At 38.8% G+C, this 54,890-nt stretch overlaps 3 protein-coding genes and 1 pseudogene across 4 annotated transcripts; 2 read left to right on the forward strand and 2 right to left on the reverse strand.

Moving 5' to 3' along the window:
* Positions 1-4,500: 4,500 nt before the first annotated feature.
* Positions 4,501-7,500, forward strand: LOC104438761 (probable E3 ubiquitin-protein ligase XBOS32). The gene is made up of 8 exons (XM_039308529.1): positions 4,501-4,694; positions 4,805-4,865; positions 5,029-5,100; positions 5,183-5,358; positions 5,452-5,612; positions 6,000-6,058; positions 6,167-6,209; positions 7,352-7,500. Exons 1-8 carry the CDS (start codon positions 4,501-4,503, stop codon positions 7,498-7,500), a joined length of 915 nt encoding a protein of 304 aa, XP_039164463.1.
* A 20,856-nt stretch (positions 7,501-28,356) lies between these two features.
* LOC104438762 (cation/H(+) antiporter 4) lies at positions 28,357-31,564 on the reverse strand. Its single transcript, XM_010051944.2, has 3 exons — positions 31,319-31,564; positions 29,727-30,740; positions 28,357-29,466 (listed from the first exon to the last, which is right to left on the reverse strand). The coding sequence occupies exons 1-3, from the start codon at positions 31,562-31,564 to the stop codon at positions 28,357-28,359; spliced, it is 2,370 nt and encodes a 789-aa protein (XP_010050246.2).
* Positions 31,565-33,088: 1,524 nt separating this feature from the next.
* Positions 33,089-36,144, forward strand: LOC104438763 (annotated as a pseudogene).
* Positions 36,145-47,771: 11,627 nt separating this feature from the next.
* LOC104435994 (VAN3-binding protein) lies at positions 47,772-51,109 on the reverse strand. 2 transcript variants are annotated; one of them, XM_010048726.3, is made up of 8 exons: positions 50,858-51,109; positions 50,679-50,753; positions 50,507-50,575; positions 49,816-50,182; positions 48,657-48,827; positions 48,474-48,523; positions 48,213-48,261; positions 47,772-48,075 (listed from the first exon to the last, which is right to left on the reverse strand). In XM_010048726.3, the coding sequence occupies exons 1-8, from the start codon at positions 51,050-51,052 to the stop codon at positions 47,858-47,860; spliced, it is 1,194 nt and encodes a 397-aa protein (XP_010047028.1). In that variant the 5' UTR covers positions 51,053-51,109; the 3' UTR covers positions 47,772-47,857. The 2 variants fall into 2 exon arrangements, with proteins under 2 accessions (XP_010047028.1, XP_010047027.1); XM_010048725.3 differs by having other exon boundaries at positions 50,679-50,762.
* Between the last annotated feature and the right edge of the window lie 3,781 nt (positions 51,110-54,890).

Below are 54,890 nucleotides of genomic sequence, written 5' to 3' on the forward strand. Positions count from 1 at the left end.
CTAGATTGTACAAATAACCCATCACATGGGGTATGAGTTTCGATAAATCTCACGATGGTTTAGCATACTCAACATGGGAGTAATCCAAAGGATGAAGTGATGCCATCCTTATGGGCGAGCTTGACGAGAGAGCTACCATGGTATAGGTACCCTTAAATCCAATATCCACACCCGACCCCTTTTTCTAAGGTGTGTCACTCGTGTGGGTATGAATTGCGACACTCCGCTGTCACATGGGATACAAGCTTGGGAGAGCTCATGATCTCATGGAGGGAACTCACGAGAGGCTTGATAAAAAAGGTTAGGTGATGACGTCTTTTGGAACGCAAGCCGTGAGAGAACTCTCGTGATCAAGTACCTCTAAACCCGACCTTTCCCTATTTTCTCTCCTCGTGATGATGAAGGATTCGAGGGCGGCAAGATCGGGTCGTGACAGTAATATAATTCAATGAGCCAGCATACTCTTGATTTGAGTTAACAAAAAACTCACCTTATGGCAAATTTGAAGATGAAAATTCCAACTTCGATGCTATCGTGTCATAATTAGGCAGCTTATAAATTCCAAGATATTAGCCTTATCACCTTAATCCTAAAACAATTAGCTGGCACAAGATAGGAATATACATTCTCATCAAAGTCAACGTGTCGTGATATGTAGATTCAACCGGTTGCACGATAGAGACACGATATCCATTATGAGTAGCCGAGAAACATACATGGTAATGACCGACCATCAAACATATTCTTGGTGTAGTTCTTTAGATAAGGAAAACACTTACAACCAAAAACTTGCACAGAATAATAATCTGATTTTTTTTTTTCCAAATAAGAATTCATGATGTGATTTCATGCCCAACAGCCTTGTAGGAAATCAATTCAAGATAAAAAAATCTATTTGAAAACTTCCAATCTATTTTTAGGAATTCCACTTCGATAAAGCTTGGTCAAGCCAACCTCATAGAAGTGCCTATGTTTTAGCTCAGCAACTCCATTTGTCCAGAATATTTTGGCAAGATACTTGATTAACAATCCCACTTTTATTTGTAAATGAATGAAAAAATCTGTTCAGTTGAACTCTCAAACGTCAATATGCCCTCCAAACTGCATTTTCAAGTATTTCTCAAATTGAGAAAACATGAATAAAACGTATTGGAAACAACCAAGTATAGCACATAAAATCATCCACACAGCAAACTTAGTATTGAAACCTTTGAAATGGCATTATTGGAGACTTTCCCCATAAATCAATGTTTATTTTCAAAAGGTTTAGTAGTACTACATTTGAAAGGAGAAAAAGGAAGCTTATCATGTATAATATTTCTGGAACAATTTCTGCTCAGAAATAGTTTTTTCTGATTTTGTTCCATAGACGAACTTTTAAGCATTTGAAGGCGTTTAGTAACAGTATAATATTTCTATTTCAAGAATAGAAATGTATTTTATATGGCCCTCAATTTTTTTTTGTGCCTTAGAATTTATTTTCATTTTTAATAATTTTATTATATTTTTCTCTTCTTCTTTTTCATCTTCTTATTCCTTTTCTTCTTCCTCTAGCCGATCGACTGCCTTGGCCATGGCTGGTGATCGGCTAGACTACATCTAATGAGGTCAAGCCTTGCTTAGCCACTGATGAGGTCGCTGGACCTCATTTGGCCAATTCGCTTGCAATTGACTAGAGGAAGAAGAAGATGAAGAGAAAAAGAAAGAATAGAGAAAAAAAAAATGGTTTGGGCTTGATTCTTAAATTGTTTCTTTGAACAAAGAAGTAATTTTTTCTACTTTTTTATTATGTTCCAAATCTATTACCAAAAACAAAAATTGTACTAAATGGATTTATGTTCTTCTTCTTCTTTTTTTCTTCTTTTTTTTTTTCTGGGGAATAAAAGAACATAAATAGTTATTGTTTGACCGGTTACCAAATGGACCCTTAGATGCTCAACCCATTTTGACTACTATTAATATGGTAGTAGGTTTATTCCAAGCAGCAGCCACAATATTGCCTTTATTTTTTAGATGATGGATTGTCGATGCACCAACCTTTAATGCTAAGTACTTTCATCTACTTTTTTGAAAGGGTTAATACCTTGAAAAACCCAAAACTAGTATACATGTGATAAATTTATTCAATTTTTTTTTTTTACCATGAAAAACCCCAAACCGATACACTTGTGACAAATTTACCCAAACTAACCATAAAAAAAAACTCTAAACTACTACATTTATGACAAATTTACCACAAACTAATTTATTTGACCACAAAAATCTCCAAACTGGTAAATTTGTGACAAATATATCCTCCGTTAAATTGAATTAATACAAAAAAAATCACAAAAATTGTAAACTATGACAAATGGTACGTAAAATCCCAAATTGGTATATCAACCAACTGTCACGTGTTATTTAACTTAATAATTTGACAATAAATTTTAATAAAAACTAACGGAGGGTAAATTTGTCACAAATGTACCAGTTTTAGAAGGTATACCAATTTTGGGTTTTTGATGGTCAAAAAAGTAGTTTTGGGGTAAATTTGTCACAGGTGTACCGGTTTTGGGTTTTTCAGGGTATTAACCCTTCTTGAAACGGTTGGAAAATGATGCTTTTTTTGGCGCATTCAAGATATATAGGTCACCTTAACAGTCAATTGTTAGAACCTTCCCTGTTTTCCTATCATTTATCACAAAACCAGTGGCAAAAAACTCAATTTTTAGAGGTTAGTTAGTTGTAAATTAGCTTGCTGATAATAATTCTTTTTTATTAGAGAAACAAGTAGAACATTTTTTGAAGTCATTATTCTCTTGACCCAAATTAATTTGAGCGTCACCAACATGGGAAATTTTAAGTGAGTCTCCATTTTCAACCATAATGCTATCTTTCCCAATTTAAGGTCATAATTAGAAGAGGTTACCTTCATCTCCAGTCACATGATCTCAAGTTCCAATATCAGTGAACCATACTATTTCCAACAGTTAAGCATAGCAAACGCATTTGGCACACCTAATGGAGGAAAAGACTAATTGAACCAATTAAAGCAATATGTCCCTGCTCGTTATGAATTTGATAGGAAATGACTTTATCCATTTTTTTCACAAGCTTCTCAATCTTGCTTTGATTGAATTGTCGCTTTTGACCCTACAAATGCATAAACCCAGCTCGAAAATTTTTCATCCTTGGACCATTGTGAGGAAACGGCCTTCCTCAAAAGAGAAACGATTGTTGCTAGAATTTTTTTCCCTTTTTACTACTCTTAAGATTACTTCTCTAATCAAAGGAAGCTGTCCCTTGTTAAATTGCAAAGGAACTTTTATTTGACAACCAACTCTCGAAACTTTGTAGTTGCAAAATCTGATTAGACAAGATTGGCATAGGATGCTTCAAGATGTTAATAGTAAATGAATCATATTGATCACCTAAATCATTCAAATAAAGAGACCCTTCATTTTGCCCATGAGAGGACAATCGATAGCAAATAACTCATTAGGATATCTTTGAAAAGTACCGAGATACTCATGTGGAGAACAATTATCTCTATAAAAATTTTGCATTTGTAGAGTAATTGAAAATTCTCATTCCTCTGATACCTTGGCAAAAATGTTTTGTAATGCTAGGCACACCTCGACCGATATCTTCAAGTCTACACTTGAGCAACAATTTCTTTAGAGAGCGTCGCGATAACCCATCATCACAGAAGGCGATTTGGTTTTCTCCATTATAATAACTCTAGATTTGTCACTTTCTCTTGGACTCCAACTTCTTTTTTAGAATTAGAGGAGATGCTTCTTCTTCTCTTTTGATCAATAAATCAGTGCCTTCGTACTTTATTCACAAATAATATGATCATTGTGAAATATAATAGAATATGCTCTCGCACCTAGATGAAAATAGATATAGAAAAGTATTTACATGGAGTGTGCGTGCACATAACATCTAGACATCTAGTGTATCTAAATAATAAGCAGATGGAGTAAAATAATATATAAACAAAATATGTATGGTATGCATTGTTTTAGATGCTTACTTTAGTCAAACAACTATATTTCTCCTTTAAAAAATGATATGCCAAAAGGGCCTTAGAAACAGCTAATTGCCGTGACCACAGTACGGCTGATCTGAGTATGGCTTTTGGCCAGAAAAGTAAATCTGAGGTTGAGGTGCGGTAAATAGTATACTCTATCAACTTGTTTTAAATAAAGTCAAGTTAAATTACGGTTAAGAAGTCACCATTATCCCCAAAAAAACCCTCGGCCTCCGCTTTACCAAAGTCGCACTGACAAACACAACTGCCAAGTTTTTGGCTGTTAGTGCTGTGGCCTCTAGCCAGTCTGCATAATGATGGGTTTCTCGTTAGCTGATGTTGAGGAGATCCAAAATAGTTCAGTATTATGTCGTGCTTCCCTCTGAAAATTTGTGGCATTTTGGGAAGCCACAAGATCATTTCAAGTCACGTTGACAAGTGACAACTGCAGTTCCTAAGCTCTGTCATTCGGTTGACGAGTGCCAATGAGAATCCAAAACCTCGTGAGCAGCTCCTTTCGATGCTCGGTGTATGGGGAACGCCTAGTTTCGGCTGCAAGAGATGGGGACCTCCCAGAAGCTAAGGCTTTGTTGGAGTGCAATCCGTGCCTTGCCAGGTACTCCACCCTTGGTGTTCACAACTCCCCTCTCCATTATCCTGCTGCTCAGGCTCACCATGAGGTATATAATGATCTATCCCATTTTCATTTGGGAAATGATTGATCTCATTTCTCATAATGACGAGTTCTTGGAATTGCCTTTTGATGATGCTTTGTTGTTCTGTTGTTTTGATTGTTTCTCTATTGCTCGATTCCAGGGTGGACATTAATCTGAGGAATTACCGTGGTCAGGTAATGATGATCTTGTTGTCCTCTGGAGATTCCACATGTTGTTCCATTTGTCATTTGTTCAGGCTCACAGGAAATTTGATCATTTATGTGGCCTGTCGAATTAGGTGCTCATGTGATTGAATCCAATCACAGTTTAGTTTGACTTCTCTTATGCATTGAATAGACAGCTTTGATGCAAGCTTGCCAGTATGGTCATTGGGAAGTTGTTCAGACTCTAATTCTTTGTAGGGCTGATGTAAGACTCCACAACTTCTTTCATGTATGTGCGGTCTGTTCGCTCAAATAGACTGTCTAGATTGCTTGGCTCTTGAATACAGATTCACAGAGCGGACTATATCAATGGGGGCACTGCTTTACACTTGGCTGCATTAGATGGCCATACTCTGTGTATCCGCCTCCTCCTCGTAGACTATTTACCAAGTAGGCAAGGTCTCTTAAATGTCATGAGGGGAAATTCAGAAAACGCGGAGTCTATTGCAGAGTTTGATCGAGGGTTTCTTCCTTTTTAAGTCTCTTTCACCCGAAGATTTTCTTTTGCTTTTACCTGTGTCTAACTCGTTCATGCTACTCTGTATTGCTTGTGTAGTGCCCTTTGCGAGGCGGTCAACAGAACTGCTGATGGAAGCATAACTGCTCTGCACATGGCTTCACTTAACGGTCAATTTGAAAGTGTGCATCTTCTCTTGGACTTCGGAGCTTCTCTTTCTGCAGTTACTGAGGATGATGGAACTACCATGGACCTTATAGGTGATTAAATTCAACTAATGAAAGTGTTCCCTTTCTACTCTGCCACAGCAGAACTTAATTTGGTGTGTATTGCTTTGCCGCCTGCAGAAAAAATGAGAATGCACAGTTACGGAACCGTAAGCACCCGGTTATTTTGGCCCTTCTCACTAGGCTGTTTTGCCCCTTCTTACTTTCATGATCTGAGTTGTTTTGTATTTAATGAGAAATTCAGGAGTTCCTTTTGTTATCAAGTGTCTAGTGTTAGTGGTGGCTAACGGCTACATCAAAATGAATGTTCAATTGGCTTTTCTTCTTTCTTTTCCTGTGTCTACGACATTGATTTCAGATTAACTTGCCTCCTCAAATATTGTGTGCTTTTTACACTGCTAACTGCTTCTCCCTATGCAGGTGCCGGAAGTGCTCCACTTCATTATGCTGCATGTGGCGGAAATGCACAATGCTGTCAGGTATTTTAATTGAAAAAAAGTAGAAGCAAAACACAGAAACATTAACTAGAATGGTCAATTCCTCGATAGTACTTGTCAAAGGACTAAAATTGTTTCATTATGTTTCAGATCCTGATAGACCATGGTGCAAGTCTTACTGCTATAAATAGTAACGGGTATGCATCGGTACCTAGACCCATTAAACGGGTCGGGTTATGTTATAAATGATCCAATCTAAATCAAATGATTTAATTCGTTTATGACCCATTTATTGCAATACAAAATTTTTAATCTATACCCAACCCGATCAATACTCGACTCATACCCGACCCATTTAACTAAGCCTAAGAAAGCTTATTTTTTTTGTATATATATTTAAAAAATGATATTGCTAAAATAGTTTTACAACACAAATTTAATGGACAATTTTTATAATGTTTAAAATAATTATTTTAAAAAAATCAAATTTTAATTATTTTTTAATTTTAAAAATTAAATTTTTTAAGAATATAATTTTTAATTATTTTATTTTTTAAGAATATAATTTAAAATTTTTTTTTTGTTCTTCTTCTTCTTTGGCTAGCCGCTGGCCATGACAATTGCCGGTGACTCGGCCATAGGCGAGCCTCGAGCTCACGCAGCTTGCGACGCCGACGAGCTTAAGGCTCGCTAGATTGGTGAGACTCAAGCCTCGCCAAACGTTGGCAAGGCCTTCGCCTTGCCAAATCCGGCGAGCTCAAGGCTCGAGCCTCGCCCGATGTCAACGAGGCCTCCACCTTGCCAGATCCAGCGAGCTTGAGGCTCGCCTAGTCGATCATCGACCATTGCCATGCCGACCACCAAAAGGAGGAAGAAGAAAGAAAAATAAAAGAAAAAAAAAAAATAAAAATATATATAATTTCGCTTTTTATAAAAAAAAATATATATTTTTTTGTAAAGTTAAAGAGGGAAGAGAGAGATTGTGAGGTTTTGGTTGAAAATGGGTTATGAATCCAACCTATTTAAGACCTACTAAAGACCCACTTATCTTAAGTCTTTAATTGTTAAACTTATTTAACTAGTTTCTTCAAAAAATGAGTGACTCATATATAACCCATTTAAATCATAAATGGGTCATATATGGGTTTAGGACTCATTTTGCCACTTCTATCGGTACCACATGGTTTCATATACTTTGCCACTTGATTAGTGTGTAATTTCCTCACAAACAGTTAATTTTTCATCTCTTTTGACATTCTGATTGGGTGTACGTTGTGTTTGCTTGGCGCCATGAGCATAGCACTAAAAACTAATCTCAACGGTTCTGCCTTCTTCACGGTTGGATTTCTTTGATTATTGCACGCTCATGGCACAGAAATTGGCTTACAGAAATCCTTAGCAGACAACCAGATGGTCTGCCGCAAACTCTTCCTTCGCCTTACATTTCTCTTCCTCTGACGAGCATTGTCAACATTGCTAGGTGAGGAGGATCTAAACTTTTTAATGTGCATTAATATCATGCATGGAAGAAGCGTTGACCGAGTTGTTGGTTTTCTTCTTATATCTCTGGAAAGAAAAAGCTTTCTGATTCTTATCGTATGTATTGTGCTAAGTTTATGCACAAATTGAAGTCCAGAATCTGCAGGATTTTAAACCAATCCTTAACAAATGAATATTCTTTCCTTCCCGGTTCCTTTTTCCACTGGGAAGGAAGTAACCAGCCACGTAACATCAATTCATTGGATTTTTCTTTTCTCTGCACCATAGATGCCATATGTTCTCAAGCCTCTGTTCTCTGCAACACATATGTATGAATCCTCTGATTTTGCTTATTTTATGGGGACCCACTTATGCATCAACCTTTGCTATTGTCTATTTCTCTGAACGTTAGCTATAGATGGCGTTAGCAGCGTGAAGATATGACCTTCTCATAAGACCCGTGCCATCGTCCAAGTTAGTGGTTTCCTAAAACCTTAAAGAATAATTAAGGTGAGATGATTAAAAACCGTGTCAAGTCACTGTGGTAGTCTCTGGCCAAAAGAGTCACTTTGGTATTAAGCAGGAATGTTATAGCATCAACTCTATGCAGAAAGTGTAAACCTTGCATAGTAACGTGATCTGATGGCAGTTTATGATTTTGCTTGGTCACATGCCAGAGTGGCAAATGATTTTCAAGAGACAAGTAAGAAACACAAATTTTCTCCCTTCTTTATCATTTCAGAGGATGTGGATGGAAAAGCAGCAATTTGCACGCAGCATACCAAGAAACCTGCGTTGTTTGCCTAGGAGAGGAAGCGCTCCGTGGTTGCAGAAGGTATACTAAGAAAGTTCGAGAACTGTTCTCAAGATTTTATCTCTCTCTCTCTCTCTCTCTCTCTCTCTCTCTCTGTGTTAGTGAATGCAGTCGGCTGCTTAAGTAGCTGTGAAACTAGTTATCATTTCATCTCTGCTTTTAGGGTATGCTCTTTCATTGCGCATAAAACTAGGAGCACAAGCTTATCGTTCACCAGAATCTATGGATTCTGCAGTTTATTTTTGGCCGAATAGGCATTTTGCAGTTCAATCATTCAATCTTTCAGGAGGAAATTGTGTTCATCTTTTCAGTTATCTGAAGAAACAGAAATAGGAATTTTAACAAGAAGTTTCTGGTACTGAATGGAGGGAAAGAAAAGGCCTTTTACGAAGTGGATCTAATATTTTAAATGCTAAAAGCCCAGAATATGGAAATGTTGATGTTGTACGTAATTTTTCCTTGTGGATTAGCTAGGATCGAGAATCTTTTATTGTCATCTGAATATGCAGACAGTTGCAATGAATGGTACATGCTAGTACCGATGCAAGCTGCGGTCATCAGTTCTGCACCATGTTCTACTACCAGCAGTTCCGTTGTTGTTGTTCACGGTCCTCCAAGCTCTATCCCATGTCCCCTCTGCCGGCAGGGCATTGTCTTGTTCGTCAAGCTTTCGGGGACAAGGCCGGTCGATAGGGAGATCGCCAATGCAATCCCATCCCTTGCCTTCTACGCATGTTTTGGAGCTGAGTTGGAGACAACTTTCTCGGAAAACCGATATTGCAAGCCGACTTTCCATGGCATGCTAGTCTCGCTGCTGAGATCATCTATCCGTGCCTTGAGCTTTCACAAATTATATTCAACAAAAGTAAAGCCAAGACTTTTCTTGGGAGCTCAAACCACAAGTCCTCTAGTTCCTTTATCTGTTTATAGGAAACGGTAGAATATATTGCAAAAAGCGAGCAATCGAACAATAATATAGACATAATAAGAAAATAAATCGGATACCGGACTTACGTGATTCAATCATAAAGACTTAGGTCTATGAGGAGAGTAGCGGTGAATTTCACTATAGATTAAACAATATAAATAGATTATAAACTCGAGTTATTCAAATACTATCTCGGTGTTTCTCAAGCCCAATTACACCCAATAACACACGCAATGTTTAGCCCTAAAATTTCTCAATAAATAATCTCTCAATCTCATGAATGAATTATACGCAAATTTTACCACAATATTTAAATCAGCTACAAATACTAATCTTTCTTGGATGTAATTCACAAATAAGAATGATAAAGAAAATCATTTCCAAGCACTCGACGATGATGATGCTTCAAGAACACTTCTTCATGATCGACCCTCTACCATAGAACAAGCCTTGAGAATTTATATATAGGCCACTGCCACCGCCAAAGAAGTCACAGATGAGAGAAATTGAATCAAGTTAGGATCCGGTCAACCCAAATAAAAGTTTGCGGATCAACCCAAATAAAAGTTTGACTTTTCTCTGCAAATATCTTGCCGATTTCAACCAAAAGATATCTCCATATATTTCAAACAACATCCAAGTCCGACTTTCCTATTTTAATGATCAAATTTTCCAACATAAATTCAAAAATTTTGAGATATTGATCTTCGAATGTTCTTTTTGCTCGATTTTGAATGTCCGCAAAATATCTAATTCGAAATATTCAGACTTTCGCATTGGACTCAAACTCGAGTAGGTGCTGGAGATTGGCCCTAAGACGAGCAGGTTATCGATCGCGAAGCTGAAGAACGTGGTTTTCAGCATTCAATCAGTGTGTAGCTCCCGCAGAATAGTGGATGGCTGGTAGTTCCAGGGCAATCTTTCTTTTCTCGATTGAGGTATCGTAAAGCATTTCAAGAATCCCCAGCAAATAAGTCTTTTCTCACCTTTTTTGCTTGTAAATCAGATTTTACTTGAGATAGTAGATACGAAAGTTATAACACTCTGTAAATACCTAATGTCAATATCCTGATTGATGTTTTTCCAGGTTTTTCTCTCTTTATCATCCGAAACATCTCATTCACTATCTGTACATCTTCTAAACAAAACCTTTTGACACATGCAGATCCATCTATTAGTATTAGTTCACCCGATGAGGAGTTTAGTTCGGGCCGTCGTGTTTGCCCAAAACCAATGTTATTTGCCATCATTGTTGACAAAAGTCCTTTGACGTCGCACTCTCTTGGTAACGCATGATTAATCCACCGTCTGTTTCTTCAACAAATACAACAGTCATCATCTATACATTGCCATTATGTCCCGCATAAATCGCGATGTTGGTTACATGATTTGACTTAAAGGTAATTTAGGGACGCGTTTCTTCTCAAGTTTTGTCGAGAAATCCATGCTCACGTGATTTGACTTAAAGGTAAAGTAGGGAAAAAGGAAAGCAAAACCCTAGCTGGTTATATATAATACTGCGTGTATCGGCAATGAACACGAACCGCATCTTCTGCTTTGAGCTCAGTTTATTCATTTTCAAGCGTGTAAATAATACAGTTTACTTGAACGACCCCTCTTGTGCAATCACTGTCTCGCCTTTTGCTCAGAGAGAAAGAGCATAACGAGAGACATCATCACAAGCAACTTCCGGAAGACCTCGTGAAAAATTTGTGCTCCTCATGAACGTAGAAAGATGACATATGAAAGTTATCTTAACAAAAGAAGTAATCTCTAAATAATAACACCGAAGTTACAAGATCATCGTTAAAAGCTTAGGAGAATACACAATATAAATTAAAATGAAAGATTTAGCTGAGATAAAAATTAAGAATTTATACTAAAACGGAATAGAGAGCGGCCATAAAAATCTAAAAATACTTAAAAAGTCTTGCAAGATCAAGAAAAAAATTTAAAAAAACGAAATCATCATATTCTTCAGCTCAGAAAGGATAGCGCCCTCAAAATATTGATTTAAGATCTGCCCTCCATTTCTTCCTCTTGACCAAACAAGAACAGGAGTTCTTTCTCTTGATGCCAAGTTTTCTAGGCGAAGACCAAAAACAGACGAAAGATGAGACAGATATGTGCAAGGAGAGGATCAAATGGGTCTTCATATATTCTCATGCCAAAGGGCGCCTGTAACTGGGGTGACTCTGAAGTGAAGACTTCGAAGTGATGGAAATGGGTAAGAGATCAGCTTGATGAAGAGACTGAAGGGAGCTCGTTATATAGAGAAGGAAACGAATGAGGAAGAGGAAATAAATTATGAACAGAGATCACTGACATTCCCAAATACGTGTATAGCTCCACCAAGTTGCAAATTAAAGTAAAAAATAAAAAATAAAATTGAAAGGAAAAAGGAAAAAGGAAAAAGGAAAAAGGAAAAAAAGAGAACCCACCGCTCACTCGCGCTCTGCATGTGTGGGATTATCAGTTATGAGCAGAAAAAGAAAAGGAGGGAGTGATGTGAGGGAAGGTAAAACAGGGAAGTACAGAAATGGCAGTAAGAGTGGCAATGTGACATTACTATCATCACTTAATAAAATCATCTCTCTCTCTTTCACTGTCATCTGATTTCACATCTTTTACCTTGTCAGTCACGTTAGTTCGAAAGGCATAACAAGAAGCCATAGGGACTCGGATTTTTTTCGAAATTTAGGGGAGGAAAGAGGTTACGACTTTCAACCCCAGTATGGGGGTTGCAATGAATACGGTATCAGAAGATGATGATGATGATGAAGAGTCAAGATGCAGTCCTTTGCTGTGTCCCTTTCGCTTGTACACTTGTACGTGTATGTGATCTTCTTTTGTTTGACTCGCTAGTTACTTAGCCTCTTTGGCAAATAGTCTTCGTCACCTCAGTCATTGCAGGGAAGACCAGATGCATCGTTTCGACCGACCAAAAACAAAAACTATCCCGACATGGACAAAAGAACCCTCTGTTTTTGCACAGATTACATTCATGCCATTACGATGGAATGAGTGTTCGGAGTCTCTTTCTCTTTCGACTCATATCATCGGACGTTATATCATAGCTCGTCTCAATGCCGTCACGAATCCATCCCGAATGGATGGTGAGGGGATCCTCGTTCCAAAGGGCACAGGGTGGGGTTTTGGCTTCTTAATCTCGCTCCTTCAATTATAAATTCAAATAAAATTTTCTCTTATTATTATTAAACGTAGCTTGTCAGGGGAAGCATGCCATTATTAAACGTAGCTTGTCAGGGGAAGCATGCCCTTTATTGTTATGTTTAATTTCAGAAAATTTGTCAAATTTTCCATTTGGGGAGAGTTCTCGCTCCATTTGTACTAACGTCGGGTGTGATACACTAGAATGGAATGGAAGGAGGAAATGGAGTGAAAAAATAATGGATTGAGAACAGTGATTCTTTTGTTTTGCTTACGCAGGAATGGAAGGAAATGATAATTTTTAATTTAATTGTTAGAATAAAAAAAATTGGTAGTGGAATGGAATGGAATGGAGATATTTAAGTTAGGTTTTACTATATAATAAAATCAATTCTATAGATATAATTATGTTAAAGTGGTCTATAAAATTATTCTATAGCTTAATTTACCAATCTGCTAATTTGAAATTAGGAGTATATTAAGTAATATAAAAGCAATTTCTTACTTTGATTAATCACCTTGCGGTTGGTAAGTCCCTCCCATGTATCCAATTTCAATTATGAATTCATGAAATTTCATATTATTACAATGTATTGTAATTCTCCTTTGTCTAGTGCCAACTAATTACTAATTGACATATGAAATTATAAATTATCGTGCATTGCTTGACCTACTCAAACCTTCCAATGCAAACAATATCATGTCCAGATTATTTATTATCGACTCCCATCTCGTTTAACTTATTAATTTAACATAATAGTTAGCCATAAGAAAGGTTAGTTTGATATGCAAAGTCTATTCACCCATTACAAGATAATCATTGCTTCGCACTAATTTGGCAAGAGCAATCAGTAATTGCATGAAAAAGTGGAAAGGAAAAATTGACAACTCCACATTTAAGTGAGAAAGTGAGATAAATTGATGTACTCTCGCTCGTATCGACAATTTGATTGAGACCATGCACGCACGTACTCATACCCCATACCAAATGCTGCCACCGAGTAGGCAAGAGTCCAAATCCATGCACAAAAGAAGTGACTAAGGGAATACACAGAGACCGACCAAAAAAAAAAGGGAATACACAGATACAGCTAAAGAACACAGCTTCCATGAAAGATCTACAAGCTGAAAGTAAAAAGGTAAAAAAAAAATCACTTTTTGTCCCAGTAATTACGGAACGGGGTCGTCTTAAACGCTGTTTGACACAGTATTTGAGGTTGGATAGACTGGCAAAGAAGATCTCTTGAAAATTTCAGAAGTGAGAAAACACATAAATTCAGCTTTTTCAAGAAAGCAGGCCGGATCGAGACAAATCACTCCCTGTTATTTTCTTGTGGGAATGTATTATCTTCGTGTTTTTAACTTTTTTGGCCCCACTCTTTCTCGGACTGTGAGAAGCAGGAGGCTAGGGTTTACTTGCGACACGATGCTGACGATTATTCTTTGGTTCAGTTTTCGAGCGTTGGAGTAACTTTTCCTTACTTTTTGTGATGGTTTCTCCGTTGTAATTCGGTTTCTGCGATTTTCTTTTTTCGCCTTTTCATCTAACTTTGACATGATCGTATTTGCATGACGAAAATTCGCGCATGACTTGAGACCCCTAAGATTAAATGGCCAGTAATCAGTGGACAAGTATTAAACCGTCTTGCTTCTTTCTGTCCTTCGAACTCAGCGCTATTTAAGAATAAAAATTAAGGCAAAGCATAAGTTGTCAAGGTGATTATGACATGTAAACGAATAGTCGAATATGGCAATTAGTTTAGAAAGAAGAGTCATTTTTTAGCAAATCTACTAATGTTCAGGCCAAAAAACGGCCAACTCTTTGTAATAGAGTTTGATCGACTAGGTCATGGGGAAATCGACAATCATGTGGTGTGAATATCGACATCTATATGGTACAATCATCAATAATTAGTGATATTGATATTGACAAGCAGTCGAGCGAGTATCATGACTCATAGATGGAGTATGCTGGATTGACTATCTTAAAACTTGGCTGAGTGTTGGAGACAAGAAGAGAACATATAGATATAGATGTCGAATGGAGGTTGCAGTACCGAGCGATGATGGAATGTGTAGTGGCCTTGGAAATTGTAATTTCTTGTAGATAATGATTGTTAGCATACGAATAGCATGTTGAGAATTTAAAAGAACACATTTGTAACTGCATTTATAATACTAATCATGTGTTGTAATCATGGTTAGTGGAATATTAATATCCATTGTAACAGTATAATCATCACTCCAAAGTCAAGTTCCCAATATGTTTAATAAACGCATTAATTTTTAGTCTTTTCATTTTAGTGTTCATGGTAACTTGAAGAATCTTAGATTTCATTTTTACCTTTAAACATGCCAAACACTTTCTTATCCAAAATTGTCATACATACCATTTCCATAATTTTTTTTTCATTATACAAGTACACCCATTTTTGGTAAAACAAAAGAAAATTCTACAAATGACCAAGACATGTGTTATGATAAGATACTTAATAATTTAATTCATAATAATGCATACATCCCATTTGATTAATGTAGTCTATGAAAATAATAATTATTGATACCTACATTTTAGCGATCCCATTCATCACATAGAAATTTTTTGGATTGTCTCCAATCCCTGAACAAAAATATTGTATACGTCTACATATTATGAGAATTGTCGTTTAGTAATAATAAGCCCACAAAAACTGCATAATAATTGGACCGGGGTAAGTAAAGATGCTCTAAGCTTAATTGGATTATCTGGACTAAGCTCAAGAGAATATACAAAATTCAGCCAAGTCCATAGTAGTCAAAATTTCATATACGGGATGCACGTGAGGGAACTCTAATAAAGAAAGATTGCATTCTAAAATTAAATTGAAGAACAATAAAGCATATAAGCGATCATTTTCATAGATAATTTGAAAAATATCTTTAAAAAAGAATGATGGATTGTGTAAATTAAAATAATTAATCATTACAAAACATTTTCATCATTGATAACAACTTATGTCTAAACATTTTCAAGAATAACAAAAAAAATTTCATTCCTTTATTTTTATAAATGATATAAATGATCATTTTCAGAAAAATATTTCATAAATCATTTATTTTGTACGAAATAAATGTATTCTTAATTAACATTCAATAGGTTAAAAATCAAGTCAACACCAATTACTATTCGAAAGCAAAAGTACACTAGATTCCCCCTTTCTCTTGGCCAAATACAAAATTAAAAAAAAAAAATACAATCTATCATCAGTGTAGCAAATTTAACACGACTTTTTAAACACCCAAAAGAGATTTAACATGATCTTTTGAGTCAAAAAGCTATATTGTTGTGACAAAAAAGAGCATTAGCTTTTGGTATTTTGCCCATATTTAATCTTAGTGCGTCAGTGCACCCGATTTTTATTAGTTATATTATTAACTTTAGGTCCCTCGACACCAAAATTGCATTGTTTTCTCTAAGTAAGCGTTGGTGAGATACATTCATCCCAATAACGAACGGTTGATGCCTTTTTTGGTACGTTTGGAGGTCATTTTAAATTTGTTATCATGACAAAAGGCCATGATTATTATGGTATTTGCCCCTCTCTTTCTTTCCTTCTTACTTTTTTTTCTTGGAGCATTTCACTATTTTCTTCTGTTTTGGGGGGACGGTGGGTCCTGGCCCTAGCCCTAGGAGCATCTTCACTATTCAGTCAGCTCTAAGTAATCTTGAACACGACACTCGTCACAACCTTTCGATGTGACAATACACAGTCAATTCATCATCAAACTCTCTCTCTCTCTCTCTCTCTCAGCCTCAGTAAGACCGAGACACAAAGATATCCTCGACGGAGAAGGGCAAACTGTAAGAAGGAATGCTTGCGTACAGAGATTTTATCCATGCCTCTGCATGCATGTGGGACTCTTTCCGTATTCCACCTTACAAATCAGTGCTCCCTTCGATGCCGTCTCTCTTCGTCATTTTCTCTCATTTTCCCTCCCATCTGTCTGTATTTTCTTCCGTTTCTTCCGTCTTCTTCTTCTTTATGATTGCGACGAGTAACATTCACCACTGGGGTCATGGGTGATTAATGGGATTTACCCATCCGCTTTCGTGTTCGTGCTGTGGGTTTTGCAGCGTGAGAGACGTTCATTTCGCTCAGACAAGGGAGGGCATGGAATGGTCAGACGATGCGGTGAAGTTCTTCATTGCTCAGCATTGCCAAATAGCTTTTCTGAGCTATGTAGAGGGGTAGCTAGGGATGGGACGGACCTGAGTTATGATCAAGGTTATTATTTGTTTATATAGGTGCCGACCTACTAAAGCTTAAACGAGTTTTCAAAGGTGATATTGGTGTTGACCTACAAAACACAAAATCAAAGTATGATTTAACATGTACTCAACTACTTTATCAGTGAGCAGAGTTTGAGACTTTATGTTACACAAGCGCAATTTTTTTTATTTTCCCTCCATCATACAACACAAACAACAAAAACGAAGCATAGGTTCAATGTTCCAGATTCATTTTATTGTCCAGAAGCAAATATGGATCTACAACATTCCTGTGTTTGATGGGGTGCGCTTTTCTTCATTGAAAGAATACTCAGTTAAGTCAAGTCCAATAACTTACTTACCAAAGAAGCTTAGCATCAATAAAATTTAATTTTTAGTGTCAAATGGAAATGAAGGAGCTTTAATGAACTTATCAGATGGCTCCATGTTGTAAAGTGACGAGATTGACTAGACAAGACTATCCCATCAAAAGATCATCCATCCCGATGACATCAAATTTAAATTAGGAACCACCTAATCCTTGTACAATTGGCAATCCAATGGTGCCGTCATCATTCGCCGAGTTAAGTATCGGAGGGCCAATTTGAATCTTAAATCCGACACCTTAACTTGAGCTTTGTGTTGTAGATCATTTTGGAAGCTGGGTATCAGTTGGCAAGCTTATACCCCAAGTTTAGTATTAACAAATAGCATCAAACAAGCCTGTACTTTTCTTGGTTTAAGGGACAATTAATTTCTTTTTGAATTTCATGCATACGAATATAGACCGGTTAACTTATGGATTAGTCAAAGAGGACAATGATGATGTCGACATGTGTATCAATTTCACTAATTTTTAAGAAATGTTGTTTTAATTTTAAGGATGCTCTTATTTTTCGAAAACGAATGATTTGAAAAATATTTTTTTAAACATAATTATTTCTATCACTTATAAAAATGAATTAATAGAAAAAAATTTATTAGTTTATAAAAATATTCATGTAATCCAATATTTTTATTGGCTAATTATTTTAAGTAATATAAATAATTACTTTTAAGAAAATTATTTATTTTTCGTACGGAACCTAAGTCGAGAAGCATGTTTAGAAGTGTGCATCTCGTTCTGTCGTGAATGGACCAAGCAACTGAATGGGCCAAAATAGTAATCGAATGGCGATCAAAAAGTACATCGGATGGACCAGATTGAATCCGTGTTAAGGTTCTTGGATTCCCAATCAATCTTTGGTTTCAGAGGTCAAGCGTCCATTCGGTTGTCAAAGGCTGTTCATTTTCTGCGAGAGGAGATTGATGCATCTTGTCGTACTTACACATGCTCCTAAAGTTTAGCACATTACCAAGGTGATTGGCCAAGTCAGTTAGATTTTACTTGTGTGTGAATCGAAGCAAGCTTTGATTATAAGTTCCAATTCCTTAGCCAACCCTCGACTTGCAACCCTCAACTTGCAAAAATCTTAAAGTTTGCTTTATAACATTTCTGTTATAAGAAATAACTTCTTTTCGAAAATAGAATTTTTTTTTATTTCTACTCCCTAAATAATTTCTGAGTAAAAAAAACTTATTTTAGTAACTACATAAAATTTCTATTATTTAAATAAATAAAAAACAAGAATGTATTTCATACAATCCATAAATTTTTTTTTTTTTGTAGAGCAGAATATTTGTTTTAATTTTTAATAATTTTTTTCTTTTTTTCTTTTCTTCGCCGTCTACCGACTGCGAGGGGCAGCGGTTGGGGGAGGGCAGTGAGCGGCAAGAAGGAAGAAGAAGAAAAGAAAACAAATGACTTATTTCTATAAATTGTTTCAAGGAATAAGAAGTTATTTTTTGTTTTACTTATTTCAAAATTAGTAGTGGTCACGATTGAAATATTAATGTTTTCAACTCATAGTAAAATTGTTGACTTTGATTCTCCCTTCCTATTATTTTATTTAAGCAAAAGTGCACCACAAATACCAAAAATTAAGAAAGTGATATTAAGTGCCATCTTCAATGAACCCTACCAGAAATCTTACGTGACAATTTTTCATTAATTTTGCTTGTCTACATAGCTCGTCGGAAAGTTGACTTAGCAAAGAAACGCAAAAACGATGTCGTTTTGGCGTGGATTTGAATTTTAATATATATTAAATTAAACTAAATTTTAAAAAAAAAAAAAGGGGGAAGAAAGCACATGGTTGAGGGCTTAGTCCTTGCTGCCATTGCCTCCTCGTCGTTGACGGGTCGTCAACGGCAGGGGAGGTAGTGAGGGTGAGGATTGAGCCCTTTGCCACGTGTCCTCGTCACGTGCTTCCTTCCTTTAAAAAAAATTATTCTTAAATTTAATTTAGTTAATTTTTATATTAATTATTTATTGACGTCAATAGCAAAATGAAGTCGTTTTTGCACTTATCTAATCACGTTAGTGTGCAAAATAACATTGTTTTACACTTGTCTCGTCGGAAAATCACCACATCAATATTTTGATCAGATTTCTCGTCGTTAGCACTTAAGTGATCAATTTTGTTTCGATTTTGGCACTTAAATACCACTTTCCTAATTTTTAACGTTTAAGTGTTCATTTATATCAAGTTTTGGCACTCCAAGTGTCCGACACTTATTTATTTATCTATGTCGATCGGCAAAAGTAAGGTCATTCGAGAGTGTCGTCTTGATGTATTAGGCTCACTTCATTTTTTAAGACCATTATTAGGCTTTTGCTAAATGAATTTCGTCCCCATATTAGTAGATGATTAATTTCATATGTGGTGCTACTGCAAAGCTAAATTGGTACCACCACCATTCAAAACTCAGTGGCCATCAGTGAAATTTATTCAACTCTCTAATTTCTTTTTTTTTTTTTAGTAAAAGGTAAGAAACTCAGTCTCTAATTTCTTGGATCCTACTAATTTCAAAAAAAAGTTTCCCGTGTTTAGCATTGAGGGAAAAATGCTAATGTGTTTGACGGAAAAATGAAATTATATTAACAAACCCTTTTGTTTTGCAACTGAAACCCCAAAAATCTTATTTCCCAAAAATCTTATTTCCAATTTACAGATCCTATTTTGAGAAAGTCGTTTCTGTTTTTTTGTTTCATTTGACAACCGTGGTCCTACGTTTGACTTCAAGACTGAACAGCACAGCACCCATGGAAGTTGGTGAGCCAACCGGACATGACCAATCTCGAACTGGATCGTAGCAATTGCCTAAACATCATAGGCCCATAGCTTCCCAGGGAACAAGAACTGTCCGAACATGGTGCTGCTCTTCTTCTCCTCCATCTCTGCAACTTCCATGACCTTATCTCATCCATCATTGACTCGCCCCTGCACTTCTCTTTTCCACTCACATTGCATACCGCCACCTTTGTTCAGGCCTGTTTCAGCGACCCACCGTGCTCGCTATGAAGCATTCCCCGAGGACGAGCTTTGGGCTACTACTACTTGTCTCCCTGTTCCGATCCTTCTACAAGTTCAAGCCCTCTGTTTTTTCGGCATCCAAGCGAGTCGCTCACTGCGCTTGCCTCGTTTGTTTTTTCACCCTGTTGGCTGGTGAATCTTGGGAATGTCGATGAAAGTCTGATTGGCTGATGAACGGTGTAAGAGTAAATGTGGCATTGATTTGTGAATTATGGGCTCTTTGCCAGTTGTGAAATGGATGAACTCGTTGAAGTTTGTCGATCAAGATGTTTAAGAACTAAATTTTCCAAGTTCTAACTAGAAAAGAATGAAACTTTATTGTACTGTTCCTCTTGAAAGTTGATCTCGTTGGTTCAAACTAGAGGAAATGTAATTCGACGATGTGTCTAGCTTCATTTTACAGGGACTTGCGTTGGTTCTTGTCTGACTTCTAGTTCTTTCTCTTTTTATATTGGTGTTGTAATATAGATGCTGAAGCATATTTCAATTGTCAAATTTTGTTAGGAGCACAGAAGGTACTTTATTTTATTTGGTTAGAACACAGAGGTACTTTGGTTGCGTTTGTGAAAGCTTTTGGGGAAAGTCTTTAGGAAAATGTAAAGACCTTTGAGCTAAAGGTGTTTTCCAAAATGCAAACTATGTTTGGTAAATTGTAATTCGAAAGCCCTTTGTGAAGTATTTTTAAGCAAATGGTGTTTGGGGGAATTACATTTACAAAGAACTTTTGTGATAAAAAAAATAATCAAAAGAAAAATAAAAAAAATTGATCGGCAAGGGTAAACGACGGCCGGTGATCGAAATTTGTCGCCGGTAGTCGACATCGACTCAGGCAGCTCCGGAGACGATTGGAGAGGGCTATCCGGGATCGAGCGACCCCCAAGACCACCAGCAAAGGCTGCCCGAGGTCACACGACGCCGCCATGACCTCCGGCCACCCCGGATCTAGGGCGGCGAGGTCGTGCGACGCTGCCTCAACCTCCGGCGGCCCCACCGCGACGTAGATTAAGGGCATCGGGGTTGTGGGAGGACCTTGCCGGCGACCGCTCATGGGCGGTGGTGCCAAGGTGCGGTGGTGCAAAGGCGCGGTGGAGTCGAGCTCCGGCAAAGGGGGAAAACTAGCGTCACTGCGGGGCGCGGGGGTCGGCAACCAAGCGGAGGACGGTGGGCATAGGCGCGATGGAGGCAAGCTGCTGAGGCAGAGGTCCTGCAAACGACGAGTGGAAGCATCGGCCGGCGTGGCGGAGTCAGGCGCTGGGTCGTGGGTTGCTGGGCGGCGACGGCGTCGAGCGGAGGCGAGCTCAGATTTGCAGGTGTCGGGGCACTGAAGCAGCGAGATCGGGACAGCAGCAGTCGAGCGGTGAGGGCCTCAGGCGCTGGGTCGCAAGCTGCTGAGTGACGACGGCGTCGGGCGGAGGCGAGCAGCAGTCAGCGATGACGCGGTCGTCGAGCGAGATTGCGCGGCAAGCTTCGCGATTTGCTGTAGGTGCGGTTCGAAAGGGGCAGGGGTCCGCTCGAGTTCAGATCTGGTGGAGGCGCAACGGCGGTGGAGCAGAGAGGGCTCGCAGGTCGTCGATGCGGGTGGTGTTGGCGCGGTCAAGGGCTGCCGGCATAGTGGCCGGCGCGAGCAAGGTCTTCGTGAAGAAGATGAATAATACCCAAGAAGAAAAAGATGATGAGAGGGCAAAACCGGAAAATGAAGAATCAACGAGGATAATTTGGGAAGAATTTTTTTTTTAGCCCCTCACCCTCAGCATTTTCGGCATGCTGAAAGCCCAAGGCAGCCCCCCACCTGCCTTGGGCTTTCAACCTTCACAAGGCTGATATTTTGCAAAGGGGCTTTGAAAATTCTTTGCCAAACACCCTATACTTGGCCCAAAGATCCTTGGGGCTTCAAAGTAGCCTTGAGAAGCTACTCCCAAACGCAGCCTTTTTTCTTTTTGGTGGACTTCATTAATACAAACCAGGATTTTTATGATGATGAAGCAATTATGTAGTCATTAATGCAGAATCTAGGAACTGAAATTCTTAATTGGACTATGCATTACATAAGAACACAGCAACTAAAACAAATGTGCTGACTTGATCATCTTATTTTGACCGTGTTTCTCCTAATTCATTGTATATATGGTCTCCCAGTTATCCATATTTTGTTAAATTGCTAAAGGGAGAAAAGATGAGTCTGAAACTTCATCTTACGTACAAAGCAACCAAATCTTTTACAAAGGACAAAATACATAATGTAAAACACACCATAACTACCCATGTTCTCCATAAAGCACTTGCCCCCACTAACACCTAAAAACTAGGATAACCAACACACATGACTCCACTAACTCTAATAACTGAAAAACCAAATCAGCAACATGTACAAAAGGAAATAACTATTATATCAACAATCCCTCCCTTAAACTAATGTTTGCTAACATTCAGTTTAAAGCCTTGACTTTTTTCACCGTGCAAACACCTAGTAACCTTCTGAGCTTCACAAATGACTCCATCTTGAGGGCCTTGGTGAATATATCAGCAACTTGATCTTCACTCCTGCAGTAGATTAGATCAATTGTTCCATCATTACTAAGATCTCTCAAGAAATAAAACTTCACATCAATGTGCTTGCTTCTTCCATGTAACACCGGATTCTTGGAGAGTTTTATTGCTGAGTTATTGTCACAAAATTTTTTAGTAGGTCTCGGTTGCTTGAATTGTAACTCCTCAAGACTTTTCCTTAGCCAAATAGTTTGACAAGCACTAGCTGTTGCAGCAACAAATTCATCTTCTATACTTGACAATGTGACAATTGGTTGCTTCTTTGATGACCACGAAATAGCACCTGTTCCAAACATAAAAGCATAACCCGAAGTGCTCCTCCTATTATCTTGATCTTTTGCATAGTCACTATCAGTAAATCCCAACAAATTGGACTTTTCACCCTTCTTGTAAAATAGCCCAAAGTCTCTAGTTCCTTGCAAGTAACAAAGGATTCTCTTGGCAGCTAACAAATGCATTTGTGTAGGATTCTCCATATATCTACTGATTAAACTCACAGGATACATTATGTCTGGTCTTGTTGCAGTTAAATACATCAAACTGCCCACAATTTGTTTATAGAGTGTGTTGTTAACCTTCCTCCCTCCATGATCTTTGTACAACTTTAAGCCAAACTCAACTAGAGTGTTTATAGGATTACAATCCTTCATCTGAAACCTATCCAAAATTTCTCCCATATATTTCTTTTGAGAAATAAAAATCCCATCATCCGATTGTACCATTTCTATGCCAAGGAAGTAATGCATCATACCAAGATCAGACATTTCAAACTCATCCATCATAGATTTTTTGAATTCTTCAAACATGCCATCACAACTTCCAGTAAATATAAGATCATCAACATACAAGCAGGCAATAAGCATTTTCTCTTTATCTCCAATCTTGACAAAAAGCGTATGCTCATAAGGACATTTTGAAAAACCAACTTGAAGAAAATAAGTTTCAATACGACTATACCAAGCCCGAGGGGCTTGTTTTAGCCTATAAAGAGCTTTTTTCAATCTATAAACTTTATGCTCATTTCCAATCTTGACATAATCAGGGGGTTGCTCAACAAATACCTGTTCCTCCAAGTATCCATGCAAGAATACCGATTTGACATCTAGCTGAAAAATAGGCCAAGAATTCTGTGCCGCCAATGCAACCACCAATCTGATCGTGTCATGTCTCGCAACTGGAGAAAAAACCTCTGTATAGTCGATTCCATATTGCTGCTTGTATCCATTGGCTACCAAACGTGCTTTGTATTTGTCAACTTCATCATTTTCTTTCAGTTTTGTTTTAAAGACCCACTTTACACCAATGGTTTTTTGTCTATCCAGAAGATCGGATAACTCCCAAGTATCATTTCTTTCAATGGAATTAATTTCATCATCCATCGCTTTTCGCCATTTTTTTTCTTTGACAACACTCTCAAAAGTTGTAGGGTCATAGTCTGAAAATAAGGCAAAGTGAGTAATTGAATCTCCAATTCCAGTTACCTCATAATCTTCCATCCAAGCATGCTTTCTTCTAACGCGGCGAATAAATTGGGCTTCTTCTTCATTGACTTCAGCGCTTGCTGGTGAAATTCCAACAGCCGTAGAAGTTGTATTTGATGAATTTTGGGGCATATAAGGTGCTGAAATTTGCTCCCGTTCAACATCATTGTCATAAAGAACTTGGGTAGGCTGCTGCCTATTCCAATCCCAAGTGTTCTCTTCATCAAAAACAACATCCTTGCTAGTCATAATCTTCTTTGTTAGTAGATTGAATAATTTATATGCTTTGGATGCTTCACTTACACCAAGAAAGATACATTTTTCAGCCTTGTCATCAAGTTTCTTCATTTTCACATCTGGGACATGGGCATATGCGATGCATCCAAAGATTCTGAAATGATCTACAGCCGGTCTTCTCCCACTCCAAGCCTCCTCAGGTGTCATATTCTAAACATCGAAAGTTGGACTTCTGTTCAAAACATGAATACTCTAATTTACTGCTTCTAGCCAAAAAGTCTTTGGAACTCTTCCTCTTGCCAATAAACTTCTCACCATGTTGAGAATGGTTCTATTTTTCCTCTCAAAAACACCATTCTGTTGTGGTGTATATGCAGCAGTAAGCTCTCTTCGAATGCCATGCTTTGCACAAAAAACTTCAAATTTTTTTGAGCAATATTCACCATCACGATCTGTTTGAAAAGTCTTAATGGTCTTTCATGTTTCATTTTCAACACGAGCTTTGAAGCTTTTAAATGTGGAGAAAGCTTTTGATTTTTCCTGTAAAAAATAAACCCAAGTTTTTCTGGAAAAATCATTAATGAAGGTCATTAAGTATCTTTTACTTCCATTAGAAGATGGATTTATGGGACCGCAAATGTCCGAATGCACCAACTGCAAAACATCATTTGCTCTCCATGACTTTTCTTTTGAAAATTGAGAATGATGCTGTTTGCTAACAACACATTCTTCGCAAACTTGGGAAGGAACATTGATTTGAGGAAGACCCGTCACCATGTTTTTCTGTTAGAGGGTCTTCAATCCACCAAAACTCAAGTGACCATAGCGAAAGTGCCAAAGCCATGAGGGATCTTTTTTTTCAGCCATCAAACAAGACTGAATATTTTCAATCTTTAATGGAAACAATCTATTTGAATTCATAAGAACAACTGCAATAGCACCTCTAACGGAATCATAAATTTCACAAACACCCCTCTAAATGGTGATTACATAACCATTTTCTTGTAATTGGCCAGCACTTAATAGGTTACTTTTCAAGTCAGGAACATACAACACATTAGAGATCGTTTCCACAAAACCATTCTTGGTTCTTATCTTAATATCACATTTTCCCATCACTTTCACAGTAGAATGATCCCCAAAACTCACGGTGGAATGAAAATCTTCATTTAGATGAGAAAAAGAAGACTTACTTCCACTCATGTGATTACTGCAACCTGTATCCACATACCAAATATTTGACTCGCGCTCCTTTTCATCTTGAACAGCCATCAACAACGTTTCTGCTTCCTTTTTTTCAACAAAATTTGAACTCTCTGCCTTTTGTTTATTATTAGGCAGCCTAGCATAACATTCAGATGCATAATGACCAAATTTATGACATCTAAAACACTCTACCTTGGATTTGTTAGGATCCCGTCCTCTACATTTGCCTTGAAATTGGTCATTATTGGCTTTGAAATTCCTGCCAACATCTCTATTTCCTCGTTCTCCCCTTCCTCTACCTCTACCTCTACCCCTTCCTCTGAAATTAGTGGAATGAGTATTGGTAGAAGCCTTCAACGCTTGCTCCTCTACTATTGAACTTCTGTTCATCTTCTGTTCATGGACCAATAAGGAGCTTTGCAATTCATCAAGAGAGAGCGCATCTATGTCTTTCGACTCTTCAATTGAGCAGACAACATAATTAAACTTTGGTGTCAAGGAGCGCAAAATCTTCTCTACAATGGTGACATCGTCCATCTTCTTGCCATGGAATCGCATTTTGTTGTTGATCTCCATTGTTCTGGCACAATAACTAGTGACAGATTCTCCATTTCTCATTGCTAGTGTCTCAAAATCTTTTCTCAAGGCTTGAAGCGGTGCACGCTTCACTCTAATAGAGCCTTGATATTTCTTCTTCATAGAATCCCAAATATCCTTGGAAGTTTCTTTGCAAAGAATAGTCTCCAAGATGGGACGATCGATAGCCTGAAAAAAAAAAATTGCCTTCAGGTCCTTCAACTTTCTAGCTTCCAATTCTGCTTTCTGAGGATCTGTCAAAGCCATGCCCACTGGTAGCTCTTGAATTCCATATTCGACAACCGACCAATACTCCTTTGATCGTAAAAAATTCTCCATCAGCATGCTCCAATGATCATAGTGACCATCAAAGCGTGGAATTGCTGGTTGAACAAAATTGTCGGTGGCCATTGGAAATATTGCTACTGCAATTTTCTCACGATTTTTTTTTTAAACTCTCATGTTTCTCTCAGGCTCTGATACCACTGTTAAATTGCTAGAGGGAGGATAGATGAGGCTGAAACTTCATCTTACATACAAAGCAACCAAGTCTTTTACAAAAGACAAAATACATAACGTAAAACACACTATAACTACCCATGTTCTCCATAAAGCACTTGCCTTACTAACACCTAAAAACTAGGATAACCAACACACATAACTCCCTAACTCTAATAACTGAAAAACCAAATCAGCAACATGTGCAAAAAGAAATAACTATTATATTAACATATTTTACTGTTTGTCACTGGGAACTCCTCCCGGGAAGCTTGGTACATCTTAGAACAGGGGCAAAGACTCACTAGCTTCCATAATCCGGATTTTAATGATGATTCCCTACGTCTTTGATTTTTACTTGGTGAAAAATTGAAGTACAGATGAAGGATGCCGACTATAAAATGGGAACGGTTAGTATTTATTGCGAGTTTCCTGTTCAACTATACTTAATGAGCCTTGGTTTTCAGATTTACCTCCTCTGGAATTTGATTGATGGGTTAAGCTAGCTTGTTTTCACCCTACCTCCGCTCTTTCCAGGTTGCTTTGGTTGTTCATGGGAGTCGTATAAAACGCATCGTTCCCGCTGGTGGAACTCCGCTTTATGTGAAAAATTGCGTTGTCATGTAACTTTCGCACATTACCGTTGTTTTGGGTGGCATGTTTCTCTGTCATAATACATGACATGAATGGCATTCATCTATCTTGGTGTTGTATATCGTTCCGTGTTTTGCAGGTATGACTGATTTGAATGTCCACGTTGCTGTGGATAATGAACTGGCTAAAAATTTACACATGAAAGGTGACTTAATTTAAGAAAGCGACGAAACTGCATTGCAAGCTGGATTTCTTGGACAGCCTCAGAGACTTTCTGTGGACAGGTCTGCCTTCAATCTATGAATTATGACTTCCCAATGGGAAGATTTTGTAAATTTATCAAGGTATATTGTAATTAATTACCAGTCATCCAAGGGCATTCGATGTTATTCTTACGGTGACCTCTAAACTTTGTTCCCTCACCAAAAGTTGTTGAAAAGAGTGATTGCAACCACTCGCATGAAATATATATTACTTTATAATCTTTGTCAAGCAATGTCTATTCATCTATTAAAGCTTCTATTATTTTTCATATCAATCTGTCAAAGCTTGTTCCAGTTGCCAAAAAGCATGAAGTGTTGTTTCATCCGGCACATCCTGCCACTAGGTTCATCATTTGATGCTTGATTTTCCACCTATTGTGTTTTGAAATGCTTTCTGAATTGTTCCAGAAAATTTTGAGAGAATATGACTGCTTTCGATGTGATTATCACACTAGTCTCGATAGATTTGATGCATAACAGTGCCTCGTGCAACTATTTCTGATCTAGATTTCTACAGCGGCAGCCTGATCAGTTTCAAGAGAGAGCCAAACTCAGTCAAAGCAAGCTAATGAAATGAAAGAGAAATAAATGTTCTGACAAGTATCGTCCTAGAATGATGAACCAGCTTCACAAAGCATATTGTTCTGCAGTATGCCCACCTCAATACGCAGCAACTTGGTGAAATTTCAAAATCTTAATTGTCTATAGTTGTTAATGATTAAGATTCAGCAGGAAATAGAAATGTTCTAAATAAATCTAACAAGGAAACGTGGCCTGCAGAATGTCAGCTATACTCCTTGACCTCAGTTGAAAATTTTGAGAGATATAACATTGCTAGATGGATCCCGAGTAGACGAACAGCCTTTGCTTTTTGAGGCTAGCTAGACCTTCTGTTGTTGAATGACCAAGACCGAAAAACTTCCTATGATATCTGTTGTAGCGAGCAGGTCTCCAATGACCCCAAGCTCAGGGAATTCACTCCATTCGTGAAGTCCCGATGTCTGAGGGGACGCTTCTCTCTGGCGCCGCCCCACTATAATATGGTCATACTTGTTCCCCATAGGTCTTATTATCAGTGCAGTGTTAGGTCCGTCATCCACCATCTCCTCTCTGTACGAAACATTCCTGCTACCAATGCTACCGCTCTTGACATCCTTTAAGACTTCAGAATCATACATCTTTTCCCAGTTGGAAATGCCTTTGTCTGAATGGTGGGTGATGTGGATGACTTCGAGAGTGATGTTTGCACCGCTTGCCATGCGCTTAGCCAGAGTCAATGCCTCCCTGTCGTCATTGCCTCCGAGAAAGATCATGGCCACTCGAAGTGGTGACTGAGCTGACGACACCAGCGAATTGGAGCCTCCTAAGAAACCACGGTCCACTAATATACCCACCGAGCAAGGAGCCCTCTCAAGAACACTGCTGTTCAGCATCCTCAGCTTTTTGTCCTCTGATTCCAGGGACCCATCCTCGGACCATTTACGGTGAAAGGGTAGTACTATGAGGGAGGCGAGCTTGTTAAGTGCCAACATGCATATGTCCTCGTTCATCAACCTTGGCGGGGAGATTGCTGTGTAGACGTTTGCTGATATGGTGCCCCAGTGGTCTTGCTCGTAGTGGCTGAAGGCCGCGATGATGTTCTCGGAGTACGAGTTTTTGATGAGAACCCTCCTCTGCATCCTATGAGAAATAAAGAGAGGAGTGGCTCGGCCGACCAGCTCGATGAGGTGGAGGCCATAGAGGGCGATGGGTCGTTCTTTGGTGGGACAAGTGGCATCTAATAAGTTGAGGATCGCTGCAACATTATCAGGTCGATGAATGGTGGCGACAATTCGGAGCTCGGCATTGGGTTTCAGATGCAAGATGTTCCTCTGCTGGTAGCCTGCATATTTCCTGGAAGGGTCATAGAAGTACTTCACGCCATATGGAGTGATGATTGCGATCGCCAAGATGACCACAACCATGAAAGAGTAGATGTCATTGGTCAGAATCTGCAGAGATGCAAAGAAATAGAGAAAGAAAAGACAATTAGTGTAAAGAACCAGCAATGAACTCCTTTGGTGATTTTTCCTTGTTTTTCAGTGGATGTCCAAAATGCAGTTTCATTGAGAGAGATTCTGAAAAGATCACACACCAAAAAGAGAAGTTGCTGAAAGAGTCCATGCTCTTCAAATCACAGAATCCAGAGTTCCATAGAAAATTGGATATGAGACGGGACATGAAAATGCATTTTCACTGATATATGGAATACCTTATTGTCTCTGACGAAGCTCACTGCAACCAAGTCGACCACGCCTTTGCTGCTCATTATGAAAGCAAGGGCCAACATGTCTCGTTTAGGTATCTTCAAGACTATTGAAGGAATCATAGAGCCTATGAATTTCGCCACGACTACTATTGCGGTGATTATGCTGCTAACCTGAAGGAAGTCGCTGCTGTATTGGATGTCTGCAAAGTTGGCCTTCATCACCCTCGTAGTAATGAAAAGAGGCAAAAGCACACCCGAAGTGAAGCAATCTAACTTCTCCACTAAGGAGACTCCTAATGGCGGGCCATCAGGAATGGCTAAACCCAGAATAAATGGCGCGAAGAAACTGGGGATCCCCACCAATTGGAATATCACCGTAGAGGCAACAAAGTACAGGATTATGGCATAGACGTACCCATTGTTGACCGGTCTGCCTTCCGGAGTTCGTCTAATGATCCAATTCATTGCTGGCCGAATCACTTTGACAACGAAAACAAGGTACAGGAGGACACCCGCAAATGTTCCTGAAGCTTGCTTAAGCTTTCCATGCCCAACTCCACCAATGGCCAAGGTGGTAATGACTTGCAGAAACATGCTGAGTACATCACTGATCAGTGCAGAAGACAGTCCTAGCCGGCCGAGTTCCGAGTTCAAGATTTTGAGGTCATCGAGAAGGCAAGAAACGATGGGAAATGGTGTTATAGACTGCAAGGCGACAAAATTAACTAGAGCAAATTTATGCTCTCGAGGAAGCCGCCTCGAAGCACTGAAATTTACCACACCTGATAGTCCGAACACCAATGGCGTCAACAATGATGCTATGCCAGTGTACAGACCATTTTTTCCTGTCAGCAGAACCATGTTGACGTCCATCTTCACGCCCGTTAAGAGAATAAAAACTAGGTAACCGAAATGAGTAATGGTATCAACCAATTCCTGGCTCTCAATAGTGAAGAGAATCCTCACATCTTTCCCACTGAGGTGGACAAACATATTGGGGCCGAGGATTATACCAGCCTGGTTCACAAAAACAAGATGAAGAAATCCCGCACCCTCATCAGCCGCTTATTCATTTCAGGGAAAGAAAAAGATTCTGCTTAATTTATGAAACAGAATAAATAAGTGGAAAAAGCATTGCATCCATCCCTGCCATTGAAGAATACAGTAGATTTCAATGGACTTCCTGGGAGACACTACAGTAAATAGAGAGTCCTGAATGACTTCACATGTCTAACCACATGCGGACTTTTCATCGAGCATCATGTCGAGAAGTCTTTTGAAAACCATAGTTTTGTATAGCTTTGCCATAGCCGGAACCATCAAAACTCGCCAAGGCTCATCTCTGACCATTAGAAAGTACTTTATCTAGACAGTGTTCTTGCCTCTATCTGCTAATCAAGAGCAGAGAAGATAACAAATCATTCTTAATTTGTGAAACTTTTTTTTCCAGACACTACGTGAGAATGAAACCACCCCCCCCTCAACCCAATCAAATAAAACCGAAATTTATCTCCTCCACCACCTGCTCTAATCAAGAAACAAGCTCGTTAACCATTGCATACAAGCAGTAAAAGGACGTCGAAATCTGAACTTACGAGAATCTGCGAGACCAGCTTTGTCATTCCAATCCGCTTAAGCACGAAATGACAAGCTTCAGTGACGAGGAACACCGTAATCAGCTCCAAGTTCAGGCGAGTCAACGAGTAATTCAGAGGATTGCTGACGCGATCGAAAAGGTACCCCCAAATGCCATCTGAATTGACTCTGGGAGGCAAGTATGGACATATGGTGTACGCTAAAGTATCATTACCAAGGTCTGTAGAGGTAGTTTTAGAACCCATCTCATCAACCCGCGAAAAAACCAAAACAAGAGTCTTCTTTCCTCCCTTAAGCTTTCTGGGTCATGACAATGAAGAACGTTCAGCTTTTCTATTCTGCAAAAGTCTGCAGTTTGCATGGCGATACCGAATACCCAGTTATGACTTTCCATTCAAAGTTTCTATCTTGGGTTGAGAACATGGATGAGGTGCTAAAACTGAAAGACGGTGAATTACGGGTAGCTGCGAATGAATTTTGGTGGATGTCAATAAATTCCGTTACCAATTGTCGAGTTTTTACTGGAAATGGACGTTAGGACTTCGTTTCAACTAGGTTTCTAAATTTTCGGCCCAAGAACAAACTAGGTTTCTAGATCTTTTCGGTCAACTACTAGGTTCCTAGATGATAATGGCTTTTTGAGACTGTTTGTTGTAAGGACAGGAAAGATCTAGTTGGCTTAACAAAAATCGTTTCTAGGTTGACAATTTTATTTTCCATTTATATTCATAAATGCTACTACTTTTCCCCCCTATTTTTAGTAATTTCGAATATAGCCGCTTTTCTTGAAACCAGAAAAATAATTTCCTTTTTAAAAGCCTATGATTTTGCAATTTGCGGTGACAGTAAATAAATGAACTTTGTACTTGAAACCATCTCGAGAAGGGTAAATAATACATAATGTTTTCAAATTGTTCTAGTTATTAGCATTGCAATTTTTATGACGCTAATGAAAAGAATATGCAAATCAGAGTACACCAGAATTTTCAATCTGTTTATTTAGTAAAGTAGCTTCTTTTGTGATTTTATTTTTGTTCGAGTAACGTTGTAGTGGATAGAGAACTTAGGAATTCAATTAATACATCGGTTTGTTACAATGAACACGTACAATGATAAAATGTCAACGGACCAATTTACATATGATTAGCAGATGTACAAATGCGTTATGTAGATGCAAAAAAATTCACGTTTGAAAGACTAAGCAAAAATCCCTTTTTAACTTCACCAAAATCAAATATTTGAATCATCAGATATCAAAAGGAAATCATTGATTAGAAAATTAATTTACAGAAGGGATCGTATCAATACATTGAATTTTTTTTTTAAATATGATTTTTTTTAATGGAAAGATTGTTGGAGGATACTCGCTAGCCCTCTCTCTCTCTCCAGTCCCTGTTAATTCACTCTCTGTTCTTCCTCGTGAAGCTGCCGCTACCTCAATTTGACCTCGCCGTGTAATGTCTCCTTCCCCATTTGCCCTCCTCCCTTCCTCTACAGACGCCCATTTCGTGATCTGGGCATCTCCCGCTGCACAATCCAACATTGCATGTTAAAGTTCAGCTTTTGAAGCTGTCTGCAATTTGAATTGGATCCATCTCTGTTGGGTTAAGTGAGAAGGCAAACAAAAGATGATCTTGCAGGAGAAAACCAACTGTGGATGAGCTTGCAATGTTTCTGTCATGTCTATATCAGTTATGTCATGCCAATGTGAAGGATTGTTCTCCAAATATCATATGAATAGAATTCAAGTAACTTTTAGCATGGTTGAGGTTAGAGAATATGGATTTGAAAATGCCAATAACGCGCATATATAATTTTCTTTCATTGGCTATCCATGCAAAACTGTTGTGGAAGGTGATTCATTTCCCAGCTGAAAGAGATATAATGGTAGTTTTAGCCAAACCATTTATTTGTTACTCTGATTGTGATGGTGAATGCACTTTCATTTTGTTTATTTTTTGTTCATAGCTATGTCTGATCGAACTCTGATCATCATTCTCTATAGTTTTGCTAACCTATGTGCAATATGATCACTATCTGTGCATTTGCAGCGACCATGCGACAGAGACATCATGTTTCCGCTACTGCTGGTGGTGGACAAGTATTGCAGGATTTGAAAGACCCTCCTGAAGAAAAATTAGAAGAATCATATCTGTTCTTATCGGAAAAGAGAGTGTTTTTGCTATGCTTGGCTGAATGAGTTTGAATTCTTTTCTTGTACAGACATATTTCGACCTGGATGAGCACTGGCAAGCTCTGGAAGTTGTACATTGTCTTGCATTTGGGTAAGTTAGCCTCCGTTAATTCTATAGCTACATCTTTCATACATATTTTTTGTTGCTAGAGTTACTCAGGATGTACATTTCAAAGTTCTTTATATAAATGATCAAGAACAGGTACTGCTAGAACCTTTTAAAGAAGAGCAACTTCCAAAGCTTGCCAGTGATATTTGCTCTTCTTTACAAGGTTCTAGCAGTACTTTTTCTTGATAAACCTCAGTTCATGGTAAATCCTGGAAACTAGAACTTTTTCCATCATAAGTTTGATGGATAACACAAGCGATCAATATTCTTGCTGTCATCTATTTTATGCGAAGCTGCTTTTCTTGCTTTGCAGATGAAGGCTCCAAGGCTGCTCCAGTCAATATTTTCTGCAGTTGGTGATCTCTACTTATATAAAATCTCTCGCCTTATTTTTGGCAATTGCGTCGCTAGATGGGTGGTGTCCATTTGCTATTACGATTTGCAGCATCTATATCATCTCCTTCATACCAAAATTGTTGATTTGTGGAATTTTCAGCTTGAAGTTTAACAATATCGACCTTAACTTTCTGTCAGTTATTTTCTGAGTTGACAAACTGGTTTATGTTCTTCTGCATTACATGGACATTGTCAACTAGTTTGGAAACTGTCCTTACAATCATGGGGCTGTATTACTGGCCGTGTTTGAGAATTTCATCTTGCACTTGATGCCTCATTGACGAGGATATGGGGCTTGGTAGTGGCAGCATTTGCATGTGTAATTCGACCAACAAGTGCCATGCCTTCTAGAGCTTTCTTTGGCCCGTGACAGAATAAGATTCATTTGTTTGGAGGTTCTTCCTGTTGGGTGGGTAATCATGCATCTTTCCTTTCTGGTACGTGTGGCCATTTGATGGCATGCAACTGTTGATGCATTTTACGCGATTGATTTATGCTTCTATTGTACTATATAGGGCGCTGGTGCTTGGACTGGCGACTTTACTTGATCAACCAGTGCATGGCTCATGGGTTTTAGTATTTGTGAACTTTTTCATGTTCAATTTTCTTTCTTTCGGTGGCGACTACTATGGAACACACAAGTGGCACTGGTACTTTACTCAGGGAGTCACAGTGATGCTTTTTACTTTTTTGCATTCTCCTCAGCCAGCGTCATCATGTCCAGAAATTGGAGGTTTTCTGGGCTTATTGCCTGGGTTTTAGTACTTTATTATGTATTTGGCCACAAAGATTTCAGGTACAAGTGATCCCTTTGTATTTGCTTATATGCTACTTTTGAATTCCTTCTTTTTTCTTATTTATTGTCTTTTGTAACCAGATATGTCGACCCGGATTTTTTCTCCCTGTGCTTCTGATAGCTTTGATGTTCTCAGGATTTTCTCTAACTGCAACGTTGGCACGCTACATTTTCTGATGCCAAGACAACAGAAGCTTTGAAACATCCTAATTGCCCTTCAAGAATGCGATGGGCCATCTGCTTCTTGCTTGCAACTAATATCCCTTATACATGAGCTTAGTTCATCAGGTACTCCAGATTTAATCTGCCTTTGATTAAAAAACTGGGATGCTTCTGCTTTCATATGACATTTTCTTTATCCTTTTACCTTGAATACATTGGAATGCCAGCATGGCTCTGACAACTAGGGCCTTTTTCGTAATTCATTGATAAATGTAGGTTGAAAATTTTCTTGTTGAATTTCTGAGTACTTTGGTTTTCTGGATTGAGAGGATCTGAGGATGTGATGACCTTTCTTTCAAGAGAAGCTGCAAAAGATAAAGTGAAGAGTATCCTTTTCCTTATGCCCTGCCATGCCGCACCTTAATATTCAACCCTTTATCGGGACCTGCCCATGTGTTTCTTGAACTGCTTACCAAGGTAATCTTTGATTGATTCCTGTATAAAATCGATCTGTCTGTCTAAGGTCTAAGTCATGGATTTGCATTTGATTTTGTCCAACAGTGAAGAGAGGCGTGTTCCAGATGAGTCAGACCATTTTATAATGGATCCTGTGGGGATTACTGAAGAGCTTGCAAATAATTGGCTGCTACTGAGTCACATAGTGTCATTTGAATCAGAAGAAAGAGCATTAAGGGAATTTTTTGCTGTTGCTTTCTTTCAAAGAGGTGGATACTAACTTCAACTTCAGCACCCACTGTCTTAATCCCAGTGCATTTTCTTTTGGTTTATCTTTCTTCCTAATAACACAAGCTATCAATGATTGCAGGTCAAGAGATTCTTCCATTGCTCACTTCAAGGTGGATCGTGACCTCCAATCATCAGTGGTTGTCTATTGAAGTGTCGGGCTTGAATCTTGCCAGGGAAAAAGAATTTCTTTGACAGAGATTTCTAATGATGTTATATCTTAGCTGTTGGCTTTATCATGAATAGTTAGCCTTTCAAGAGAACAAGAGGCAATCTAATACACTGAACTTGCAGGACTCAATATCATAAAAATGATGCAGATGAGATGATTTGTATCAAGTTTGCTGTAATTTTGGGAGGTCTTTAAGGCCATAAACTCACGGTCTGTATCATTATACAGTCTGCTATTCTCCAAAACAAATGTCTTGATATCGACCTTGTGGCATCCCAGTCTCATGATTTATACAGTTCTTACTTTTCTTCTTAACTAGAAAACAGCCTCATCTCTCTGCCACCCTCAGAGCTGAATGCTTTCTTTGATCTTCTTTGAATGCATCGATCTTCTCGAATTAAAATTGCGTATTTCAAAAGAGATTCTGCAGGTTCAGATATATCACTAAAAGGGTGAGAATTATCTGTAGTCTGGCAGCAGCCCCAGGGATGTGGCAATCGGCCACTGAGGTGTTAAGTGACCTACCGGCTAGTTTTATGCCAACTTAATTTGATTTTTCGTGCAAACCCTCTCTATAGCCCATTCTCTCCCTGTTATCTTTGCTTATCTCTATTTTTTTCTAACACCTGACGTAACTTCTTATTATACATTTGTTTCCTTCCCTAAGACCTTCTTTCTTAGATAACCCTTCTTCTCGCCATTGCTTTTGCTCGGTGAGTTTTACCCAGAGAGAGAGAGAGAGAGAGAGCCTACCTGTAAAGGGGTGGTGCATTCACTCTGGAGGCGTCCGAGATCCATGATCCTGCAATGGCGGCTGGTACAGTTTTGATGGTGCTTTTTGTGATCACTAATGGTGGGGCTTCATGGTGGCAACTTGACTTGAAAGATATAAAAGAAAGTGGACCCTGGACTTTAAAAAAAATAAAAATAAAAATAAATAAATGGTGTTCTCTGCAATTCTCCTTGTTATAGGGTCTTAGATCTCGAAACTCCCTATATGTGTACTGGAGATAAGTTTGGGGAGCAGGGTGTGTTCGGTAGATAAAGATGCTTTTGGCTCTGTTCTTTTGTTTTCTTTTCTTGATAAAAAAGAAGTTCTGGGTCTTATGAAGAAGAAAACGAGCAGAATGTTGCATCGATGCAGAATGTGTCAGCCAGCACATACTTTTCTTGTTTACAGATGATTATCAACGCTCATGCGTGTTGGGCTTCAGCTAAAGTTCTCCCTTTACTACAATTCTCTCTTGGGTATTACCAAAGGTTGAACGCATAAATGACAACGTTCTAGTTGAGATTTTAGGTTACAATTCCTCAGGCATTCTGGGAAACTAATGAAGCTCTTCTTGGGTTTTGATATTCAAAATGGAACTTTAGCTCGTGACCTCAAACCCATTGGAACCAGTCACTTGCAAACGGCTTGTGCCTTAGGTCGATAATACGAGATCATTCAAAATGTTTTGGGACAATTAATATGCTTTCTATATTTATTTCATGATAAATAAATGATTTAAAAAATAATTTCCTTAAAATGATCGCATGTATTGCTTAAAATGATTAGTCAATAAACGATGTCTTTATTATTGACAACAATTTATGTCTAAACCTATCATTGCCCGTCATCGTTGCTCCGCCGCCCTTGTTACCTTCTTTACCACTCTGTCATCATCTCTCAATTGCCACCTTTAGCGCTGTTCCTGACGAGGACTGTATTCGTCGCCTTTAGTGCTATTTCACCGTTGTCTTCACTCTCTCAAGCCATTTTGTTAGGCCACTAAAAGCAGGAATCTAACAGGGGAAGTCATGTTTCGCCTCTTCCCTATCTCCGGGCTCGGTCCTCGATTCAAAAAGCCATACACCGTTGGCTGCATTTTCAGAACTAGCGACTCTAGTTGGCCTACTTGACAACCCGTCAGAACGAGTCGCATCCTGTCTTGTACCCCACGCAACTATGGGAACATATGCTGGCCCTTCAGCTGCGTGCATGATGCAAGCCTAGGGTAGGCTTTCTCAAACAGCAGGATCGGGAGAGTGACTTGCACACAAGAAACGGACGAACAGAAATTTCAGCACTGCGCAAGGTCAGGAAAACAGTTGTATCTTTGTCGATACAGATCGGATCGACCTGATTCCAAAGCCAAATGAACAAAGACTTCTGGATCTACAATTTCTATATTTTGGGTTTTCTGAAATAAGCACTTTAGAATGGTCGAAATTGGGTTGGAAATAACGAACAGAATAGGAAAAGATAGAAACTCCGTTGGTTGCTCTTCTAGGCCTCCAAGGAAGTTGAGGGGCACCGATTCTTCTAGATCGATGATTGCAACTCTTCACGGATGCAGATTTCAAAAGCTCCGACTCTTTTAAGGATGGAGTGAAAACTCTTCTAGGTTTTCAAGGGTTGAACTCTACAAGGTTCATGATACTTGCTTCAAGCAAAGTTTTTTTTTTCATTCATCAAAAGTCATCTGTCTTCTACAAGAAATTGGGCTTATATCATCAAAGAAATAAAGATAGAGCAATGAAACTAGGAGAAATAAAGGAGCATTGAAACTAGGAGATATAGTAAAGGGCATGGAAACTATAAACTAGTAAAAGTGTCACGCGAGCTTCCAAGGTGTCTTTCAAGCTTCCGGGATGGACTTAAGATGTCGATACAGCTTCTCGGTTTCGTCGAGCTTGAATGCGGGCTGATCTTTTTGGTCGAGAGAGTTGGTCTTTAATGTGGGCTGCATCATCCTCCCCATCTTTAAAAGAATTCGTCCTCGAATTCTCACCATCATCATCAGAAGAATCTTCCACCCTACTAGGTGCCAACGTAATCTTCTTGCCTCCTTCAAAAGAATATGTATTTCGATAACCATCATGTATAGTCCTCTTATCGAATTGCCATGGTCGACCAAGAATAATGTGACTAGCATCTATCGGTAGAACATCACACCATATATTGTCATTATAAACAGAACCAATGGACAAATTAACTAGGCATCGTTTTGAAACAGTTACCTCAGCACCTATCTTCAACCACAACATTTTATAAGGCGTAGGGTGCGTTTTTAATTCCAACTTCAGCTTGTTTGCCGCTACTTCAGAAATTATATTCTCACAACAACCAGAGTCAATAATTAATTGACACGCCTTTCCCATGATTGTGCAAGCAGAATGAAAAATATTGGTACGCAACCACCTATCTCCGGTGTCGTCTCGAGGAGTAGGAAAATTTTCCTCACCATAAGAAGTTCGCCGGTGTCGGTATGCACTATTTGTTCATCATCCGCAGCTTCTTCATCATTTTTCAACTCCTCTTCAAGTGGATTCTCAGCATTCTCATCAGAATCATCATCCACCAAAAAGGCTTTATCGGCTGGTCGATTCTTATTGATTCGACAATTGCTAACACGATGACCCAACTCCCCACAAGAATAGCAACGTATTTCGGACATAGCAGGTTGCTTCGAAACATGGGGCTGAGTAGAAGGCTTACTAGCATATTGTTGTCTTTGAGAACGAGAGCGCTCTATTTTGAGTGCCCGTTGGTGTGCATCTCCTAAGTCCCAAATGTCGAGGACTTCCAAGGCGTCTTGAATGTAAAATTGAAGACCGTCAAGTATTTGTTCACAAGCACCTCCTCCGGATCTTGGATATTGTTATGAATCACCAACTCATTGAATTCATTGGTGTATTGGTCCACCGTTCGTGTACCTTGTTTTAGATTTTGGTACCGTTGATAGAGCTCTCTCTTATATCCTTTGGGGAGAAAATATTTTTGAATCTTGCCCTCCATCTTTCTCCACAAAGTGATTGGTGCTTTGCCAACGGCTTGGCGAGTTTGTTTTTCACGTCTCCACCAAGCAATCGCCTTGCCTCGGAATGGCATAGCAATGATCCCAACGCGACGATTCTCCGGAACATTTCGATGCTCAAACACCTCATTCACAAGTGTTAGCCAATCAACAATTTCATCGGAGACTCATTACCTGTAAATTCTGGAACATCTTTCTTGACTTCCTTTTCCCAATCGGCTCACGAATATGTTGTAAACGATGTCGAACATGCCTCCGATCGTGAATAGATTGAACACTCTCCGAAGAGGAAGAGTCACCATGGGAATCTTCAGTCCTGGAACGGGGTGGAGAATTATTTGCTTCAATCCTCAAACGCTGAACTTCTTGCGTCAATTCATCAATTTGTTGTTGCATATTCTCAGCGAGTGTGTGCAATTCATTGAGGGGAACGGTTCTGCCGCCACGACGTCTAGCTTGTCTTGGAGGCATTGTCCTCTCCTCCAAAGCTCTGATACCAAATGATGCAAGCCTAGGGTAGGCTTTCTCAAACAGCAGGATCGGGAGAGTGACTTGCGCACAAGAAACGGGACGAACAGAAATTTCAGCACTGCGCAAGCTCAGGAGAACAGTCGTATCTTTGTTGATACAGATCGGATCGACCTGATTCCAAATCCAAATGAACAAAGACTTCTGGATCTACAATTTCTCAGTTTTGGGTTTTCTGAAATAAGCACTGTAAGATGGTCGAAATTGGGTTGGAAATAACGAACAGAATAGGAAAAGATAGAAACTCCATTGGTTGCTCTTCTAGGCCTCCAAGGAAGTTGAGGGGCACCGATTCTTCTAGATCGATGACTGCAACTCTTCAAGGATGCAGATTTCAAAAGCTCCGACTCTTCAAGGACGGAGTGAAAACTCTTCTAGGTTTTCAAGGGTTGAACTTTACAAGGTTCACGATACTTGCTTCAAGCAAAGTTTTTTTTTCATTCATCAAAAGTCATATGTCTTCTACAAGAAATTGGGCTTATATCATCAAAGAAATAAAGATAGAGCATTGAAACTAGGAGAAATAAAGGAGCATTGAAACAAGGAGATATAGTAAAGGGCATGGAAACTATAAACTAGTAAAAGTGTCACGCGAGCTTCCAAGGTGTCTTTCAAGCTTCCGGGATGGACTCAAGATGTCGATACAGCTTCTCGGTTTCGTCGAGCTTGAATGCGGGCCGATCTTTTTGGTCGAGAGAGCTGGTCTTTAATGCGGGCTGCATCAGTGCACATTATCCGATTTTCCAATACAGCCGGCGTCATCTTGAACCACTGTATGAGATGGTGGGCATTGATCTAGATCATCCCTTGAAGCCATTTTTCTGGCTGCCTTGAATTAGAAAGGCTAATACCTAGTTAGAACATCGCATCATGAAAGTGGACATGCAGCTAGCTCGTGCAACATGCCCATGACAATGGAAGAGCGACCCTGCAATTACAGATGCGTCTCATCAATAATGTCTCTCCAAGAGGGCCAATTTGGGTGTAGGAAATTGATATATCGTATTACAACTATTTAACGTCATTGTCATATCATATGGTTCCATGCTGAATCAAGAAAGAGGCCATGCTAAGGATTAGTCCACTCATGTGATCATCACTTGAATCTGCAAGACAATTATTAAGAGATAATTAGTTGGTTCATCTGAATATCACAACGATGCTTTCTTCAGAGTTTTCTTGTTGTAGTTTTTCCTTTGGAAAACATATTTTAAGGCCTGCTTCGAATTCAAACCCCACAATTAGTTAGTTGCCTATCATCTGCATAGGTCCATCGCATGAATGGCTGAATTGATGGGATTTGCAAATGTGAAATCCATTCTTATAGCTGTCCATTGATGCAAAAAAAGGGTATGATGGATTATTCCTAGCGAGCAGATCTTGATCACAAACGTCTTTGCGCAGAAGTTAACCGGGACAGCCTTAAATGTGAATTTTACTGAATATTATTCAGCATGCAATGTGGTGGAATCTATGCGGTGTTAGTGTTTGAAGGAGGCCATTGTTTATGGGAGGAGATTGGCAATTGGCAAGTGTGTGTTCTTGAAGATGGATCAAGAAAAGGAAAAAAAAAGGAGTGTTATCAAAGAGCAGATATGAATATAGCAAATAAATGACTTACTGGATTAATACCTCGCTTTATCGATAATGTCAATATAGAATGGATTTTTGTTCGTAGCAATCCTTGAAAAACTTAATTTCCATGGACCGTGTTAGATGAATGTGAACAAGCATCCAATCGAATATTATCTCAGCTGAAATAGTAGAGAAATTTTGGAATTTAAACGAATATTCATGGGTCGTTGTCTAGCAAGACTTTTGGGAAACATATCTTTCGACACAATTCGACTTGATGCATAGTATGATAATCCAACAATAATTATTCAACCAAGTGACGAGAGAAATTGAAAACACATCCTGTGTGTCCCACATTTTGGGATAGTAGTGGTCCCTCCTGGGGTTGAAACTTCTGTACATACAATGCAATTGTTCTCCTCCCACCAAGAGAGAGAGAGAAGGAAAAACTTCTATATGCATTACCCTTGCTAATATTATTCCTGAAGCTGTGGAGGCTCTTTTGACGCTCCCGATATCATTAGAGAAAGATCAAGATCGAAAAGCGACCTCCGCTCAACCAAGACACGACAGAGGCGGGTTTTCTCATTACAAATAAAAGTAAGAACTCTAAGGAACATGATTCCGGGGTGCGACGACGTCGATGTTGACGTCGAGACTTTATTTCAGAGAACAGCGGACTATATAGCGTTGCTGAAGCTGTGAGTTCGTGCTCTTAAGAGCCTTCTAAAACTGTATGAATCTTGGTATGATGCTGTCCCATCTGTCCCTTTGTATTGTGGTTTGGGTCACTAGCAAAGTATCGTGGGGCATACATGCCTGTCTATTGCCTTAGTTACCAAGCATCCTTCTCTTTTCACGTCGTGTCATCGATCATCTACGTAGGTAAATAAGACAACAAGCGTATGACGTCTTGTCCTTGGTAGGAATAAGTGTGCTGTGTTGCATATATACAAGGAGGCGCTATAATTTCCTCTATGTCAGCCTCCAATCATTTCGTTGATTGATGGTTTACTAAGCTAGGAACGCAAACTTACCACCATGTTCATCACCCACTAATCAGAAGAGTTTCTCCGACAGAGATGGACACTAGTAGCCTAGTAGGTGCGTTTAGTTGCTTGAAGGCTAGGTAAATCATTTTCTCTGTACTTATACAAAGCATTTTACTAACAGGAGATTTTGGTAATACAAATAGATAGACGTGGAAGGCCAAGGCACCAACAACAAAAAAATCAAGGCATGGACAACTGTCAAAGGTTTGAACTTAGTCGGGTCATGGGGTTTGCACGGTATTCCATCTCTTGTGCTTGTTCTCGAAGGTCATAAAGAGAGACATTGATAAGAAAAAGGATAAAAGAAAATCATTTGCGATTTCAATATTGATTAAGATGCTTATTATTTCATTCATCGCATTATACAAGTGTATTGTGAAAAGATATGACTTAGCTTGCAAATAATCATATTAATTTCATTATGAGTATATTGACATCTAAATTTTGATGACCTATTTACTTATTTATTGCATAAAAGAATTAGGGATCGACCATGACCACTAAACAAAAATATTATTAATTATTATTATTATTTTTTTTGCATATCAAGAGAATTTTCATTGGATAGTAACAAACCCACATAAATTATATTTCGAATTGGACTGGTGGAAGGAAGTTTTGAGCTTGATTAAATTATATGGACTAAGCCCACAGGAGTACAAAATTTGGCCAATCCCACTAAATATATGTATTATGTATATAATATGGCGAACAATCACATGTGCATGGCCTAAACTAGGAAGATTATATTCTTGTATTAAATTGGGAAGAGGATAGGCATATCCTTTGAGAATTTCGGCAAATACGGATACGAGAGGCGAAGATTTTCTAATTAGGAAACGTGCAAATTGTTTCGATTTTATGAAGGCACAGGATTCTTGGCAAGAAAAGGATTGTGGGCACACGATAAAATTTGGAAAGATTCATTACCTCAAGGAATGGCAATCTGAATATAAACAATCAAGAGCAAAAAATAATCAAGCAGAGAAAGTACACAAACGTTCACCCACAGACAGCAAGTTAAAGTTCTATCCTTGGAGCCCAAATTCTTCACTTATAAAAACAAAACACATTCGCTAATGGGGGAGGAAAAAAAGTACAAAAAAAGAGAAGTATTCAAAGTCAATTTCTTTCTGTCGCCGTGGGCATTGACGTCTAGACTTGGAGGAAAATTTTTACGATCACCTTCTGACGTGATCTCCACCACCATCCTCATCCCACCGTTCACTTCTTCATTCACGCCTCCACTCACTACACTGGACAGGCACAGTACATATTAACCGAGAGAATGAACTGCAGAAAGTTTACCGAGAACGGTGAAGGTCTTCTTCCATCTCTCCGTCTGCTCTCGGTGTGTTCCCCACAAGCCCGGGCGTTCCAAAAGCAGTCCTTGCGATTTCCCACTCCACCCTGGGAAGAGAAAATTTCGGGTGGTCCCGTCTTACCATGTCGGTCACGCGCCTCTCCACTCGTTGATCACCATATGTCTAGGTGGAAGTTTACATTTTAGATTTTTCACAAACACCCCTCAACTTCACCTTCGTCATCTCCACAAAAGGCATAGCCATTCCGATGACCAAGTTTCAAAACTTCAAAGTTTCGTTGTCATGAGTTTAGTAAGAGAAAAAGTGCTAGTTCTGATATGAATGCTCTCATTTTAAAGAAGCTTGTAAAAGATTTTTGCAAAGATTTAAGGTTTTCTGAAAATGCGACAGTGACATTAGGAAATTCACTAATCTTCGCTCTAGTAATAGACTAATGCTCTCTTCACCTGGAAAAAAAAAAGAATACCGAACATTGACTTAGCCAAGTAAGGACACCCAACTTAATTATCCTCTCCAGACAAAGGTAAAGCACGTGTGTACAAACAAACACACTGCACCAGCATTTCAATTGGCCACGCCTTAGGTTTACAATTTGAGCAAATGACACATGTTCTCAGTAGTCGAAAATGTAATCACATTGTTCAACTTTGCGTGATTCAAGGCTCAAAGTGATTGAGGGGTACTTTATGGAAGAAGAATAAGTGACTAAGAAAGGGGTTTTTGAAAATTTGAAATGTGGCCCTAACAAGGCACATGGCAATCAATGAGTGGAGAGGTGTGTGGCCGAAATAGTAGGGCTGGACCACCAAATATTCTTGTACTTGGTGCCTCTCCTATAATCCAGTGAAAAAAGGGCTTTGCTATCATATTCTTGGGTTAATTCCCAAAAAAAGCACCAACTTTAGGTCGATGGACAAATCTGGCCCAAACTTTTTTTTCTCGTAAAAAAACCAACTTTAGGTCGAGTGACAATTTTGGCCCAAACTCTTTTTTTTTTGTCTCGTAAAAAAGACAAACTTTAGGTCGAGTGACAATTTTGGCCCAATTTTTTTTTTTTTTTTTTTGTTTGGAAAAAAATCATTAACTTTCATTTAAATTCTAAATCTGGCCACCCTTAACTTATATTCATGGATTGTCCTTAATCCATGTGCACTTGTTGGCTAACACCATCCATTTTCTTCTTGTTTGAGCCATAGCTTGAAGAATAACGGTGAAACTATGCCATCTCTTATACTTCACTAGCAAGTAAAAAAATCTCCCGATTGAATTTCTCTCGCTAGACTTTATTGTTTTGTCGTAATATGAAACCAGATCACCGCATGTCAAGAGAAACCATGAATGAGATCCACCAACCTCACAAACCTAGAACCTTTTCTCTTGAAATAAGGTTAACTTCAAATAGAAAATTAATGGTAGGGGTTTTTGTTATTTTTATGAGACAAAACAAAAATGGGGCCGAATTGTCACTTAACCTAAAGTTTGTGCTTTTTTACGAGACAAAAAAGTTCGGGCCGATTTGTCCCCTGGACCTAAAGTTTGTGCTTTTTCATGAGACAAAAAAAAGTTTTGGCCAGATTTGTCCATCGACCTAAAGTTGATGCTTTTTTATGGAATTAGCCCCATATTCTTTGATCATCTTCTCCATCTTGTCTGAGTACTGAGACAGACTCGTCCCCTCTTGCATCTTGCTTGGAAAGAACCGTTGCCGAAAAAACTTCATGTTTACCATTGTCATTGACTCATACATTCTTGGTGGAGTCTCCCACTGAAACTAGTACCTTATCTTTAACTGCCATTAGCACCAAATCCGTGGGCTTCTCTTTTCTCAAGAATGAAAAAAAAAGAAAAAAAAAGATCATGTTCTTTGATAAAGGAATTGCATTCTCATCTTCCAAACATCTACATTTCGAGGAAAAATCTTTCGATGCTTGACAATCGTATGCATTAATGCTATATTTGAGCTATTGTGAAAATAATAATAGATTGTGAGTCACCACTTCTTAAAGAAATTGACCTGCAATAATTTGTAATTATTTTATTGCAGCCCAAAATATAATATTATTCTTACAATGAATTAAAGACGGCCACATAAGCATTTCTTCTGAAAAATAGTTTGAAATTTCATAAAATTGTTGGAAAGTTCTCAATAAGTTTTTGGGAAATCATGTGATCAATAATGTTTTCTTAACAATTTTTTTTTTTTACCCTTATGAACTTTTTTAGAAGTCAGCCCATACAAAAAAATAATCCAGTTTATTTTGACGGAACAGTGGAATTGCCCCCTCGAATCCCTAGACCGTGAGCTCTTCCTCTCTCATTCTCTCTACTTTTTTTTTTTTGGGTCAGACATTCTCTCTACTTTTTTTTTTTGGGTCAGACATTCTCTCTACTTTACTAAGCTGTAAAGTAAAGTATGTTCCACACTGTAATAATTTTAACTTTTGGAGTTAATAATTGTGCACTTAATTTCAAACTTAATATAAGAGCCAGAGGAGTACACCGTTGGTCATTCCTTAAATTGATTCCCGATATTTTGGGATCAAGTTCACTTTCCGTTGACAGCAAAAAATGCCGAAGTCTTCGGCTGTCGGCTTAGGCTGAGAAAGACCGAATGAAATACAGTAGAGGTAAAAATTTGTCAAGTATTGAAAGCTTTCAACCGACAAGTATAGTTAATTGACAAAGTGAATGGTTCAAGCTGATGGAAGACATAACAGGGAAAAACTAAGCCCCATAACATGAGCGTCAGTAGATAAATCCTAACCTAGTCGACAAAGGGTCGTGACTAGCATGACTTGTGATGAGCTGGATGCAAAGTAGTCATCTAAGCAATTGAACCGAAAATTCAGGACACGACTTGGTAGGGTCATTGACATAGGCATGAAAAAGTGAAACTGACACAATTTTCAGGTATTAGATGCCAAAGATGTCGGAAGCCACTAATAATAGAGGCCGAGAAATGTGGGTTGGTACAACCGTGGAGTAGTGGAGCAAGGGAGTTCAAAAGTAACCGGTGATGTTGGATGTGTAGAGTGGAGAAGCAACTTTGGGTAGTCGAATTGTGTTTGTGTTGATTAAGCATCTTTAAATACAAGCTGCTGAATTCTAAGAGCCATGTAAAATGTATTAATTTCTTTCTAATCATCATGAACTGTTGGTAGTAGCCATAAATTCTAGAATTATAATTCGTATAGGGCATCGCCCATCAATCAATGAACAACAATTGTTCATTTTTTCCTAGTTTTACATCTTAGTACTTTTTTTACATAGTTGGACACGATTGTCTCCAGTCTCAGTACTTTTTAATTTTCTTGTTGATTTGCATTTCCTATCCGAGAATCAACAGATGACTATGCACGTCCTTCATCGATCTATTCATTGATACACAAATCGAAAGGTATTTCATTGATAATTTTTGGCAAAACAATTTCATACTCAATAGTTTTTTTTTTTTTTTTAATTTAGACTTACTAAAAAGGTTTGCTCTTGTATGGCAACCCCACATTTAAGTTCAATCAAGAAATAAGGAGTTAGAAACATGATATCTCTATTGTGTCTTTGCTAATCTCCCACCTTATTGGTTCTTTAAGCCGCGACTATGGCAGAAAGAAATAATGTGCTTGACAAATATTGTATTAATATACATAAACGACTTTATAATGCATCCATACAATATGTTAGGGCTTTATTTCCTATAGAACTGAAGCTCATAGTTGCTAAATGAAGCGGACAGGATCAGTAAATGATTGATAGTGGTTGTCCATAACTTGTATCGTCGATAATCATCCACCATGTCCAGCTTAATTGTTCCACGGCTTGTCGTCAATACAATGAGATAGCATGTCTCGGTCTCTCCGGCCTCTCCATCCTTATATAATTCAGCATGCAAGTCCAATACAATGCCTATTCAAAAAGCATATTCATCGAGTGATTAACGATAATGGTGAGAGATTAATTCGAATCCATCGTCACATAAATTTACAGAAAAGGGAAAGAATCGTGGACGTTTAAGAGGCCAAGATGGAAAAGAGAGAACGTACTTTCCTGTTTGCTTTTCAACAGATTGAGCTTCCTAAGTTGGAGAATCACCTGAAAAGTAAGAACGAGGCATGGTCGATTCACTTGATAATTCGCACTCAATATTGCTTGATATATCTATACCAGTATACAAGACAAGAAATTTCATATGCATGATAATCTTGCGACTCGAACGGATTTAGTTTCCTAGGCGGCCATTAAAATTCACAAATCTTTCTCCTGTATATCGTAAATTATACTCGCCGGTAGACATAAACACACACCTTGGCTTCGTTGTTTAGGAATAAGGAAACTGTTCTCGCCACGTACCTCCCTGTCCGAATTGATTCATAAAGTAGAAAAGCATTAGTTTTAGAGGTGTAAGACGATAGTAATTAGTAAATAAGATAGACGATTATAGCATGATTAGTAGTAGAGTTATGCACTAGGATCCCAAGTTTACGAACCATCTGGCGTTTCGATGCTGAGCTCAGCACCTTTGGCTAAGACCGAACGGCCTTTGTCGAAGTCGAAGTCAAAGTCGTTCTGGTCCTGGTCAATTGGAAGAACTGGTGAAGTACCCTTTAATCTGTTCCTGCATCCGGTCCTTGCCTTGAGTGTGGCAGCTCCTCTTAATGCTGAACATGGCATTCATCAAGCAATACATGACAGATAGAGTTAATTGAGAAGATTACATAGTAATAATGTGAAATTTGCTCAGCTTATAAGGAAAAGAGGAATAAGTTTGGCTGATAAAATTAATTTTATTCTTTGGCTAAGATGAACTAATGAATTGAGAGAATTTTCTTTGTTATTGCATAAATTTGCATGTTTGCGAACCGCAACTCGGGTTTGCAAATCTAGTGTATTCCTAGATTCTTGTTATCACCCCTTATGCTTGTATTAGAGTCGGCGAGATCGCTGGAAAGAGGAGTCATGTTTGATTAAGGCGACAATCGAAGCAATGTCCCCCTAGTGAAGATGAAGGGTGCATGCCTTGTTGATGGCCTTTCGCCGTCTTAAGGCATCTATACAACCATGGAGGCGGAACTTCTAAGGATTCGAAACATGTTCATGGAAGGACTTGGTCTGGGGAGAAACCTGAAATAGCTGATCAAGTGGCACCGCGCCACCCTAGCCAACCGTTTGAAAACCCCGTTTTAGTGGTTTGAATTTATCACGAACTGTTTCGATGAATATTTCAATATCCCCCGGAGCATAGAAAGGTGAAATTAGTGAAATATAAGTTCATGTGCGGGAGTCGAGTTTCCTATGTTTAAGATTTCTAGGACTTTTGAGATATGGTTTATTTCGATTTAGAATTGATTTAGGATTCCATGCTAACTCGTTTCCTAGTTTGAACATTTCCATTTTTCGGGGTTCTTTTAGTTATAAATATTGCTTTATCTCTCATGCAAATCAATATTTTTTATCAAAAATTTTCAGAATGAATTAAGAGAGTTTTCTCAATGAATTATGCCTTGAGTGCGTGTATTAATTTCGTTCGTGTTTATTGATCGCATGTACCAAATAAACTAAGTTTCAGATTGATGAACTAAAATTGCCCTATCATAAAATAAGCGAGCTTCATTAAAGAGAAATCAAATTGAAAAGTGAGCGCCTTACATGTAGTAGCTGCGGCAGTGAGTGTCAAGATGTCACCTGCGCTGGTGCTGCTCGTGGCTGATCTTATCACATTGCTAAGCTGCTCCCTCTTCGCTCCCATCGCCTCCGCCACCTGCGCGCACTGTGCCGCCACGAGGGCTGCTGCAGATGCCACCGCTGCTTCCTTCTCTGAGCCCAGGGATAAAGGCTCACCGCTCTTTGAGCTCTCAGCAGCGATGGCAGCTAGGGCAGCCGCCACACCTGCCACCGATATCGCTGCATGAACTTCGGTTCTTTGCAACCTCTCTTCTTCCTTCCTCTTTAGCTTCATCTCTTTCAACCACTTCTTAATTGAGATGATCTTGAACGACATCATCTTCCACGGAGCCTGTGCGAAGGGAGCATGAAATCCAATCCAATAGGAAAAGTCATATAATTACGAAAACAATAACGATAGTTACACTAAGATCGGTTTATCACTAAGATCGGTTTTCATGAAAATTAATGTTAAAATGACAAGGCAAACAGTTGTCTAACGTCTGAATATAACGACCCCCTTGTCTAAATAATCTAAGTTCACTTGCATGCTGTCGCATCTTAATCAGCCATAACAATTTTGCGACCGGCTTCTAGTTTACAATCTTAGCATTAATCATCTGAAAAATCAATCATGAAGCTTCACGTTGCTACATATCTGAAATATTTCACTTACCCATTTTTTCCTGAAACAGCTGTTATAGTTTAGTTCTGGGTGCATAGCCTGTTGCATCCATATCCACGACTGGGGAAAAAAATATGAAACAATATCTTATCATTAGTACAATTATTCAGTTATTTATGTCCGAGTATCAATACATGATTTGAGTTCACTGCGTTATATCTACCTTGACGTCATTTGATTTCCATGGAGGTAAAGACTTGAAAGCTGCATCATCCATGGTCACGCTATTGTCCATCCTCTGCAAATTCTACATCTCAACATCATACTTTCCTCTCACCAAAATAAAACTCGCGCGTGATAACGCGATTTTTCAGCAAGTTAAGTCGCTCAACTTTAACTTACCAGGAAATTGTCAGGAGAGCTCATCTCTTTCTCTAGTTTCTCAATCGGGGGATCGAGCAGGACAATCGACTGGTTATGAGGATCGTGCGACGGAGGCTGAAAGGCTTGGACCGCGAAATCGCACCATGCGCGGGAGAGAAAGTCCATGGTCTCGGGGTGAGCTTGAGTTGGTGCGGAGCTGAAGTTGGACTCCATCTGAATGCGATTGCTTCTCAAGAATAAGAATGAAGAGATTAGGAGATGAGGAGAGATATGGGCAAGCTCTAAACATGGGGGCGTATGCTTAAATAGATAGTTCTTAAATCCGTATTAAATTAATAATTTTGCTGAACTTTGTATTGTGGGGCACGACTCTGACATCACACTGTGGCCCGTTTAGAGCGTCGTGGTGGTGTGTGTCATCATAACCCCCTAGGCCTTGATCATAGAAGATCTCGATTGATTTCATGACTAACATAATGAATTTAAAAAGAAGAAAGTAAGAAAGGCAATGAAAAGCATTGATTTAGTTTCAGGATCAAGTTTAGTGTTTCTTTCTTAATGAAACATATAAAGATTGGCAAGATAGAGCCCATTATTATCCTTGATATCCCCTCTCTTTTCTAAGAATGAAGCTAGAAGCTTGAGTTATACGTTTGAATAGAGTTAACAAATGTCCTAGGTAAGATAAATAATATGAACATTTATTGAGATACTTTCTCTTTTGGCCCTCAGTGACACTTATCGAGATGCTTTTGAAATTGAAAAATGAACACATGTCCAAACAAAAAAAGAAGAGGGGAAAAACATACCCTCAAAATCAAATCTCTCAAGTTTCCAAAATATATTTAATAAGTCTTGATAAGTTTCCTGAAAGCACTCTCCATAATTTCCCATGTTAGTTTAAATGGTTTTAAAGCTCTTTTCTCTTCTGGAGTAAAGAAAAAGTTGTGGACGTTTATTTAAGCACTGAGTTTTAAATGTCCAAAATACAAATAAAAATTTGTCCAACAATCATTGAAACCGGTGGCTATATATGACTAATTTCTGATCAAACATGGAACCATGATCTTATCAGTCGATTTTCAAAAAATAATTGGCAGTACTTTATTTACCGTTTATTTTTTTTTTCCTACTTAACGGATCAAGTAACCGTTCCTTACTATGCCAAGTGAATTTCCACTTTTTAGCACTTATTAATATTTTTATTTTTTGATTGCAACATTTAATTGAGTTATATCGAACGGAGCTTAACATGTTGATATGGGTCTTAAATATAAAGATCATTCCAGACACGTGTATCTGCCATTGCCAGAGCACAATTTCAACTTCGAAGTACTTATCACCAACATATGCAACTTGTACCTTTTTCTCCCCCTCCATATACAACTCATTAGTGATCTAAATGTTTGTTTCAAACATATTCCAGACACGTGTATCTGCCGCAGACATGTGTCTGCGGAAGACAAGGAGGGACATTCAACAGTAAATGACAGGTTGTTTCCCATCCCTTGATGCAAATCATAAAGTTTCTCCCAACGAAGTGGACAGATTTTAGATGTATGAAGTTGGAAAAAGTGTGAGGTTGGGAGCTCGCGGAGCAGGTATTGCCTACAGAGGATTGGGGATCTTGATTCTCTAACATTCCCCCTCAAATTGGGGTAAAAGATTCGATTCCCAATTTGGTTGGAGAGTAAGATGAGATAAGCGGGATAGAGACTTGGTAAATATATCGCTAATTGTAGATGAGTAGAAATATACTGAATACGAATAGATCCAGAAGAGACTTTCTCACGGACAAAGTGAAAGTCAACTTCAATGTGCTTGGTTCGAGCATGTAATATTGGATTGGCGGTGAGAGAAATTGCTGATTTGTTGTCACAATATATAGTAGTAGGTGGCTGAAGAGAAATCCCTATATCTCGTAGCACAAATGTGATCCAGTGAGTTCAGCCGTGGTCGAAGCAAGTGCACGATACTGCCGGTTGAAGATCTAGAAATGAGGTTGCTTCTTGGCCGACCAGGATAGTAGATTGGATCCAAGAAATGTGCAAAAACCTGTTGTGGAACGTCGTGTTGTTGGACAACCAGCCCAATCCGCATCGAGAAACCATAGAGATGTACTTGAACTTTGAGAATGGAGATAGATTCCAAGATGTATAGTACCTTTGACATATCTAAGTACTCTTTTTAATCGATGGAAATCTCCAACGGTAGGCTGTTGCATCTTTTGACAGAGAAGATTAGTAGCAAATGCCGGATACGGTCGAGTAATGGTTAAGTATTGAAGAGCACCAACCAAGCTTCTGTATTCCATAGGATCTGTAAGTAGATTTGCAGTGTCAGCCATGGAGATTGATCGAAGAGGCAGAGGTGTTGAGACTGGTTTACAGTCGGCCATATAAGCTCGTTTCAACAAGTCAATAGCATATTTAGTTTGACACAGAAAGAGAGTCTGTGAAGTTCGTTTGGCCTCAATACCCAAAAAATAGTGAAGATACCCAAGATCTTTCATATGAAACGAAGACTAAGTTTCGAATAAGATCGGTTAAGAGATGTGGTGAACTCCCAAATCAAGATGATATCATCAACATATAGGAGCAAGAGAACTCGTATGTGAATTTGTATGTAGAACAAATAACGATGGATCTGGCCGTGGTCTGCGAAGAAACCATTTTCGATTAAAAACTTGCTGAATTTATCAAACCAAGCTCTTGGTGCTTGTCGAAGACCATATAGAGACTTGTGGAGTAAACAGACATGGTTTGGCTGATGAGGACTGATAAAGCCAGGTGGCTGTTCCATGTACACTGTCTCGTTCAAATCTCCATGAAGAAAAGCATTCTTAACATCAAGCTGGTGTATTGGCCAGTGTCTTATCATAGCAAGAGATAACACTATTCGAATTGTTGTGTGTTTCACAACCGGACCGAAAGTCTCGGTGAAGTCTAGTCCTTCTTCTTGGTGAAAACCTTTGGCGACTAGACGAGCTTTGAGTCCGTCAAGACCGCCATTTGGTGTGAGTTTGGTCTTATAGACCCATCTCGCAGCCTATTACATGCATCTGGTTAGTTCTAGGAATCAATGTCCATGTTTGATTTTCAGCAAGTGCATCCATCTCTTCTTTCATAGCCCTATACCGGCTTGATTAGCTAAAGCCGACTTGATAGACTTTGGTTCCATAGGAACTGGATAATCACTAAATAAGCATACTTTGGATTTGGTTTTTGAATTCCAGACTTTAGTCGAGTTTGCATATGATGAGTATTACTTGTACCTTGAGAGGATGACGAGAATGGAATTGGAGTTGGAGTGCCTTTCATTAGAACTTCCTTCAGCTCGTAGATCATTGTGTGAGGATAAGGAACTCGGTAGTATTTTGTTCTTGAGAAATAGAACAATGTTGAGGCACAAAGATCTATAAATTGTCCTTCGTCATTGTCTCATCTTGCATATTCCTTGAGGAAATGATCTCGAGATTGCTGTCGTGACAAGGATGATAGGTACAGCAATCATGGAAATCGGGATGGATCCGGTGTGTGGCCGATCGATGAGTGGATCTAGTAGGCTGGTGACTCGGTGCTTGATGACTCAAGGAAATGTAGGCCTTCACTCCATAGTTTGTATAAGTTTGTATAATGTCCATATTCATTGATCGGCTTCTTTGTAAAAGGATAGGAATACTCATCAAAGACAACGTGCCTCTTGATGTATACACGATTATTAGTTGGGACCAAACATCGATACCCTTTGTGCTGAGTGCTATAACCCAAGAAGATACGGGGAAGAGATCGAGGATCAAGTTTATGACTTGCATATGGTCTTAAGCAAGGATAGCATGCACAGCCAAATACTCTTAAATGATCATACCTTGGCTGTCTATGATGAAGTTTGCTATAGGGTGTGTTCATCTCGCAACTTTGGTGTGGGAAGAATGTTGATGATGTAATTAGCCGTCAAAATGCATCCACCCAAAATCTCGGTGGAACTTTTGAGTGATAGAGCATAGCTAATCCAAGTTCAACGATGTGTCGATGCTTTCTTTCGAGACTCC

This window comes from Eucalyptus grandis, chromosome 3, assembly GCF_016545825.1.
Source record: "Eucalyptus grandis isolate ANBG69807.140 chromosome 3, ASM1654582v1, whole genome shotgun sequence".
NCBI classification, from domain to species: Eukaryota; Viridiplantae; Streptophyta; class Magnoliopsida; order Myrtales; family Myrtaceae; genus Eucalyptus; species Eucalyptus grandis.

Coding starts and splice junctions, on each gene's coding strand:
- LOC104438761 (XM_039308529.1), top strand. CDS start 4,501: ATGAGAATCCAAAACCTCGTGAGCAGCTCCTTTCGATGCTCGGTGTAT. Junction 5,101..5,182: donor TAATTCTTTGTAGGGCTGAT/GTAAGACTCCAC, acceptor TCTTGAATACAG/ATTCACAGAGCGGACTATAT. Junction 5,359..5,451: donor ATTGCAGAGTTTGATCGAGG/GTTTCTTCCTTT, acceptor TTGCTTGTGTAG/TGCCCTTTGCGAGGCGGTCA.
- LOC104438762 (XM_010051944.2), bottom strand. CDS start 31,564: ATGGGTTCTAAAACTACCTCTACAGACCTTGGTAATGATACTTTAGCG. Junction 30,741..31,318: donor AGCTGGTCTCGCAGATTCTC/GTAAGTTCAGAT, acceptor TTTGTGAACCAG/GCTGGTATAATCCTCGGCCC. Junction 29,467..29,726: donor GCTTCGTCAGAGACAATAAG/GTATTCCATATA, acceptor GCATCTCTGCAG/ATTCTGACCAATGACATCTA.
- LOC104435994 (XM_010048725.3), bottom strand. CDS start 51,052: ATGGAGTCCAACTTCAGCTCCGCACCAACTCAAGCTCACCCCGAGACC. Junction 50,183..50,506: donor GCTGTTTCAGGAAAAAATGG/GTAAGTGAAATA, acceptor CCCTTCGCACAG/GCTCCGTGGAAGATGATGTC. Junction 48,828..49,815: donor CACTGCCGCAGCTACTACAT/GTAAGGCGCTCA, acceptor TGCCATGTTCAG/CATTAAGAGGAGCTGCCACA.